Source organism: Cryptomeria japonica, chromosome 1 (assembly GCF_030272615.1).
Source record: "Cryptomeria japonica chromosome 1, Sugi_1.0, whole genome shotgun sequence".
Classification (NCBI taxonomy): Eukaryota; Viridiplantae; Streptophyta; class Pinopsida; order Cupressales; family Cupressaceae; genus Cryptomeria; species Cryptomeria japonica.
The window spans coordinates 183,239,292-183,311,380 of NC_081405.1; positions in this window are offsets into that span (position 1 = coordinate 183,239,292).

Below are 72,089 nucleotides of genomic sequence, written 5' to 3' on the forward strand. Positions count from 1 at the left end.
CCATAGTGATTCAAATTTCTTATGCTTCCCTTATCTTGTCCTTTTGCATTCCACTGAAGAACCATGTCATCAATTTGAAACTTCCTTAGTGATGTCCTTTTATCAAAAAGATATTTTGACTGCAACTAGATCTTCTAATTTTTCTTATGGGTAGAAGTCCTAAGCTCCTCCATTTCTACAATTTGGACCATTCTGTTTTCCATTGGTTCAGATACATCCATGTCCTCATTCTGCAAAAACTTATACACTGGAAGAAGGTTATTTACCGGCAATCTGGCTTGGGCACCATAAACTAATTCAAAAGGTGACATTCCAATTGATTTTTTAACTGTTATTCTATCTACCCACAGAGCTAACTTCAACTTTTGATCCCAAGATCTTTAATTCTCCTCTAGGATTTTCTTGATGATTTTTAGCAAACTTTTATTGCTGGATTCTGCTTGTCCATTCCCCTGAGGGTGATAAGGTGAAGAGTATGACATGAGTATATCATGACTAGTACAAAAGCCTACAAATTCTTCTGTTCTGAAACACATGGCATTATCCATCACCAATTTTGCAGGTGTCCCAAATCTAGTTACAATATTATCCATCAGGAAATCAATGACAATTTTACTAGTAGCTCTTCTTGTAGGGATGGCTTCTATCCATTTGGTGAAATAATCAGTGGCCACTATGATCCATCCATGACCTCTCCCTGACTTCTCAACAATTTCTCCAATAAAATCAATACCTCACTGAACAAAAGGAGCTTCTACAGAAACTAGATTTAGGGGTAAGGCTCCTTCATATTTGAGCTTGGATGAGAATCTTTGACATGGATCACATCTTTGTACATATGCATGGGTATCTTTGAATAAGGTGGGCCAATAGTACCTAGCCCGTATTATCTTGCCAGCAGTAGTCTTAGCAGAATCGTGACCTCCACATACTCCATCATGCATTTCAGTCAACACCTGTTTAGCTTGAAATTCATCCAAACACATTAGTAACTCTCCATCTCTTTTTCTCTAGAAAAGATCACCCTGAATGAGCACATATTTTTGGGACTTGAGTTTCAGAGTTCTTCTCTGATTGTATGTCATTTCTTCTGGGAGTATATCACCTCTCAAAACTTGGATTATCTCTGTGTACCAGGGTTGCCTCTCAATACTAGTGACCAAGGCATCTCTAACCTCAACATTGTGTACTTCTACATTCATGAGATTTGACTCAATCATGAGCTTAGCCAAACCTAACCCTCTCACCAATTTGGTGATCTTTATCTCCAAGTTGAACTCCTGAATTCTATTGATCCATCTGCATCTCTTCCCAGTAACCTCAGACTGAGACAAAATATCTTTAACTGCAGCATGTGGGACATAGGCAATGATGTTTGCATTCACTAGATATGGCCTAAAAGCCTTAACAGCTTTAACTAGGGCATAAGCTTGTTTCTCCATGGTTTCATATTTTAGTTCTGCCGCCTACAAAGATTTACTATAGAAGGCTATGGGATGTTCATATCCTTCATTGTCCTTTTGTAGTAATACTGCAGCTACCATATGATATGAAGCAAAAGAAAACAAAGAAAAAGGCTTACTATAATCAAGGGATTTTAATACTGGTGCCTCCTGGATTGCCTTCTTAATCTCAGCAAAATTTTTTGAAGCTTCTTTATCCCAATGAAACTTTGTCTTTCTTAAGCAATTTGACAATAGGTTTCACTATCTCTGTGAAGTTTGCAATGAATCTCCTGACAAAATTTACTTTACCTAAAAAGGATTGGATTCCTTTCACATTTTTACATTCAGACACCCTATTGATTGCTTCAATTCTCTCAGGGTCTATTCTTACCCCCTCCTTAGAAACTATGTGTCCCAGTAACTTTCCTTCAGTAACCCCAAAATGACATTTCTTGGGATTCAGTGATACACCAAATTCTAAGGCTTTATTGAACACCTTTTCTAAATGTCCACAATGATCATCAGCTCTTTTAGAGAAACAAGTTAAATCATCTTGGTACACCACCATGATGATATTTATGAATTCTTTGAAAGCTACATCCATAGCTCTCTGAAATGTAGCTCCTGCATTTTTTAATCCAAATGGCATTCTCACATATACATAAGTTCCCCATGGAGTAGTGAAAGCTATTTTAAACTGTTCAGACTCCTTTACTAGCACTTGATTATATCCTGCGAAACCATCCATCATGGATGAAAGATCACATCCTGTCACTCTTTGCAACATAGCTTCCATATTTGGGGATGAGTAATTATCTTTCAAGGAAGCAACATTTAGATTCCTAAAATCTACACACAATTTGATGTCTCCATTCTTCTTCCTTACTGGGACCAAATTAGAGACTCATGATGAATGCCTTATTGGTTTGATAATCCCCCCTTCTCTCAATTTGGTCAACTCTTGTTGCATTTTAGTTTCTAACAAGGGATTGATAGGACTCTATTTCTGTCTAAAGGGCTTAGCATCTAGAAGTAAGGGAACTTCATGCTGAAAAAGATCTTGTCTATACGCCTTTAGGTCTTCATAAGACCAAGCAAAAACATGCTTATACCTTTTCAATAAATTAATAAGGTTAGTCCTGACATGAGGGGGTAACTTCTTTCCAATATATACCAACTTAGGGGATGATTCTGTCCCCAGGTTTACCTCCTCTAACTCTTCCAACTTGGTGGTAGACTGCTGATGTAAATGACTATCATTATAACTAAACATGCTTTCCAGCTCTACTAGCCCTTTAGGTATTTCATTGGTTTCCAATTGGACAACATCATTTCCAAACACTGTCTCTCTATGGTCTACCACTTCCACCAATGCATTACAATCAATCTTTTGTCCATCATAATCATCAACACACTGAATAAACCTAAGAATATCTTCATCATCAGCAAAAACTTGCCAATTGTACACATTATCAGGAATAGCAGGCCTAGATTTTATTTCCACAGTGGAAATACCTGTTAGTGTTCCATCATCATTTTTCAAAGCAACATTAGCTAGGAAATCTGCCATAATATTTTTTGCTCGCTCTATCTAATTAATAGAAAATGCATCAAAATGCTCAACAACATCCCAGATAGCATGCTTGTACTACTTCAATCTATCATTTTTGGATGCATATTTAGATCTCACCTGAGAAACAACCAATTCTGAATCTCCCATTACTTTTAACAGTTGGATTCCATGCCTTTTTGCAACCTCAAGTCCTAGTAATAAGGTTTCATACTCTGCAGTATTATTTGTGCACTAGAATGCCAATAAAAATGAGTATTTAAAGGTTATACCTGACGGGGACACAAAAAGAACCCCTGCTCTAGATCCTTCTTTGGAACAAGCTCCATCAAAATACATTTGCCACAACCCATACTGCTATGCTTGTAGCTCGACTACAATGGGGTCAGTATTCTTCAATTGACGTGAAATTGGTTGAAGTCTAAAATTATCTAAATCTACATCAATCATACAATTAAGCATACTAGGGTCTACATTTTCAATTACCCTAGGAGCTCGTGGTTCTCTGTATAATTTGACCTGATTACCACCAATAGGAATGGTAGCATAAGATAAGTCTAGTTGAACATTTCCCCCTACTGCTGCTGCCCATTGTCTAGAAAGTAACATACCATAGTGGGGTTTAGTGTCAGTAACAATAACATCCATTTTGTAAGTGGCTTCAGGAAATGCTGCTATTTTTACTTCTACATCTTTCATTGTACCTATCATAGGTACTTCTTTGTTATCCATGGCATAGCATTTCCCATACACAGTGGTTACTGATAACCCTAATTCTTTCATAACACCATAGGGCATTACATTAGCAGCTGCTCCTGAATCTATCATGCAATTTTTAATCAACCGGTTATTGACTAACAAAGTAACATAGAAGGGATCTACCTGAGAAGGCTCTTGAGTGATAGTGGTTCCAACATAAACCTCTGGGGTTCGGAACTCTTGATCCTTTTCAACTTTAGCTAAACGAGTGGGTAATACTGTGTCACTATTAGATATACCATAGAATAAAGACAAAGTTGCATCCTTATGTTCTTTAATATTTAGCAATTCTATTAATGGAACAGTGACTTTCATTTGAGTTAAAGCTTGGGCCATATCAAATGTAGAATTATTGCATTTTTCTGTATTAACCCTAACTTTTTCTATTTTGGATTGATTTGTCTTTTTCACGGTCTCTGCTCCTTGCACATCACCAACATTTTTATCATCTATGCCTTTAGGTATATCTTTAACTTGTTCCTCTTTTCCTTGACTGACTTTAGGAAAAGTAGTAGCACTGCTTGATGCCCCCCTTTTTGTGACTTCTTTTACAAACATAGAACCCATCTCACCTTGATCAGTATCTCTCTTGGTGCTTCTCAAATTATAGTTATGTTTTTCTTTGGCAATTGCAGCCTTTGTAAGATTTCTAACTTCTTCCTCACTAGGCCTCCTAAGATGAACCTCTTCATCTTCAATTGTTACCACATTTAATGTGGGATGCCAACCTAAGGCTAACTGTCCTTGCACTAACTTTTCATTGTCCAACACATCACTATATTCACTTTGCACAGATTCCTCATCACTTTCTATGATGGTTTCAAACATATTAATGTCAGGCTCTGCTTCTGGTCTCATAGATTCTTCCAGAGCTTGAGCCACTGCACACTGATGAGGGGAATGTGGTCCATCACAAGCAATACACCAAGGAGTATTTTCTATATTGTGAACAGTTTTCCCTTTCAAGGGATCCGGTGTGTCTTGACTTTGGGTAATTTTGGGCTTCTCCATTTGGGGTTTACCATCCTTCCAGTTGGTATTATAGGGCATATCATATAATCTAGGGGGTCTATCTTGCCAGTTATAATGAGGTTTATCATTTTTGTTTACCTTAGCAGTCAAATCTTTCATAGCGGTGACCAATTTCTCTATTTTATCATCCTCTTTAGCAACTTTATTAGGTTGCTGTTTGGTTTCTTGCCATAATCTGCCATTTGTCCTTCTTCCTAATTTTCCAGATGCTTTTCTGTTACTCTCTACATTTATGGCAATTCTAAAAGCATCTCTCAAATTATGGGGGTTTTTATCTCTTAAGATATAGGCCATCTTGGAATCAAATGCATTATAATATGTATTAAGACACATGTTGTCATCTAGCCTCATCACCTGATACAATTTGTGCATAGCTTTCTGGAATTTGGCATTGAAATCAGTGACCATTTCATTTTCAGATTTTTTAATGTTGTTGAACTCATTTAGCATGAAACTCACATTAGTCTTGTCACCATACTGCTCTTGAAAGCAATTTTTAAAATCTTCCCATGAACCTATGCTATTTATTGGAAGACCTCTATACCAATCTCTTGCATCATCAACCAGGGATTGAACAAACAGTTTCATAATAACATCTTCATCTGCTATCTCATAATCATTTATTAAATCTCCAAAAGATTTCAGATGTTCCTCAGCATTAATTGCATTATTCCCAGCAAATTTATGGAGTCTGTCTCTTAGCTCAATGGGAACATGATTTGGATATCCTGGGATCCCATCAAAAAACAATTGTCTATATTGTTCCAGATTGATGGGCCTTCTTTGAAAAGGGGTAATAGCACTATTATTTCCCATGGTCATTTTAACTTTTGGGATTGGAGATTGGGGTGTTGGGGTGCACTGTTTACTCATAGGTAGTTGGCTTATTGAGGCAATATTGGCCTGTACTGCAGGTTGAGCATTAACTTGAGGAAATGAAATGTGTTGGGGATTAGGCTTGCTAAGATCTTCTGATGGGAATATAATAGGGGGAGCCTTTAAGTAGTTAATCTTTCTTTTTACTTCTTGATTTGCTGCTTCTAACTCAGCCTTTTCCAGTTCCATTTGGAGATCTTCCTTTTCCTTCCTCATCCTTTCCATCTCTCTCTCATGTGCTAGAATCCTATGAGAGATCTCTTCTACAGTTTTAGACTCTATACCATCATCTACCCATTTTTGTTTTCGTTTATCTAAATTGGCTTTAGGAGGCTGGGAGTCATTTAATACTTCCCTAATTGGCGAGGCTACTGACTTATAAGCTTGTCTAGTTTTAGGGATTAGGATTTCCCTAATCACAGGGCCTTCTTCATCACTTTTTTCTTTTTCCTTAGCAAGCATTTCAAGATCAGCTATCTGTCTAAGAAGCCTATCTCTTTCCATTAATTTGGCTTTAACCTCTTTCTCCTTATTTGCCTCCTTTTGGGCCCTTAGGGAAATTAAATGATGGACTCTTTTGTTTAAATCTTCAATCTCTTGAGACACTTTATCCTCATCAAGGAAGTTTTCTTCAGAGTCTGATGCATTAACTTGATCTATGTCAATCAGACTAATGTTCCCATCAATTGTCCTAGGAACAGAGTGCCTAATTACATTTGAACTGGTTCTATCTTTTGCAGAAACACTATCATGAGATAGATCTTGATTTAAAATAGGTGCATCGTCAATATTTCCAAACAATTCCGAATGAAAACCTAAGATATCATGTTCTGAATCTCTGGAAGATGAATTAGACTTTGCATAAACAGGTCAGTCAAGCATCTTACCAGTAGTATTGTTTTTCTGCACCCAAGTAGCATTTGATGGCTCATGCAACACGGATCTCTTCTGGCCTCTCCGTGACTGTTCTGGCAGACCTTCTTGCAAAGTTTCACGAGGATGTTTCTTCATGAATGATCTTGAGTTTTTTGCTCCTTGCATCTTGCTTGTCTTCTTTTTAGAAAGATTTGTATCTCACAAGGACTGGTTCAAAGTAACAAAGTCGCCACCCACAAAACTATGGGAATAATGAAAACAAGCAATCTTATCCACAAACACACAATAATTTTCTTTACAAGCCTCAACATAGATCTATGCTTATATTTTGATTGTAACTCTCCCCAGGAGAGTCGCCACTTTTGTTGTCTTCAAAATCTGATTCCCTTTAACATCCTTAAAATAATATGGTTTAAAGCTTGGTGCAGAAGAGACATCAAAGATAAGAAAATTCTTAAGACAACATATGACAAGGTTTGATTAGACCTTCTACACTTCGGGCTTACTCAGAGCCCAGGCGGGTATACCTTTGTGAATTAAATTCACGCTTTTGAACATAAACCCACAACAAACCAGTCCAGAAAACCAGTGGGTCTATTCACCTTGAAATCAACTGAAAACAAAGAATGGAAATTGTACTTAAGTTCAGCATTTTGATCAACAAAGCATGCAATAAACAACTTCAATTAATACCAGTGCCTTATCCAAGGTCACAGAGTCATCTAAACTCAAATAAAACTCCTCAAACAAAACATCTTTATGCTTCCTGTCGACTTGGTTTCTATTAATCCTTGTATATGCCTGACACCTACAAGAACTCAAGTGTTATAAACCAAGCTATGGTCATCAGAATTCAAAGTTCATTCTAGAGAGTTTACTGGTATGAGTGATCCCCGCCTCTTTAATTTCCCTCCTAAAGAGAAAAGCTAACGAACACTTATACTAAAATTGCTTTGCAATTCCATTCAAACAGAACAACCCTGGATTATTCAGAATGAAAATAGTAAACAAATTTGTGAACAAACTTGAAGACAACACAGAGCTGTACTCAAAACCGATGGTCTGTATATTGATATTTAGTTCAAATAGTATTACAAGAAATTTTGATTCTCCATTAAACTTAGAAAAGCTCAGATAAATTTCTGCAGTGTTTTCTTACAATTTTTTTGCGATGTCTTTTCCTCTAGTCCTAGTATCCATTTATAACAACATGGATGCACAAAGCTTCAGAATTCTCGAGGAGAGTTTGTTACAATCATTTCTTTCAAAATAAAGAGGTTACAAGCTTTTCACAAAAGAAGTTACAGGCTCTTTTCAGCCTCTGGAGTTACTTCAACATGTTGTTTGGTTGCAACCTCTTCTGTCTTTTCAGGGGCGCTCTCCAAATGTTCTGAATCCTAGGTGGCATATTTAGTTGCCCACTCACTATATACCTCTTCTATTAGCCATGAGAAATTAATCACATTATCTTTAGTTTTAGTCAACCTTTTCCAAGAATTTCTCATTTTGTTGACTTCTGAATTGAGAAAACCATAATGTGATTTAATTTTCTCTATTTCTTGTATTGTCACAATGAAAAAAGAAGCATCATCAAGATCAATAATTCCTCTAACTCTTGCTGATAACTTAGCTTCTATCTCCTTAAGCCATATTTGTTTGTCTTTTAACTGATTCGGGCTAGCAAAAACTCTTGGGAGCAACTCAAAAACTTGGTCAGTGTATTCCTTCTTGCACAAATTGACCTTTCTATCCACATTATCCACCTCTGCTGCTAATTGAATTAAGATTTTAGCGACATCAGAAGTGGATTTAATGATGGGATTGGCCCTTGCTTCATCATAGGATACACACATAAACTCTAAATCTACCTCCCTAGGCCTCCATCTGTCAAAAATAGGCGTTAAAATGGCCTTGTCTCTCCTGAGCTCATTCCATATTTCCATAATTTTACCTACATTGTTGTAGAGCAACGAGGCATTTATTGTATCTAAAAAACTGGAAATTGTAGCTCTTACCCTCTCCTCATACTTCTTTTCATATAAGGCCTGAGCCTGTTTCAAATTTTCTAATTCTTGAGAAGTAATTTCAATCATCTGAGAGCTCGAGGGTGTTGGAGATGGTGAAAACTCAATGATAGGGCTCGAAGGTGGAGGTCTTGCAGGAGAAGAGGATATCATCAGTGTTGAAGACTCACCTTGATGGTGTTGTCCAGTCAACTGGCTCTGCAATTTGGCAATGATGCTATCCTTACCTCTTATCTGCTCCTTGGCACTGTTGTAGGCCTTTAAAACTGTTTCCAACTTGATTTGGAGGGCCTCTTTCTCTACTACTGCAACACTGAATTTTGCAGTCTCCAACACAGTGCTAGCAGCCTCTACTACCCCTGTACTCTGCACTCTCTTCACCATCATTCCACCAAGGTAACTTGACCCTGGGGTGTCCTTGCTTTTCCTGCTCTCATTTCTCTTGAGAGACCACATAACAACTGCAGCATTATCTATATTGAAAGTGACCCCCTCCATAGGTTTAGTCTCTTTCGTTATTGCATCTAATATCAGGGCATCTGCAATATCCCATTCAGGTAAGATAGGCACTCCAGCTTGTGCTACCATATTTCTTCCTTGCTCAGGGGTGATGGTTTTGAATTCTTCCATCATCTCTTGCTTTACTTCCTCTTCCACCAAGGCTGGATCTTTATTAGGCTTCTCAGCCTTTCTTGTTTCACATCTAGCATTATATCTATCTATGTGTTGTTTCCATATAAATTGCATAAATGCTTCGGATGTGACAAAATTGTTGTCAGCTAGAAAGGCACTACTTGCCTGCTTTATTTTAGGATCCCATTCCTGCCCTTTAAGTTCAATGGAAGTAATATCCATTCCAGCAACAATGGGTTCTTCTAGCATCCCCTCTTCTACTTTATCATAGGTGTATGCAATTTCCCCTAGACTACCCAATTGTATGAGTTGCTCAGCTGCTGCTTGCTCATTTCCTATATGGATAGGGGATTGGGATGGGGAATACAAAGGTGTATCTGATTGTATTTCTTTCCCCACCCTTTTCTTCTTTGGGCTCTCTTAGATGTCAATGACATCTTGTATCTTCCTCTTTCCTTTGGAGGTAGAGGGTTCCCCTGTTGTAGGCACCAGCACACTATAACCTGATTTTTTATGCAATGTGTAATCACCAGGAGGGATTGGCTTGCTAGAAGCTGACCTACTAAGGATCATTCTGGCTTTCTCAGGGTTGCTCTTGATTACTGCTTCCCTCTTCTCCTTCAATGTCTGCATCACATCCTCAAAGCAAACAATTAAAAACTTTAGTTTCTCTTCTAGTGGGAAAAAGCTAGACAATGGGTCATAGCTAGCATCAAACTGATGCACAAAATCCAGGGCTTTCTTATAAGCCACCCACTTTTCTTTTCTTAGTTCCTGCTCATCTAGATCAAATTCATTTCTAATGAGGTCCTCAGGAAACTGGAATTGATGAGGCCTACCTCTGCATGCTACCTTCTTCCTAAACATACCATTGAAGAAGTCCTCTGGATCAGCACACCTGGACACTGTAGTGGATAAATGATAAGGTTTGAGGAAATCCTCAAAACAATTCCAGCCTCCCTTTGTTATTAAAAATTGGTGAGCTATGGTAGCTGCAAGGAAAATAGTCCCTTTACCCCTGCCTGTCAACTCTGCCTCTTGCAAGCCACCAATTTGTCTGAGGATCTCCGTGATTCCCACTTTGAGAGGGACCTGGTAAGGTAACAAAAATGGAGTGCCTCTGAATCCAAAAATTTTGAAAACTGTGGAAACTAGATATAAATAAATGTCACCCCAGTTATGAACAATGTTTATGTTCTCTGCGAATTCTTTTGGTCTCATGAATTCCAGAAGAACTTTGGGGATTCATGGGTTTTCAAAGCAGAGGGGAGTCCTTATCTTTGATGCAAATTTATTTATCAAACTTTAGAAAACTGGCATCCTCTCTGTCCCATGACAACACAGTACTCCATAATTGTACTGGCATTTTTTCTCCTTCTCCTTAACCAGTTCTAATCCACTGGCAAAATAATCACCACCTTTGAAGAGAAAAAGATGCATTAGGAGTGAGTACCATCCAAAAGGCCTATCCACCTTTCCATTCTTAATTCCTATCAACCCACCATGGATAGCATCAACAATAAAGGAGGCATAATCAAATGTGATTGCGAGAGAAGGATTCAAAATCTGAGAAATCATTAGCAAGTAATGATTCGGCATATTTGCTTCAGTATCTTCTCCCAAAACTTGACAAAGTGCCCAATACATTCTTTTGGCCCTCAGAGTGAACATACTTAATGAGAAGGGCTCTTGTGTGCTAGGTCCTACAACTATTAACCCTCCAATTTTCACAAAAAATTCCTTAAGAGGCCCATTCCTGAGATGACTCCTCTGTGCACTGTAAATTTGGGCTAGTGATGTGAAGTTTATAGGTTCTAGAAAGTTTGTAAACTCATTAAGCCCAAATGCTGTCCTAAACTCATCAGCATTAATTTCAACGAGGGTTTTCCCATTGACATCCCGAATGCTTCTTGTAACTGGGTCATAGTTTAACACCATTTGGGTCAGCAAATCTGTGTCCATGAATACCCCTGGGACTACTAGTTTCCCAACATCCAATTCCTAGATACTGTTTTGCAGGGCAGGAGAATTTCTCATTCCGAATCCCACTTTAAACAACCCCAACCCAGATAGTCCAACCTGTGGGTCTCTCAACCAATTGCCCTTGTCATATAATCCTTCTCCTATTTTTAGACGGGGAGCCTTGGGCACTAGCTCTTTTGCCTTTGATGCCTGGTTAGTTGACAACGTCAACTATTCTAAAAAATCATCACATACACTCCTCTCTGAATAGTTAACCTTACCGGAAAATTCTCTTTTAGGAGCCATTTTGAAAATGCAAGAAATAAATGCCACTCTTGAACAACTCTGCGAAGAATTAATTATCTATTTTAGAACACTGCACAAGAATTGCTACTCAAAAATACAAGAGAGCCTATTCTTTGCTTGAAGGAATTTTCTCTGCAACTGAACCAACTTGCTCTGTATATCAGGAGAATAACTCTACGTCTGCTCATCTGCAAAATCCTTTAAAAGATATCTTTACCCGGTTGTTAGGAAATCAAATATTTGTACTCAGGGCCTTAACTATAACATTGATTCCGCATGCTTCAGCCGTCCCTTCAAAATTGAATTCATACAAGAATTTGTATTTTCGCTCCAACGGGTCACAACATTCCTGCAAGTGTTTCATTCTGCTCTTTTGCAACTTCGCGAAGCATAATTGTCGGGCAGCTTGGTCCTGCGAAATAACACCAACCGTTCGATCAAAAGAAACTTGATCGAGCGTTAGGTTAACTAATGGCTTTGGCTTTACTCTGGGTCCCGCTTTTCTATTGGCTACATGATACCACGTGGTGTCTGACCATTGGCCTTGAAATTCCCTTCGCATTCCACTTGATATTGGACACGTGTCTTTCTTTCATACCGTCGGTTCCACCTTGGCGTGCCCACACTTTCTTCTTAGACCACGTGTCATCATGACACGTGGACGGCTCGCGTTCACTCTCGCTATTTCGCAAGGTATAAAGGATGTGCATCTTACCTTTGCGAAATAGCGTGGGCCGTCGGATCATCTCTGAAGTTGATCGGTGTTTAATCCTCTGAAAAGGCTCTCAGGAAGGGTGGGCCCGCTGACTCGTCGTGAACACCTCGCACCTAGTCACTTTCGGAGCTGACTTGTCACTCTGTTATTTGCCAAAAGGAAACCATAGGTCTTCAATAAATTGTTAACAACTGTACCTGCCAGGTCATCTCCACTTGCAACCTGACTCACCTCTGGGGCCCACCTTTCAGCCTTTAATCCTGACCCGCTTATTGTTGTGACTTGTGCCATGTGCCGCCATTTTACTCGCTGTCAACAACCAGCTGGATCGTCTATGTGGCATGCCATGTGGTTTTCGCAACTTTGCTGGTTTTAAACTACGGGCAACTTCGCTTAGCGAAATAGCGCGAGCCATGGATCAATCCGCGAGATGCACACTAGTTACTGGGCCCGACAACTTTAGAAGGAAAACATATAGGGCATAAATTTTTCGATTAATTAACATAACCGCCTAGGCAAACAACAAGGGGGACACCTCCACGACCCCATGACCCATTACTTAAGTGAATAAAGTAACAAAAGATTAGAAACCAGAGGGTTTAAAATGAACACAAGAGGATCTAAAGTCACAAACCCTTAAACCCTTGAGGTCTAGAATAAAGCCGAACCATTTGGAACTACTCCTTATTCAAAAAATCAACAAAACCATAGCCAATCATGGGAAAAGAAAAACCCATTTTAATCAGTGATAACAAGGTGCTCAACCGGTAAATGCAGAGAGCAATGAAAAATATGAAGAACATGAAGTAAGAAGCACAACACCAAACCCAGTTATTCCAAGGTATGTTAGGTTAAATCACTCAAAAGAACAAATAATTGGAGATAAACATGCTCAAGTAAAACAAGGAGGAAAATAAGAGAAAACTCCTATCCGATTTTTATTATTGAGCCGAAAATAGTAAGAGAGGTATTAAAGAATGATGATTGGATTAGTGTAATCAATGAGAAGTTGGATCAGATAGAGAAGAACAAGACATGGGCACTTGTTCCCCGACCGAAAGACAATAATGTGATTGAAACTAAACGGGTCTTAAGAAACAAGTTAAATGAAGAAGGCAAGGTTGTGAGAAATAAAGAAAGATTGGTTTGGAAAGGCTATGCACAATAAGAAGGAGGAGATTATGGTGAAACCTTTGCACTCATGGAAATATTGGAAGGAGTAAGAATGCTAATTTCTTGCACTTCATTTAAAGGATTTAAAGTCTATCAGATGGATTTTAAATCATCTTTTCTCAATGGCATCCTTGAAGAAGAAGTATACATAGAACAACAAGATGGATTTGCTTTGTCTGAAGATAAAGATATGGTTTTCAAACTACATAAGGCACTGTATGGATTGAAGTAAGCACCAAGAGCATGGTTTGAAAGGTTGCATGCAAACCTAATCAAGATAGGGTTCCAGCATACCGGTGAGGATAGTAACATATATCTAAAGATTGATGGAGAGGAAGTATTTATAGCTGAAGTATTTATGGATGACATAAATTTTGGTGGCAATTATGACTTATGCATGTATTTTTCTGAGATGAAAAAGGAATTTGAGATGTATCTTATTTGTGAAATTAAATCTTTCATTGGGTTGTAGGTCCAACAATTGGTTGGTAGAATTTTTATATCTTAGAGTAAGTATGTCAAAGAGGTGTTGGAAACATTTGGCATGGAGGGTTGTAAATCGGTTGGTACTCTGATGGTTACAAGCTACAAGAAGTATAAACATGATGATTCGCCATTTGTGGATGAGAAAGAATACAGGTCTATGGCTGGTAAATTGCATTATGTCGTTCATAGCAGACCATATATTGCACATGTTGTTGGATTGGTTTCTAAATTTTAAAAGGATCCAGGCAACTCACTTGGTAGAGGTGAAAAGGATATTCCAGTACCTAAAAGGCATAGTAGATTATGGTTTATGGTATCCTTACAAAGAAAATTTTTCTTTGAATGTATTTACTGATGCAGATAGAGCAGGAAATATAGATGGCTGAAAAAGCAATACCGGTGGAGCTTTTCTTCTTGGAGGCAGATTGGCTGCTTGGACAAGTAAGAATCAAAATTGTGTTTCCTAGTCAACATCAGAGGCAGAATATATTGTAACATCAATGAATTTCATAGAGACAATCTCAATGAGACATGTACTTGAAGGATTCAGATTTGATATGTCTGAACTGGTAACTATATACTGTGATAATACTAGTGCAATTAATATTTCAAAAAATTTCATGTTACATGCAAGAACAAAGCACATAGAATTATAATATCATTTTCTAAGGGAAAGAGTATAGGAAAAATAAGTCGGAATGGAGTATGTGACAAACAAAGATAAGCTAGCAAACATTTTCATAAAACCATTACCAAAGACAACCTCTGAGTATCTCAGAGGTAAATTTGGGGTCATACCCCTTCTCAAAAGGAACTACAATCTAGGATCCATCAATCCAGTGGGCTTCATGACTATTTTTCACTTTGTATTAAAGGGATGCAGGATACTCCGCAAGGGGATCAACTTAGATGAGTTTGCAAAGATGTTGCAGACAGGAGCAATAGATTTGATGATTTCTGATGCTTATGAACCTTTGGCATTGTTGTCAAAGGGGGAGAAGAAATATGATTAGTCATAAGAGATGACATATGATCAAGAGAAGAAGATGTGAAATTGAAGATAAAGTGTAACTGGCAGATGACGTGCAACAGAGAAGAGAACAGTTGTGGAGGAGGTCTAGAATAGAGAGGAACAATATGAGTTGAGTATGTTGATATTTAGTGTTTCCATCAATGAAAAAAGGGGAGATTGTTGGCATGTTTGGCATAAATGATGAAGATGAGATGATGATGGATGACTATATCGGTAGAGCAAAGAAGACATAATTAGTTATTTGTGTTATCATTTATGGCATCTAGGATCAATGGATATTTGATGTTGTTTACAGTTGGTTTTCGGTGATTGACTTGTTAGCTAAGTGATTTGGTCTATGAGAGTAAGAGTTGGACATTTTCACAAAGTTTACTAGCAAGATGGAGAATTTAGTCCTTAACTAGTAAAGTAGATAAGTTTTGATGGAATTGGGTAATTCATGATGTTTGGTGACTTGTAGTTTGAAAAATATGCTTTAATGATGGATTTGAGTATGCAACCAGAACCACATCCTATGATGGTTACTTGAAGGCATGTTTACAATTTCTGTTGAGTTTTTGTGAGGGTTTAAATACTGGTAAAGTATTCTCTTGATCGGTAATGGTTTTTGGTTTGGTCATGTTCTACATCAAGTTCATGTGTTGATGATAATGTGACACAAACCGCATGATGTGTTTGAAAGTTGTTTTGGCGCATTTGGAGAGCAAATTTCTTGGGAATGTGAAAAGTGCATAGAAGAATGTGCTAAGGGTTTGACTTTGCACCAGATTGACTTGTTGTGATGATTTATGATCATTCAATGATGGATATAAATTTTTAATTGATTGTAATGATTCATATGATGATTTGTAATAAGTTGTAAAGATCTGTGATGATCTATGTGGTAGGTCTTATGGTTTTGATGTCGACCTAGTTGTAAAAGTTATTTATAGCAGTAAGGTTGATGTTTTGACGCGTTAGTGATTTTGAGAAGTGTTTGATGCCGAACCATGGTGTGTGACAAAATCTGCCAGACTGATGCAGACTTAGAAATTAATTAGATCTGATCAAGCAAGAAGTTCAGTGCTATACATAGACCATTCACTATTATTCTCTAATAATTACAACAACTAAAATCCCTTAACCGGGTAGGTCCTAACAAGCCTCACATTGTAAAATACTCTAACAGGGTGACTTAATATAGGAGTTGTAAATCCTCCTGCGAGGTTGATCCTAACAAATAAAAGCTTCTAACGGGGCTGAGGTAAATCTCTTAACTCGGCGATTCCCAATAAGGTCTGCTCCTAACAGGGCATCATTGTAAGATTCTAACCAGGCTTGGTTCCTAATAGGTCACATTCAAAAAGACTACAAAATATTTGTGGGTACCAATTCCCAGTGTGGTTTTTCCCTATTTAGGTTTCCATCTGAAAATTATGGTGTTCATGAGTGGAATTCTTTTCTTTTGATGTTCATATTTTATTCCCAATTACCGATTAAGACAGTTTATGTTTGTTTATTAGAGATCTTAAAGTGGTTATCGATATTGATGGTTAAATGATTGATGAAGCATTCTGATCAGTTAATAAGTTGGTAATAGTGTTTGTTGATCTGATATTGAGTTGATCACTAATCTGATTAATAAATTTACATAAGAGGAAATGATTATCTAGATCCTATAAGGAAATCCGTTATGAAGAATTGGTTTAATTGTTGAATGTTTTTAGATCTAAGATAAGTCTGTTTTGGTGTTGAAAGTTTCAGTTTTTGTTAATACTAATTCATCCCCCTCTCGGTATTAACCAAATCCTCTAGGATTAACAATAATGGTACCAATAAGGCCTTTAACTCTACTCCTTAAGAAATTAAAATTTTTTAGTGTTATGACTATTAGGATAACCGGTGAACAATTGAGAGAGGGGCAGTGAATCAATTGTTAAAAAATTATATCAATTAATCAACTTAATAATCTTTAACTAGATTAAGTACCGGTAAAGCCGAAATAGATACCGATAAACAATATAACTTAATAAATAAATATATAATCAATGCAATGCAAGCATACCACATAACACCATGATTTGTATGTGGAAAAACTAGAAAGGGAAAAACCACGGTGGGAATCCTACCCATAGCCAGATGATACTTCTACAAAAAGAATGTGATACAATGAGGGGCTTGCACATGCAGGAAGGCACACTGCCCAGAGTGCACTACTCATTACAAAAGAGTCTCACTGACTATAGAGAGGTTATAACCACCTCAAGATAAATGGACACCAATACAGATTAATGAACTATCAGAGATAGCATCTACCATGCCTGCTTACAATCCTGGTTAAGCTCAATACCTAAGGATTTTGACCTCTTCCTTAATCCCAATTCGATCACTTATGATCGACCAAATCTCCTTTGCATATGATATTTCTTTTCAAGACCATGACACTTATTCCACATTCCCATACTATTCCATACCATGATTTACAATGAGATCTTACATAATTTTATAGTAACCTAAACAAATTAGATTTGCCACCTAAAAGATATTACAATAAGATCATTACATAAATTCATATTACAATGATATGCCATGTTGTCTTAAGACCAAAACAATAATAATCAATCCATAGAACATCCTGAAACATCCCCGTAATGTGTAGAGTACACATTAACATGATATCGGTCCATAACCTAGTTAGGCACCAGACCTATTCTGGGTCCACCACGCTAAAGAAGTGTCTTCAAGTTGTTTGAAGTGTGATCAAAGAGCATCTTCACTATCCTGATATCCATATAGAAGTCACACCAACACCACTTATATATCCTGTCAGGATTCCTCAATAAAAGCTTTGTCAGTTAAAGTTTAAACCAATGTCGGTAAGGGTGTACAAGAGTGTATGATAGCATCCGATCAAAAAATCAATACCAACTGAACAAAACATGCTCCAACAACATGTAACACATAAAATCAAACATACTCCATTGATCCAAACATGTCAAAAGTATCCAATAGATAGTCTCTTTTGTCGGTAAAACTAGATCTTCTACCAGTAACCAAAACCTGTCTGCTGGTAACCAACCATAAGAGCTAGTGTTGAGATCAATGATTAAAAATCAATGAAACACATAATCAATTCATCTGTAATGCCATCAATCTCTCCCTTTGGCATTGATGGCAACACTAGATGTGAAAAACATCTAAGTACCAAAAAATGACAAACAAGTCCCCCCTATGGAAGACAACCAACAATATCCTAAATAAAAATAAATCTCCCCTATGAATGATACCTATGTAAATTTCTGAATTTATTGTTCACATCATTTCTCTCCCCCTTTGACATCAATGCTAGAAATCTGACTCAAATATGAAAGCAAGAATGTAAACCTGTGAATCTCAAAGCTGACTACTCCCCTTGAGTAGTAGTACCACTCATTAGTGCTGGAATAAATAGTATCTCTGATAATGCATGTCAGACTGATGACAAACTACATCAATAAAGTCTCTGCGAGAGGGGCAGAAACCCCTAACTTGTCTCTCAAATTTTCAAATGTTTCTTTAGAAAGTGGTTTAGTGAATATATTTGTAATCTATTCTTTAGTGTTCACGTAAACCAATTTGACTTCCTTTCCGTCTACCTTGTCCTTCAGAAAGTTATACATTATTGATATATGCTTAGTCTTAGAGTGAAATACTAGATTCTTAGGCATGTCAATAGCTGTAGAGTTATCACAATAGATAACTACCAATTCACTACAATTTACCCTGATATCCTTCAACGTTTGCTTCATCCACAAGACTTGAGTGCAATTAGTTGCTACTGCAACATACTTAGCTTCTATAGTAGATAAAGAAATGCATGACTATTTTTTTCTGATCCATGAACCCAATTTCTTTCCAAGAGAGAAAACTCCACCAGAAGTTCTCTTCCTATCATAACTATCTCCTGCCCAATCTGAGTTAGTATATGCACATAAAGTGAAATCATCATTTCTAAAATACCATAAGCCATATTTTGTTATTCATTGCACATATCAGAATATCCTCTTTGTTAACAATTGACACTCATCGGATTCATTTTGTTGTCATTGATGGCAACAAGATTAGATAGAATTCATACCATCATTAGGAGGCATATATTGACAAACACCGACATTGGAGTATCCAGAATTATACCGGCACCAACATGGACATCAGTACTTGAAGGAAGCCGACATCAAGAAAGATTTATTTAAGAAATCATTTTATAATTATTGTTGAGGCCAACATTGAATATCTTTTGTAAAGCCGACATAAGGTATATTATTTGTAATGGGTATATAGGTTAGTCTGCTAGTGTCATGCCCAAAAATTTAGGGCAAAAACGGAACGATTTTTTTTTTAAAACAACTAGTTAATTAACAAAGTTCGCTATCACGACATGTTGGCCATAACAAAAATCGAACTAACTCTGATACTAACTAAGTATCAAACTTAATTAAAATTCATTTGCGGAAACTAAATGTTTTAATCTATTTTCTCATCAAATATAGCTGTTAGTTTAATCTATTAAACTCATTTAAAGTGGTAGACGTAGATAAAAATTGATCTCCAATAAAGCCATATTGTCTAAATTTCATTTTAAATCAATAATTAATTTAATGGATTAAAGTGTCAAATTAATTTCTAAATGACATTATTCGATGAGGAAAATTATCTCTCCAAAATCAAATTTAGTTTTCAAGGAATTAATTTCCCTTTCCATTTAACCAAGGCTTCACCATTAGTTAATCTAAATATAATTAATTGGAATTTTAAAAAAACAACTCCTACGCCTATTTAAAATTGAAACCCTAACTTCTTTTAAAAAATAAATTTCTACAACCTTACAGATAACTTTCATCATAACCCTAATTTAATTCATAATATATAATTACTTCTTGACACTCTTTTTTTTTTAGAAAGAAACCTTAAACTAGTTTAATTTTCCCCTCTACCCTAGCTCTAACCGAGCTAGGGTTTTCTCTTTTTAAATTTATTATTTTATTTTTGACCCCATTACCACGCAGGGCAGCCATGGCGGCGGATGGGTTGAGTGAACCTAGGAGGAGGCGAAAGCAGGGAGGAGGCGGGAGGCAGGAGTCGGCGCCGCCGAAGTCTCCACTATGCAAGGCACAGTGGGCACGGCCGTCGGCCACTGTGTATCACACAGTGAGTGCGGCCGTCGGCCACTGCGCAGTGCACAGTGAGCTCGGCCCACCGACCACTGTGCAATACACAGTGGAGTCGGCCGCCGGCCACTATGCCATGCACAGTGCGCTCGGCTGCCGGCCACTGTGCATTGCACAGTGCGCTCGGCCCCTGGCCGAAACCCTCCACTTAAACATTTTTTTTTTTGTTTTAAAATTTTTTAAAATATATATATATATATATATATACATATATTTGTTATTATGAATATTAAAAAAAAATAGTGAAACAAGTTTATTTATATTTTCAATTACAGAGATGAATAATGTTTTTTTTTTTGTCCATTTGCTTTATGAATATAGGATTTAGATGGAATTTATATATTTTTAACACTCTGATTTTTTTTACTATTTATTATCAAAGGCATAAATATGATTTTGCTAAAGTCTGAGGTAAATAAATATAAAAAGATCACAACAAAGTAAATAGCTATAGATTTATTTCCGGCATTAAAATAACGACAGATTTAAATAAAACAACTATCTTGAGCTTTGACTCCTATTTCTGTAGCTTGATAAATCTTCAGATATCAATAAATGTAATAGCAATCTAACAATCTAAAGTTTATTAAACTAAAGATAAGAGATTAGAGGAGAGAAAATGCTTTAGATTTTATTCCTACAATGAATTACGAAATTTCATTCTTGTGACTATTATTTTCTAGGATCCAAAAACTTAAATCTTACAATAGGAAGTTTAAACTGCAACATACACCCTTAAAGCAACATGCATACACTCATTTAGGTGCTATCAATAAATCCTTCTCATATTATTCTGCAAGTAGAATGTAGGAAATTTCACAGATAAGAGGAAATACTGAATCAAATAAAACTGATTTTCATATTAAAATGAATATTGCATGCAAATCAAAAGTAGCTTTTTTTTTAAAAATAGGAATAGAAATAAAACAAGCTTTTCACAACTCTAAGATATTCTGCAACATTTACAAGATGTTTCTTTTTTCAACTACAATCCCAACTCTCATGTCTATATTTCAAATTTACAACTTGCCTCTCATTTCAACAAATGAGGGCATATTTCTTCTAACAAAACTAACAACTGCAAATAAATTTAGATTTCTTCCACAATATTCTTCTGCAACCCTTCACTTTTCCTAGTCTTTTCTACTAGCATTCTTTCATAATAGAAACGCAAATATGACCATGGAGTGCTCACCTCCCAGCCTAGGCTAACTGGTAGCCACCCTCGAGCTCAGAGAACCAAGCACTAGACGGGTAACAAACATGCAAACACATAGAAGACAAAACTACACACACAAAGATTCAGACACACTACCAACCTGGCTACACAGCACCACACTTTAGTGATGACCTTTTTAAGGGTGGTAGTGGACCAATACCCTGAGGAGAACTGCAAGTATGGAAAAAAAAGTAGCCACCTCATGGCACAATAAACACATCAAGAATCTCAACCCCTTATTCCTTATGCCCCCCAAAGGCATTCTAGCCTTATATCCCTCCTTATGACCCCCATTGCACAAACAGGCCATGCAGCAAGGGTCACACAAAGATCCCTTGTCATCGCTCTCAAACGAGAGTCTCTCACTCGAGGGTTGTCACTGCTACCACCCACAAGATCCTCCTCTCTCCCAAGAGTAAGAGGTCTTGAGAAAACTCCCAAAACACAACAAAGCATAATGCAAAAATTCCAAATGAAATTCTAAAACAAGACATTCAAAAACACGGATTTCTTACACCAATCATACTCTCAAACACATACAAGAAAATAGGCATTTTAAAGAATAATCAAACCAACCTTAATCTGCCCAATGGTAGTATAATATTTGAGGAAAAGCTACCCAATCCACGGATCTTCTTCTTCTACCCTTAGTCAAATTTTCTATTCCAAACTATTCTTTTCTTTTCAAAAATTCTCATCTCCAAAAATGGAGAGTGGGTGATTACCCACAAATTCACAAATTCTTGCTTAAGAAGCTCATTCTCTGAGCTCTCACAAGTTTCTAAAAACCAAAAAGGAAAGTAAAGCAGAATGCAAAAAGATTCTCATTCGAATAGGAAAAATCTCAATTAGATTTAAACTTCTAATTTTCAATTTTCGCACAACTCAAAAAAGCCAATTTTTAAAGCATCAAAAAGGTCACTTAAAAGTAGAAACTTGCCTAAAATTACCCCTAACCCCTAGGTATACCTTATGGGCTTTAGGAAACCCTATTAAACTACCCCTAGGTGTTCATTTAACCCATTTTAAACCCCTCTGAAGTTTATTTTCGGGTCAAACATATGTTGACCTCTCCAAAGATTCTTTTCCCAAAGTATTTATGACAACATGATATATATTATTTAAGAAAAAACTATAGTTAAACACTTTCCCTCCAAGAGACAAAAATAAAACATTTAAATTTAAATCCACACATGTGTCAAGTGACACAAATACAACACTTTTACAAAATAAAACATGAAATCGTCTCTGGTTGATTTTACACATTAAATTTAAATAACACTTAACACTCATGCAGCATATACTGTTACGAATAAAATACAACACAAACGGGGTGTGGTCTCTCCAAATAGACAACCCCTGGCTTACGAACATACATAAATCTAGGTTTGGTTCTCCGTAATTTTCCATGGTCACATGGTAAATTTCCTGCGCATCTCAATTTACACATTAGTACTTTCAAATATCCACATATAATATAATTCAAAGGAATAACAATACACATCATCACTTGCATAAAATTTTCATCTACATAGATTAAATACATCTTTTATCAAGCAATTTCACATAACCAATTTCATCCCAATTCACATAAACTTAACCATACATCATAGTTCTATTATCTTAGTAAAGTCCTGCAAATATAATTACGACATCTATCATTGCAATATCATCCTATCTAACAATCATGTAGTATTCTATCTCATAAAGCATATAAGTAAATCATCAAAACATAGCAATGTTATCCCAATCCTAAAATCATATAAGTTCTAAGTCTCAAAATGCATCAAAATAAAGTATACATAATAGTCTACATATAAAATCCACTGAATGTCAGACTGAGTCGAGGTGAGGCCTCACACCCTCCCCCTCTAGGCATGAACTTCCTCCTGGAGTTCATCAAAGAGGTGGGGGTACTCTGATCTCATACGTGCTGCGTCCTCCCATGAAGCCGTAACCTCATCATAACAATCCCACTGGACCCTAACCTGGTCCAGCTCTCAACCTCGAAGGGCCAACGTCCTACGTGCCAAAATGCGAATGGGCTCCAAAGCTAGCTGCCCATCTGACTCCACCTGCAAGGCATCCCAATCTAAAATGTGAGACTCATCATAGATATATTTTCTCAAAACTGATACATGAAACACATCGTGGATGCGTGCCAGGCTAGGTGGCAATGCTAAACGGTAGCCAACTGAGCCTATCCTCTCAAGAATCTCAAAAGGTCCTACAAAGCGAGGTGCGAGCTTAGAACCCTTTCCGTAATGGATTGGACTCTTATGCAGTCGCACTCTCAAGAAAACTCTATCTCCAACCAAGTAACTATGATCTATCCTCTTTGCATCAGCATATTTCTTTTGTCTATCCTGAGCCTCTCTGAGACGCTGCCTAATCAAATCCACCTGCTATTCCATATCCCGAACTATCTTAGGACCAATAGCAACTCTATCCTCTATGCGATCCCAACTCAAGGGCATCATGCAAGGCCTGCTGTATAATGCTTGATAGGGTGGCATCCCCAAAGAAGTGTGATGCCCATTGTTATAGGCAAACTCCACTAAGGGAAGATACTCCTCCCACCGGGTCTGATGATCCATGACGTACATGCGAAGCATATCCTCTAACACCTGATTGACCCTCTCTGTCTGACCATCTGTCTCCGAGTGATAGGCTGTACCGAAATTGAGCTTAGTACCCATAGCTACCGTAATGACTTCCAAAAGGAAGAAGTGAAAAGAGAATCCCTGTCAGAAATAATCTTGCGGGGCACACCATGAAGTCTAACAATGTCCCGCACGAACACCTGTGCTATTGCTGGAGTTGTGAATGTAGTACAAACTAGTGAAAAGTGAGCTACTTTGGTCAACTTCTCAACTGTCACCAAGATAGCATCATGGCGACGAGAAGACATAGGAAGACCAATGATGAAATCCATGGATATAGTATCCCACTTCCACTCTGGTATAGCATGAGACTGGTGCAACCCACCTGGATGGCAGTGCTCTGCCTTTACTCTCTAACACTCGAGGCATTGAGCTACTATCTCAGCAATGAGCTGCCGCATTCCCGGCCAATGATACAACTGCCTCAAGTCAGCATGCAACTTTTTAACCCCAGGATGCGCTGCATAGGGAGCTCTATGAGCCTCCATGACAATGAACTCTCACAACCCTCCAGAGGAAGGTACATAAATGCACCCTCTGTGGCATAACAGTCCATCAGACTCCAAAGAATAATCCACATATTTCCCTTCTAGAGTAACCTGAGATCGTATTACCTGACCAACCTCTGCATACCATCCATCCTCTAGCAAGTGTTGTAGTATACAGTCTCTCAAGTCCATGCCCATGGATATGGTGTAAACCTCATGATGTCTCCTACTCAAGGCATCTACAACTACATTTTCCTTTCCTTTGATGTAGTGAACGTCAAAATCATATTCGCACAAGAACTCCATCCATCTCCTCTGACGTGCATTAAGGTTCGGCTGAGTGAAGATGTACTAAAGACTCTGATGATTTGAATGCAACTCGAAGTGATGACCTAAAAGGAAGTGTCTCCACCTCACAAGTGCATGCACTACTACTGCGAGCTCAAGGTCATGAGTGGGATAATTAAGTTCATGAGTCTTAAGTTTCCTAGACTCGAAAGATATGGCCCTACCATCCTGCATAAGAACTGCCCCTAAACCCTCTAGTGAAGCATCTCTACAAACCATGAAGTCAGCTATAGGATCTGGTACAACAAGGATAGGAGCGCTAGTAAGTGCCTTCTTGAGTTCCTAAAAGGCCTTCTCGCACTTCTCTGTCCACTCAAATTTCTTCCCTTTACGCTGAAGAGAAGTAATAGGGTGTGCGACTCTGGAGAATCCCTCAACAAAATGTTGGTAATACCCTACTAAGCCCATGAAACTCCTGACCTCTGTCACACTGGTAGGTGCTGGCCAATCCATAATAGCCCTAATCTTTGATGGGTTGACTGAGATCCCATCACCGGAAATAACATGCCCAAGGTACTTGACCTCAGACCGAAAGAAAGCACACTTCGATAGGCTGCCAAACAATTGGTTATCCCGCAAACACTGCAAAACCTACTTCAGGTGCTCCTCATGCTCCTTCTCATTCCGAGAATATATCAATATATCATCGAGGAACACAATAACAAAATAGTCCAGAAAGGTACGGAACACCCCATTCATGAGGCTCATAAAAACTGCTAGGGCATTCGTAAGTCCAAAGGGGACTACGGTAAACTCATAGTGTCCATATCTAGTGCAAAATGCGGTCTTGTGGATATCACTTTCCACTATTCTCAACTGATGGTATCCTGACTTCAGATCTATTTTGGAAAAGACTTTGGCACCCTGAAGTTGGTCGAATAAATCATCAATTCTGGGCAAAGGATATAGGTTCTTGATGGTTACTTTATTTAGCTGCCGATAATCCATACATAATCGGAGAGATCCATCCTTCTTCTTAACGAAGATGACTGGTGCACCCCTAGGTGATACGCTAGGACGAATATGACCCTTCTCAAGGAGTTCCTCAAGCTGTATTTTAAGTTCATTTAGCTCATTTGTGGTCATCCTATAAGGTGCTCTGGAAACTGGCTCGGCTCTTGGTACTAGGTCTATATGAAAATCAATCTCTCTACGGGGAGGCATTCCCGGTAACTCTTAAGGAAATACATCTGAATATCCCTTAAGGATAGGATGGTCATCGAGTGATGTTTCTTCTTTTTCTTCCTCTTCTCCTTTGTCATTGATAGTGATAGAAAAAAGCTGACCTCCCTTCTGCATGCTCTGCTTAGGCTGCATTGTGAAGATCATGCAAAGAGACACGAGCCTCTGAATCCCAGTGATAACCATGGGTGAACCATGATCATCCTCACACTCGATCTTTTTCAGGTGGCAATCCATCTTGGCTCTATGGGCATAAAGCCAATCCATGCCAAGTACGATCCCGTAAGATCCAAGTGGAGTCACTCTAAGGTCTACTAAAGTGGTGGTCTTGCCAATCTATAGCTGACATGCCCTAACCTCTGATTCCACTTACACTCCAGCTCCTGAAGCTAATTCCACTTCCCAACTGACACCCTGTCTAGTTGCCACTAGCTTGCAATGCTCCACAACCAATGGAGATATAAAGGAGTCAGTAGCTCCTGAATCAAACAAAATAGATACATTGTTACCTTTGATTATACCTATAGATTCGATAACCATGGCTTGATGCTCAGCCTAGCGGTTGTCAACCGCTGCGAATAATCTATGGGACCTACCCATATCACCAACTGTCGGCTCTGAAGTGGCCATCCGCTGACTCCCTGCCACCTGTCCCTGAGGGAAATCCCTCGCCATATGCCCCATGGCTCCACACATAAAGCAAGCACCCCGTGCCTGAAACTGGGCACCTTGAGGCCTAGAGAATGCCTGACCTCCTGTCCTACTAGATCCGCTGTACCCACCCCTGGAGGACTGCTGAGTCCCCGCCGGCTGTGTGTACTACCCCTATGCTCTCTGATCATGTTTCTGTCCTTGAGTCTGCCATTGTTTGGGCTTGGAGCCCTGCTGATATTGTGGAGGCTTCTGCCTCTAGTTCTATGGTGTCTGTTGTGGAGGAGGGGGTTTGGAGAACCCCTGAGAATTTTGGTTGTTTCTTTTTCAATGTGGTTTCTGGAATCCATAAGTCTGAGGTGCGGAATTTCGGTTCTGAAACCGATCCCTATTGTCCTGTGGTCTAACCTGAATTTCCTCGGCATTCAGTGCCTTCTCCACAACAACCCGAAGGCTCTCTGGAGCGGACATCCTAACAGGCCCGGCTATACCGGCATTTAATCCCCTGATGAAGCGGTTTACAAGAAGTTTCTCATCCTTTAGATAATCTACATAAGGCAATAACTCAAAGAATTTACTCTCATACTGGGTTACTGATAAGCCTTTTTGTTGGAGATCGTGAAATTTGTCTATATGACACTGCCTAAAGTGTTCTGATAGGTACCTCTCATGAAACCTCTCTGTGAAAATCTCCCAAGTGAGAGTATCAGGAACTAATCTGCATTTGTACTCTTCCTGTCTCCACCAAGTGGAGGTTGTCCCTCTCAGAAGATGAACTGTGACATGTGCTTTCAAGTTGCTCTCATAAGAATGCAACACAAAGCACCTCTCAAGACTCAGAAGCCATGCCTCGGACTCTTCTCCATCTGTAGAACCTCCGAAGGATGGTGGCTGGAGGTGCATGACCTCCCTGATGAGATCCCCTGGATCTCAACGAGCTCTCTCAAAATAAATTGGTTCCACCGCTGGAGGTGGTCCCGGTATATGCATAGACTCTGGCTCATTACCACCCTGACTCTCTATAGGAATAGGAGTTGGGCTCCTGCTTCATTCTCTATCAATAGATCTATGACTCCCAGAGTCATGATTCCTAACCTGAGGGTTCTCTGCTGGGATCCTTTCCTAAACTATGCCAATAAGATTCTAGATTGCTACTAAGAGGTCTCGGTTAGGTTCATTTGGCTATTCGGGAGGTGCTCCTGGGTTCTTCTCTGGAACCGATGCCTCCCTCACTACCTCTTCGCATGTTATGTGCACACATCTAGGACCTCGTCCACGCTTGCGAGCTTGTTGCATCGTCGGAGGCATCCTATGAGGAAAATAAGGCCAAATAATTAATTAATTTCTTTTACGATAATATTAATTCAATTAAATTCATAGTCTGATAAAATCATTTTAACAAAATAATTTAAATAATCTAAGGCGAAACGTAAGTGGAGTAAGGTTCCTAGTGTGGAAACCTTGCTCTGATAACAAAATGTCATGCCCAAAAATTTAGGGCAAAAACGGAACGATTTTTTTTTTAAAACAACTAGTTAATTAACAAAGTTCGCTATCACGACATGTGTTAACATGTTGGCCATAACAAAAATCGAACTAACTCTGATACTAACTAAGTATCGCACTTAATTAAAATTCATTTGCGGAAACTAAATGTTTTAATCTATTTTCTCATCAAATATAGTCGTTAGTTTAATTTATTAAACTCATTTAAAGTGGTATACGTAGATAAAAATTGATCTCCAATAAAGCCATATTGCCTAAATTTCATTTTAAATCAATAATTAATTTAATGGATTAAAGTGTCAAATTAATTTCTAAATGACATTATTCAATGAGGAAAATTATCTCTCCAAAATCAAATTTAGTTTTCAAGAAATTAATTTCCCTTTCCATTTAACCAAGGCTTCACCATTAGTTAATCTAAATATAATTAATTGGAATTTTAAAAAAATAACTCCTACGCCTATTTAAAATTGAAACCCTAACTTCTTTTAAAAAATAAATTTCTACAACCTTAAAGATAACTTTCATGATAACCCTAATTTAATTCATATTATATAATTACTTCTTGACACTCTTTTTTTTTAGAAAGAAACCTTAAACTTGATTAATTTTCCCCTCTACCCTAGCTCTAACTGAGCTAGGGTTTTCTCTTTTTAAATTTATTATTTTATTTTTGACCCCATTACCACGCAGGGCGGCCATGGCAGCAGACGGGTTGAGCTAATGCAGGAGGAGGCGAAAGCTGGGAGGAGGCAGGAGGCGGGAGTCGGTGCCGCCGAAGTCTCCATTGTGCAAGGCATAGTGGGCTCAACCGTCGGCCATTGTGTATCACACAGTGAGCGCGACAGCCGGCCACTGTGCAGTGCACAGCGAGCTCGACCCGCTGACCACTATGCAATACACAGTGGACTCGGCCATCGGCCACTCTGCCATGCACAGTACGCTCGACCGTCGGCCACTTTGCATTGCGCAGTGCGCTCGGCCCCCGACCGAAACCCTTCGCTTAAACATTTTTTTTTTGTTTAAAATTTTTTTTTTAAAAATATATATATATATTATATTTATATATATATATATACATATATATATATATATTTTTGTTATTATGAATATTAAAAAAAAATAGTGACAGAAGTTTATTTATATTTTCAATTACAGAGATGAATAATGTTTTTTTTTTGGTCCATTTGCTTTATGAATATAGGATTTAGATGGAATTTATATATTTTTAACACTCTGATTTTTTTTATTGTTTATTATCAAAGGCATAAATATGATTTTGCTAAAGTCTGAGGTAAATAAATATAAAAGGATCACAACAAAGTAAATAGCTATAGATTTATTTCCGACATTAAAATAATGATAGATTTAAATAAAACAACTATCTTGAGCTTTGACTCCTATTTTTGTAGCTTGGTAAATCTTCAGATATCAATAAATGTAATAGCAATCTAACAATCTAAAGTTTATTAAACTAAAGATAAGAGATTAGAGGAGAGAAAATGCTTTAGATTTTATTCCTACAATGAATTACGAAATTTCATTCTTGCGACTATTATTTTCTAGGATCCAAAAACTTAAATCTTAAAATAGGAAGTTTAAACTGCAACATACACCCTTAAAGCAACATGCATACACTCATTTAGGTGCTATCAATAAATACTTCTCATATTATTTTGCAAGTAGGATGTAGGAAATTTCACAGATAAGAGGAAATACTGAATCAAATAAAATTGATTTTCATATTAAAATGAATATTGCATGCAAATCAAAAGTAGCTTTTTTTTTTAAAACAGGAATAGAAATAAAACAAGCTTTTCACAACTCTAAGATATTCTGCAACATTTACAGGATGTTTCTTTTTTCAACTACAATCCCAACTCTCATGTCTATATTTCAAATTTACAACTTGCCTCTCATTTCAACAAATGAGGGCATATTTCTTCTAACAAAACTAACAACTGCAAATAAATATAGATTTCTTCAACAATATTCTTCTGCAACCCTTCACTTTTCCTAGTCTTTTCTCCTGGCATTCTTGCATAATAGAAACGCAAATATGACCATGGAGTGCTCACCTCCCAGCCTAGGCTAACTGGTAGCCAACCCTGAGCTCGGAGAACCAAGCCCTAGATGGGTAACAAACATGCAAACACATAGAAGACAAATCTACACACACAGAGATTCAGACACACTCCCAACCTGGCTACACAACACCACACTTTGGTGATGACCTTTTTAAGAGTGGTAGTGGAGCAATACCCTGAGGAGAACTGCAAGTATGGAAAAACAAGTAGCCACCTCATGGTACAATAAACACATCAAGAATCTCAACCCCTTATTCCTTATGCCCCCCAAAAGCATTCTAGCCTTATATCCCTCCTTATAACCCCTATTGCACAAACAGGCCATGCAGCAAGGGTCACACAAAGATCCCTTGTGATCATTCTCAAGTGAGAGTCTCTCACTCGAGGGTTGTCACTGCTACCACCCACAAGATCCTCCTCTCTCCCAAGAGTAAGAGGTCTTGAGAAAACTCCCAAAACACAACAATGCATAATGCAAAAATTCCAAATGAAATTCTAAAACAAGACATTCAAAAACACAAATTTCTTACACCAATCATACTCTCAAACACATACAAGAAAATAGGCATTTTAAAGAATAATCAAACCAACCTTAATCTGCCCAATGGTAGTATAATATTTGAGGAAGAGCTGCCCAATCCACAAATCTTCTTCTTCTACCTTTAGTCAAATTTTCTATTCCAAACTATTCTTTTCTTTTCAAAAATTCTCTTGTCTCCAAAAATGGAGAGTGGGTGATTACCCACAAATTCACAAATTCTTGCTTAAGAAGCTCATTCCCTGAGTTCCCACAAGTTTCTAAAAACCAAAAAGGAAAGTAAAGTAGAATGCAAAAAGATTCTCATTCGAGTAGGAAAAATCTCAATTAGATTTAAACTTCTAATTTTCAATTTTCGCACAACTCAAAAAAGCCAATTTTTAAAGCGTCAAAAAGGTCACTTAAAAGTAGAAACTTGCCTAAAATTACCTCTAACCCCTAGGTATACCTTATGGGCTTTAGGAAACCCTATTAAACTACCCCTAGGTGTTCATTTAACCCATTTTAAACTCCTCTGAAGTTTATTTTCGGGCCAAATATATGTTGACCTCTCCAAAGATTCTTTTCCCAAAGTATTTATGACAACACGATATATATTATTTAAGAAAAAACTATAGTTAAACACTTTCCCTCCAAGAGACAAAAATAAAACATTTAAATTTAAATCCACACATGTGTCAAGTGACACAAATAAAACACTTTTACAAAATAAAACATGAAATCGTCTCTGGTGGATTTTACACATTAAATTTAAATAACACTTAACACTCATGCAGCATATACTATTACAAATAAAATACAACACGAATGGGGTGTTGTCTCTCCAAATAGACAACCCCTGGCTTACGAACATACATAAGTCTAGGTTTGGTTCTCCGTAATTTTCCATGGTCACATGGTAAATTTCCTGCGCATCTCAATTTACACATTAGTACTTTCAAATATCCACATATAATATAATTCAAAGGAATAACAATACACATCATCACTTGCATACAATTTTCATCTGCATAGATTAAATACATCTTTTATCAAGCAATTTCACATAAGCAATTTCATCCCAATTCACATAAACTTAACCATACATCATAGTTCTATTATCATAGTAAAGTCCTACAAATATAATTACGACATCTATCATTGCAATATCATCCTATCTAACAATCATGTAGTGTTCTATCTCATAAAGCATATAAGTAAATCATCAAAACATAGCAATGTTATCCCAATCCTGAAATCATATAAGTTCTAAGTCTCAAAATGCATCAAAATAAAGTATCCATAATAGTCTAAATATAAAATCCACTGAATGTGAGACTAAGTCGAGGTGAGGCCTCACAGCTAGGTCATTTTTAATATGTTATAGGATGTGACATAGGAGAATATAGCGGAATTGCATAATGTGAAGTATATTTATGTAGATTATTAGTATGCGAGTGTCATATCATGCAAGATCTTTAGATAGCTTGGAAATCATTCTTGGAGAAGAAGAGATACTGGTAGTAGTGTTCAAGGTTTGTGAATTGGTATAGAGCAGAGATAGAACCAGAACTCTATTTGGCATAGCAGATGCATTTTTGAGTAAAATTTTATTGTTTTACATTAGCAAATTCTTGTAGTCAATGAGACTCTTTAGTGATGAGCAATATTCTCTAGGCAGTGTGCCTTCCTGCGCCCCCATTATATGTAATATTCTTTAATATGACCAGTGAACATATATTGTGGGTCACAAATCCCACCATGGTGTTTCATCTTTCACGTTTAAGGTTTTTCACATAAAAATTCTATATGTTATGGTGTTCATTTGTGTGAATGGTTTATTTTCTTTATGTTATATGTTTATTTATTTACGGATTTATATGTGTATGACATAGAAGGGTTAAATCTTGTGTTATCGACATAACACTGAATCACCCCCCCTCTCAATGTTCTTGGATCCCAACAATTGGTATCAAAGCCTCGTACCTCAGAAGAAGTATAACAACTTGAGGAAGATCCTGAAAGTAGAATCTTTGAACATGGCTATGGAGAAGCAAATTGAGATGGCTCTTGATGATTATGATGCCGAAAGAATAAATAACTTCAAATTTCAAGATGAATTGAATTCGACCAATGAGTTTATTCTTATCATGCAAGAAAGGTTATCATTAGCTCAAGCCAAGAGAAAATAACTTTTGCAAAACCTGGATGATGATGAGAAGAATTCACTTAAAGAATAATGTTAGAAACTAACTCAAACAAACATGCTCATGAAGAATGAAATGCAAGATCTGAATATGAGGTTATCAAAAGATATTGAGGATAGAAAGAATAAGGAATATAATCTTGTTATATCTCTAAAGAACACATTTGATGAATGTGGTAGATTGACTCATGAGAATAATCTATTGAGAACTAATTTGGCACACTCCCAGAACAATGAACAAGAACATGAAAGACAAATAACTACTCTGAGAGATGATATGCCTACTGCAAGTGAGTATAAAGAAAAATTTAGGATTAGTACTGCAAATTTGGATGACTTATTTAAAAGACAAAAGCAAATTTACAATTCTAGAGGACTTGGATTTGTACAAGGTGAAAGCTCTGGTATTGCAAATGAAGATCACACAACTAGTATGTACAACTCAATCAGAATAGAGGAAATTAGTAAGGCAATCTAATGCTTATAAATTCAATGGTAGATGTTTTGTTTGCAATAAATTTGGGCATATTGCTAAACAATATAGAAATAAAGAAAATCAAAACTATAATTTTGTTCCCGTTCAATGCATAAATTGCAAGAAGTATGGTGATAGATCAGAAGATTGCAGAATGAATGTTAAATGTCATGCATGTGGAAATCTTGTACATTTTTCTAATCACTTTAGGTCAAAGAATGACATCAGATTTCTCAAAGTAATTCAAAAGAACAATGTTACATGTTATGCATGTAACAAAATAGGTCATATTGCTAAATAATGCAGAAGCAAGACTCAACTGGTTGGCAATTATAAAGATAATAAGAAAGGAAAGAAGAAGGTAGATGAAATACAACAATATCACACCAAGAGATGCATTAGAAAATCTTAAGAACCAAGTGGAGATGGATCTACACTGGTAACTCCACCAGTACAAGAGGGTATTCCTCCACTGGCAGGAAATTCCACTGGTAATTGAGGCATAAGTATTAGGGGTTGGAAAAGTCATTGCAAAATCTTGCATATTACCCCAAAGGAGATCTAAGGAGATATGGAGAGTTGTGTTCATTATAGATAAAGGTTCACCTGACATAAGCATGTGAAATCAACACCTGGTCGGGTTATTGATGACGAATTTATTACAAAGAAAGATTAGGGTTTTATTCAGTAATAATAAGGGTGAGTGAATTCATTTTCACTCACCAAGCATTCAAGAATTAAGAGCAAAGAAAAGGTGAATTAATAGCATGGAAAGAATTCTTGGAGTACAGGAGATACCAATAGTAGTGTTCAGGTTTTATGAACCGGTACAGAGCTGAGCTAGAACCAAAATTCTATTTGGCATAACAGATGCATTTTTGAGTAAAATTTTATTGTTTTACATTAGAAAAATATTGTAGTCAATGAGACTCTTTAGTGATGAGCAATATTCTATAGGCAGTGTGCCTTCCTGCATGTGGAGACCCTCATTATATGTAATATCCTTTCATATGGCCAGTGAACTAATATTGTGGGTCACAAATCCCACCGTAGTTTTTCCTCTTTCACGTTTTAGGTGTTTCACGTACAAATTCTATTTATTATGGTGTTCATTTGTGTGGATGGTTTATTTTATTTATGTTATATGTTTATTTATTTACCGATTTATATGTGTATGATATAGAAGGGTAAAATCTTGTGTTACCGACATAACACAGATTCACCCCCCTCTCAGTGTTCGTGGATCCCAACAATTGCTATCAAAGCTTGATACCTCAAAATAAGTTTAACAACTTGAGGAAGATCTTGAAACCGGAATATTTAAACATGACTATGGAGAAGCAACTTGAGATGGCTCTTGAGGACTATGATGTTAAAAGAATAGAGAACTTCAAATTGCAAGATGAATTAAATTCAACCAACTAGTTCATTATTATCAAGAAAGAAAGGTTATCATCAGCTCAAGCCAAGAGGAAATTTTTTTTGCAAAACCTGGATGATGTAGACAAGATTGCACTCAAGCAATAATTTCAGAAACTAAGTCAAGCAAACATGGTCATGAAGAATGAAATGCAAGATCTGACTATGAGGTTATTAAAAGATATTGAAGACAAAAAGAATACGGAAGATAATCTTGTTATATCTTTGAAGAACAAATTTGATGAATGTGGCAGAAAGACTCATGAGAATGATCTGTTGAGAACTAATTTGGGACACTCTGAGAGATGATATGCCTACTACAAGTGAGTATAAAGAAAAATTTAGGATTAGTACTGCAAAGTTGGATGACTTATTGAAAAGACAAAGGCAAATTTACAATTCTAGAGGACTTGGATTTTTACAAGGTGAAAGCTCTAGCACTGCAAATGAAGATCAAACAATTGGTATGCAGAACTCAATCAAAACAGAGGAAACCGGTAAGGCAATATAAAGCTTATAAATTTAATCCTAGATGTTTTTTTTGCAATAAATTTGGGCATATGGCTAAACAATATAGAAATAAAGAAAATCAAAACTACAATACTGTTCTCGTTCAATGCACAAATTGCAAGAAATATGGTCATAGATCAGAAGATTGTAGAATGAATGTTAAATGTCATGCATGTGGAAAGCTTGGACATTTTTCTATCACTGTAGGTCAAAGAATGACATTGGATTTCTCAAATTAATTCAAAAGAACAATGTTACATGTTATGCATGTAATAAAATAGGTCATATTTCTAAATAATGCAGAAGCAAGACTCAACTGGTTAGCAATGATAAAGATAATGAGAAAGGAAAGAAGAAGGTAGATGAAATAAAACAAGATCACACCAAGAGATGGGTTAGAAAATCTAAAGAACCAAGTGGAGATGGATCTACACCAGTAACTCCTCCAGTAGAAGAGGGTATTCCTCCACCAGCAAAAAATTCCACCGGTAACTGAGGCATAAGCCTTAGGGGTTGGAAAAATCATTGCAAAATATTGCATATTACCCCAAAGGAGAGCTAAGGAGATTTGGAGAGTTGTGTTCCTTATAGATAAAGGCTCACCTGACATAAGTACGTGAAACCGACACCTAGTTGGGTTGTTCACGAAGAATTTATTACAAAGAAAGATTAGGGTTTTATTCACTGATAAAAAGGGTAAGTGAATTCTTTTTCACTCACCGAGCATACAAGAATTCAGAGCGAAGAAAAGGTGAATTAATAGCATGTAGAAGCATTGTGATAATTTTGAGAAATTATTGTTGGCATTATTGGAAGAATTGATTATGTTTTGCATTCATGTTTTTTCATTTATGTCAACACTAGTTGTTGTGGTTGGTTACCGACAGACAGGTTTTGGTTATGGGTAGAAGATCTAGTGTTATCGGTAGAAGAGACTATATGTCAGACACTTCTGGCATGTTTGGATCTATGGAATATGTTTGGTTACATGTGGTACATGCTCCTAGAGCATGTTTTGGTCAGTTCATACTGACTTGGTAATCGGATACTATCATACATTCTGCTAAACCCTTAGTGACATTGGTTCAAGGCTTTATCGACAAAGATCTCATTAACGAATCTTGACAAGATGCACAATGGTGTTGGTGCAGCTTCTAGATGGAATTCAAGATGTTGAAGATGTGTTAGGCCCAATATGGAAAGCTAATGTATTGAGAGGGGAGGGGTGAATCAGTACTTCAAAACTTTTCTTGAACAATAACTTTACTGTTAACCATAAATTGAATATTGTTGTAACATAATATAATGCTAAAACAAATAAATAACAATCATACATGATTCACTCCATAACACATATATTTTGGTTACACAAAAACTCTCAGTTAGAGAGAAAAACTGCGGTTGGGATGGTACCCACAACTTCACTACTGCAATAATAAAGGTTGCTCAGTTAGAGCTACATGTTTAGCTATTTCTGATAGCTTACCCTATTAGAAGTATCAAGATCTATTAGATCTACCTTTCTAAAGGATTTTACAACACTTATTTTAAATTTTGAACCTGGTTAGAGGCTTCACAATTTATAGACTTAGTTAGAGTCTTTTACCCTGTTAGAGGTTTCTCTTACCACTTCAAAATATTACAATAAAATCATTACAAATATCTGCAACTTTACATCTGGAATGTTATAGTAGATTCTATGTGCTCAAAATGAGATTACCTTGCTTATAGCATACCTCGGTAATCCATATAATAACTTGGTAAACCCTTCTGTTTACTCTATTCCTTGACTGTTCTCTGAAATCCCTCTTGGTGACCTTTGTGTTTCTCTGTCAACTGTAAGAGTCATAACGCTCTGTGATTTCTCATGATTTTCCTTTTTTTGTACAAGCCTTGCATCATACACACATGCACACATATATCTTTAATCCTTAACTCATGCTATATAAATAGATCTCTTATGTCAGTGATCTGGTTCATGCTTTGATCTTACAAACATGATTTCTCCAATGAATAACCATACAAAAATATTTCATTGGTTAGATGACCTCAAAATCATACACAATCTTTAAGTGCAATTTCCAATGTGATAACAGTTACTAGTTCCTCAATCTTTGTAACACATTTCCCATATATGTCTAGGTTCAATGAATCTAGTAACACGTTTCACTCGATGTGTGTTCACTTGATATATCATTATTGCTGCTCGGTAGACATAGAGTGTTACTCGGTAGACATCTTGGTGTATACTAGGCTCTGAGACTAGTTTCATCTATAACCGACTGGACTGTGCTTACTGACTAAATGATTCGGTAGTAGTAACCGACTAGAATAACTTTGAACATAAGACTAATGGCAACTTAGTGAGTAGTAACAATCTCCCCTTTTGACATTAGTTGAGATGTTTGACAAAACTACTTTCAAAGTTATACCTCAAAAATCTATATACTTACAAAATTTGACTAAACTGACAGTATATACATTTGTTAATGAAATAGTATATTTAGATATACTCCCCTTATTAATATACTATACATAACTCTGATTTTTGCATGCTCGGTGATCAATATTTTGTGTACTGCATGTGTTCTTTGCTCTTTGATTACTGCTCTGTTCACTGCTTTGTTCACTGCTTGGAATACTGCTCCCCTTAACAAATTCAACTGTGCATATGGATACTCTGCTCGGTATACTACACTCCCCCTATATACTTTGATGCTATATCAGTCCTCTTTTTTGACAAACATAAAAAATTAGTTACCATTCGGTGGTGGCAACTGGTCAAAAATGGAATTGTACTAATATTTGTGCTTCGATAAGAGAGGCAGAGAGGGCATTCTTGACACTGTCCATTAAAGAATTCTGAGCTGTAATGCCAGCTAACAGTGAAATTAGGCCATCTAAGGTGCTTCCCTCTTGTTGAGTGGATAGGGAGGTAGCCTTGTTGATCTGTTCTTGGATGGATGAAAGATGAGGAATGAATAATGTTTGAAGAGTCATTATGTCCATTCTTATCTTGTGCTCTTCATTCCCGAGTTCCAATTGTTGAGACATGAGCTTTTGTAACTTTGTATAGAAATTCTGAACAGAATTGGGCTTAGTGGTCAACTTATTTGAGAGATCGGTGATCTCTTTCTCAATTACTTCTGTTTTATTTTCAATATCTTTAATGAATAAAGAGAATGTATAGAGTTTTTGAAATAAATAAAGAATGTGCTTGAGTTGAGGGGTCAACTCAGCAATAAATTTGACAAGTTTTACTTGCCAATAGCAATAGCTTTCTGTACCTCTTCAATCATTTTAGCAGTGAGCTCTTGGTCCTTTAACTTGCTCAAATATTCAGATGCATCTACTCTAGATGTCTCTATCTAATTGAGTTCATCCAGTTGAATATGGATGGCTAAATCTATTGACACTGTAGCTTCAAGTAGCATATCAGTTTAGAGTGCTTTCACCTTCTGAAGTACTTTATTTTTCTTTTGAATAGCAATTTGTTTTTCTTGTTCGGCTTTGGCTTTGCATAGTTCACCAAATTCAATGAGTGCTTGCCCTTTTAATTTAGATATGTCTACATTTGGCAACACTATTGGTTTCGATAAATCTACCTTGAAACTGTGCTTTTTCATTCTCTTTTCTTGAGATTTTGTCAGTTGAACCAGTACAATAGCTTGCGAGGCTGGTACATCCTCAGTAGGTTGCTCGGTAGAGGCAACACTTTTGTCAGTTTCTTTAGCCTCTATGATGTCCTTCATTGGTTCATTGCTCAGTGTCTCAGTTGTAACATTTTTAGTGTTAGAAGGATCCTGAGAGGTCTATTCCCCGGTGGCCTAAGGAGTAGCTTCTCCTTTTGTAGACTTGTGAACTTCTACACCTTGTTCAGTATCTTGAGGGGCCTCAGTTGTAGTAGACTAATTGACCGGAGGATAGGGGTGAACTTGTTCCAATAGTGACTCACTAGATACTAGTTTTGCATATGCATTCCCTTCTATCATTTCTTGTTTTGGTGCCTCAGTGTCCATGATATCCTCATCAAGTTGTATAGTGTCAGTCGGGTCTCACTCGGTGATATCCACTATTTCAACTTCACTTTTCTCAACAGCACTCGAGGTTCAAAATATTTGTTGCCATTGTTCTTTTGTTTCCTTCTCTACATCAATATAGAGGCCATTCATCAATTTTAGTGCTCTCTGCCTGACTAGGAAGATAGAATGGTAGTTTTTCAGACGTTCATTTATTTCAACTACTAACATGTCTAGAAAGAGATGTACCAGAATTCTTTCTCTAATCTATTTTTCTAAGTCCATGCCATATTTCCACCTGTTATCAATATGCAAATATAATTCTTTTGGAAGAGAGTTAGATACTTCCAATGGGACCAATCGAAATTTTAGAAGTGTGCAGATGACAACTTCTTCAATTTGTCTCTTTTCATCATAAGATCTGGATTCATACTTGACAAATATGAATGATCCAAATCCACCATATTGTTTCAAATTTGCACAAAATTTTTTGACACTATGTACATCTACCTTTTTGCTCTTGACAATTTGAAATTTGTTAGCATCTTTAGATTCTGTGTCACTGGACTCTTTAGTCAAAATGAGTCTCTAAGTAGATTTCTTATAAGTTTTTGTTTCCTTTGGAACAGTAACATTCTTTGGTTTCTTACTCGGTGACACTGCAAATGATCTTGTGTTTGGGTGCTTCACTGAGGGAGTCGGTGATGCCTTTGATGTGTCTTGTTCTTTCTTTTCAGAACTTTCCCTTTAGGAAATTTGGTACTCAATGTAATAGCTGCCTCTTGGGCTTTAGATTCCTCCTCGATGATGACTAGAGTGCCCTTGACAGGTGTGGAGGAAGAACCTTCTTCAAATTTCTTCGATAATGCCTTAATCATATTTGTCGCTTTTCTTGTAGCTTTTGCTACTGCAATGCTCATCTTTACTTTCTCTTTAACTTCTTCATATGTTCCATATCTCAGCTTAGTATCATGCCTTGGTAATGTAAGAAAAGCATCTATCTGCTATTGTGTGATGTCAAAATCAATCTCATAACCCATAGCTGGCAAAGATTGAGTTCTTGGTTCCATAACATTCACATAACAATAGTCAGTGTCTACTTCAAAGCATATATCATCCTTGTATTTCTCCACTAGCTGGGGTGGAATTCTATGCCTGTTATGCATCTTGTCTTGAAACTTACTGAAATAATAATCCATAATAGCATTAAAGTTATCACCTAGACGTTTGATAAAATCATTGATTTGATGGGTGATTGATCGGTGTAGCTCCTAAACTACTTTACCAACAGTTGGAAAGAATTTTTCAAAATAGAAAAACATGCATACTAACAGTGATCCAAACTTCAGTTTATTGGTCGAGTTGTTTTTCTTCAGCTTCCTTATGGTGCTTTCTTCATTTGGCACAATTTCCTTTTTTTTCCAAATCATTTGTAATTTGTCTTTTATTTCTTCAGTGTCTCCTCTAGGTTGATCTCTGCAATCTCCAACCAAGCGTCCAACTTTGTCACAATGAAAACAAGCCATACCAGGATTTTTCCATGATCTTTGGTTGTTCATTCCAAACCTTATAAAATAGTTGGCACTTATGTGTCCATATCTTCCACAACATTTACACCATATCCTTGTATTGTAATCCCATGGTACTACAACATATTGAAGGTTAAGATCTTTGTGAGTTCGGTAGCTTCCACTGTTTGCTCGGTGTGCAGACCACATATAGTTCTTTTGCCTAAACCAACACTTCTCAGTACTACATTGGTGTGCAGACCACATATAGTTCTTTTGTCCTACATTGGTTAAATGTGTGACCATATTTATTTCAATTGTAACAATAACCATTAGACTTAGTGACATTTGGTTGCTTACTTTTTCTGATTTGGCACATGTTAGCAGTATGACCTTGATTTACACAGTAGTTGCAAATAGGCTTCTTTCTTTTGATGATCTTCTTGTTTCCAGTTTTCTTTGATGATTCTTCTCTCTTGGTAGTGTGGATTCCCTTCTCGGTAGAGTCTTTTCCTTTGTAACCAAATCCTGCATCTTTGTTGGGTCTTCTTGTATTCAGTTGCTGATCCAACATCTTTAATACTTCATAAATCTTCTTCAGTGTTTCCTTGGATTTCTTCTCTATCTCAAGTTCATTGGTCAACCTTGATACTTCAAGTTTCAATGTTTGATTCTTGTCATCTTTCAGATTTGCTTCATGATGTGTATAACCTAGTTGATCCGATAGATTTTGTTGAATCCAAGTCAACCTTATGTTTTCATCATTCTTTTCAGATACTAATGCTTCAAGTTGTTGTTTCTCTCTTTCTAGATCTCTTACTTTATGCTTGGCTGTCCTCAATGCATCAAGATTTTCAGTCATCTGTGTGCTGAAATGTTCATGTTCTCTTTTCATTGATTTTAGTTGATCAGCTAGTGCTTTGTTCTTTTCTTTCAATAGTCCAATCATTTCTTCAGTCTCTTTAGATATACTATTCTCAAATGATGTCTCAATTTGTTCCACCAGCTCTTGAGAGTCCTGCATATCATTAGACAATCTTCTTCTAACTTTTAGAGATTTTTGCATTTGTCTTTGCATGTCTACAATCACTTGATTAGGACGATCCAACTCTTCTTGCAGATACACAATCCTCTGAGATTGTTTATAGCCTTCCATTGATAAGATCTTTCTCTTTAGGCAGTTAAACCCTTTTCCAAGATTCAAGGTCTGATACCAATTGATAGGCCCAATATGGAAAGCTAATGTACTGAAAGGGGAGGGGTGAATCAGTACTTCAAAACTTTTCTTGAACAAAAAATTTACTGTTAAGCATAAACTGAATATTGATGTAACATAATATAATGCTAAAATAAATAAATAACAATCATACATGATTCACTCCATAACACATATATTTTGGTTACGCAGAAACTCTTGGTTAGAGAGAAAAATTGTGGTGGGGATGGCACCCACAACTTCACTATTGCAATAATAAAGGTTGCTTGGTTAGAGCTACATGTTTAGCTATTTCTTATAGCTTACCCTGTTAGGAGTATCAAGATCTGTTAGATCTACCTTGCTAAAGGATTTTACAACACTTATTCTAAATGTTGCACCTGGTTAGAGGCTTTACAATTTATAGACTTAGTTAGAGTCTTTTACCCTATTAGAGGTTTCTCTTACCACTTCAAAATATTACAATAAAATCATTACAAATACTGCAAATTTACATCTGGAATGTTATAGCAGATTCTATGTGCTCAAAATGAGATTACCTTGCTTACAACATACCTCGGCAATCTATATAATAACTCAGTAAACCCTTTTGTTTACTCTATTCCTTGACTATTCTCTGAAATCCCTCTCGGTGACCTTTGTGTTTCTCTATCAACTGTAACAGTCATAAAACTCTATGATTTCTCATGATTTTCCTTTTTCGTACAAGCCTTGCTTCATACACACATGTGCACATATATCTTTAATCCTTAACTCATACTATTGTATGCGGGAAAAGTGGGTCAATATAATTAAATATGTGAAAATATTATAGAAAACTAGTCCACACACACACACAGGACTTCTTGATGCAAGCTATGGAGTAACGTAGTGTTACTTAGCTTCCCAAGGAGGGTCCCATGGTTCTCTATCTCACAATGTCCCTCAAACCAACGTTTTTGCTCTCAGATCACTGAGCAAAATGGTTTAGGGATGGCAAATATGAGAACGAGAGATGCTTTTGATTGATTTAGTATGAAGTAGATATGAAGCTATGTATGATGCTTAAAATGCAATAAACTAACTATAAGATGACAAGGTTAGTATGAATACTATCCTAGCATACTATATTTAGTCTATAATTGAACTAAAATGAGAAAGAAAGTAATCTAAGCATGCATATTAGTCTAATTTATGATCTAAAAGAGGCTAAATGATGAGCATATATAAATGATATGAAAAAAGCTTGAAAGTATTTGAGCATAAGTATAATGCTTCAAATTTGAAAGATGATTGTTAAGAATGGAGGAATGAGGGCTCTATTTATAGCACAAATAGGGCAATGGATGGTCAGGATTGAAAGGTTTAATCAAGGGCCAAGTTTGAAAGTTGGGGATACATGTGCACAATTGGCACCAATAAAATGGTGACAAGTGTCAACATAGGATTGGGTTGAAAGAGGAGGTTGGAGGCATTAAAGGCCTGAGAAGACCTCATGGTTATCTAAAGGCTAAGGGTCAAGTCTAAGTTAGGTTTACCCAATGGATTAAGATTTAATCTAAGGATAAACCTTTGTGCAAATGATTAAGAGATAATCATGGTCAAAGCATTAATGGCCTGATGAGACCCTTGGGTTGGATAGAGGTTGAGTCAAAACAAATGTTTTAACCATGTGGGAAGGTTTGAATCAACCATTAATGGTTATTGGAGACTTTAGGGATTAAGTGGTTGAAGGTTGGAAGCCTTTAATGGTTTTCAAAGACTTTAAGGGTTTTAGTGGTTGAAGGTTGAAAACCTTCAATGGTTATCCAAGACTTTGGGTCATTTGAGAAGTTACTTCCCTTTGCTTAGGGATGTGACAAAGTTTAGGGGAGGGTTAGGTTAATTAGAAGCGTTTAGAAGATTCTAGAAGGGATTAGGAAGGGGTTTGGGATTTTGCAAGTGGATGGAGGGATAATAGGATTTAATTGAATTAAATAATTTCATTCAATTTGGTTGAAGTTTGGGAAATTAAATAAATTAGATTTATTCAATTTGGGATAACTATTTAATTAAATTTGAATTTAATTAAAAGTGGATAGGGGGATTTAATTGAATAAAATGATTTATTCATTAAATGGATATAGTGAATTTTATTTAAATAAATTGAGTAATTTATTTAATAAAATAGAAGAATGTGGATAATTTAATTAAATTGGATTTAATTAAATAGAGAAATGAACATAAAATATTCATTTAGGAATATGGTCATTTTTATACGTCTACATTTTGCCCCTCTTTGAAGTGACGTGTGTGCACATGTTATTTCAAAGAAAAATGATGTGTTTTTGTGATTTATGATCAAATGCAATTTTTGTGTCGCTCTTTTAATTTGCCAGTCGTGCCCCAGATTTGATGTGATGCCCCAGATTCGATATTTGATGTGATGCCCCCTCGGGAGATGAATCAATTTTTTGAAATTTTTTGATTTAAATTGATGAAGTTCGTATGATGTGTGGGATTCCGTGCTTGTAGAAAGTGTATAAATTGATTCATCTCCTGATAAATTACATCTGATTTGGTATAGGGGAGACTGCGACCATATTATAGGTCCAGTTGGCTAACCCTAATTTCATTTTCCTCTTATAAAAGGTGAAAAGGGGTTAATCTAAAGTCATTTGTGCTTTGTTGACTTTGAAGAAAAGAGAATTTTCTCTGGAGAGAAAATGCCTATTCCTTATCACAGACACCGTTTCGAGCGCGTCCGGAGATACCGGAGACCAATAGCGCGTGGACCACTAGTAAGTCAACATTTTTGACCCCTTTTGGATTTTTCATTTTGTCATTTTTAGGTGTTTTTTGATTTTTAAACTTCGGGTTTTTCGGTTTAGCGCGTCTAGGGTTTAATTTAGCGCATACGAAGTGTAGAGTAGCGCATCAAGGTCAATTTTAGGGGTTGCGCCCGAAAAGGTTTTTCTAGCACATAGGACATTTATGTTAGCGCGTGCACGTAGAACAGCGCATGCAAAGGCTGTGGTAGCGTGTAGGGGAAACAGGGTAGCGCGTAGGTATGACCTAGCGCATTGGAGCTACCGGGGTTCGCATAGGAAAAGGGGTTTAGCGCGTAGGATTAACCTAGTGCATAGGGCTAGAAGGGTAGCGCCTAGGAGGGATAGATTAGCGCGTAGATAGGTTCTAGCGCATAGGACAGATTAGGTAGCGCAACGGAAGAAAAGAGTAGCGCGTAGATATATTCTAGCGCATAGGCCAGATAGGTTAGCGCGTAGGACAAGCAGCCTAGCACGTGGGATTGTTTTAGCGCAGTGAAGGTCTGTTTTAGCGCATCCAAGAAAAATTTGCAGTTTTGGCCGGGTTTGAAAAGTTGTGTTTTTGTGTGCCTGTCATGTTTTTGATGCATTTATCCAAGATGAGTATTTGTATAACTTGTTTTGATGTGCAATTTTCCAAGTTATGTATAGATTATCAAGCTGTTGTTTTGATCAGAAAATGAAGTATTGCGTTTGTCTGTTTCAAGTTCAATGTGTATGAAAGCCTGAGTTGTTTTACAAGCCGATATGGGTTGGAAACTTGAGTTGTTTTACAAGTTTTGATATGGGTGGGAAACTTGAGTTGTTTTACAAGTTTATGTGATTTTGGTACTTGAGTTGTTTTACAAGTTTTGATATGGTTTTTGAAGAACCTGAGTTGTGTTACAAGTTGATATGAAATGATAGGATTTTAAACTGTGATTGTAGATGAGAAAATTATTTCATGTTTTTGATGTAAGTTTTATTTTGATATCTTTGTGTTGATGTGGAAACTAATATTGGATTTGTTTTTGTTTGATATGATAATGCCCCCTCGGGAGATCATTCGTGCACACAAAGCATGAATGATCTCTCGAAAGAAGAAGAATGTTGTTTGAAAGATGGAAGAGTAGATAGTGATGGCATGCATGGGTTTGATAAGTTGATTAGATTGATTGGAATGAGAGCAAGTCTTGTTTCAGGTATGACACCTCCTGTATAAGACATGGATGATCGAGCATCTGGTTTCAAGAATGATATCGCTTGTATAAGACATGATAGAAGATAGTTTGGAAGAATGATGAAGATAGTTTAGAAGAATGATAGAAGATAGTTTAGAAGATAGGTTGGAAGAATGATGAAGATAGTTTAGAAGAATGATGAAGATAGGTTGGAAGAATGATAGAAGATATGAAAGTGAAGAAAGATTCCATGATGATGTGATAGATATGCATGCGAGGGATGCAATGATGAATGATATTTTGAAAATGAGATATATGATATGATATGCAACTAATTGTAAAATGATATGCAACTATTTTTTTTATTTTTTATTTTTTTTGGTAGCATCCTCATTCTGTATTTGCCATTCGATATAGCCATTTGTTTGCTTTTTTTGTAGATATCATCATTGAGCATTGATTTGTTTAGGATATGTTGAAAATTTATACAAGCATAATGGTATAATTGAACCATAATGACCTGAGAAAAATTTACATGATATTTGATTTTGCAAGATAGCACAAGCGTCAAGGTATAATTGAACCAGGACGACCTGAGTGCGTATTGCGTAAACAGATAGGATTTGATCATTTTTATGCGTGAAGTGGAATCAAGCCTTCAGTGATATTCGATGGATCACGTCGCGAGGCATGTATTCACATAGTACAAGTGATCGCCTCCCAGACAGAAGACTAAGAAAATTTTGGAAGTTCCTCATGATCTCTGGCTATGAAGCTTTTTATGAGATAAAGAGAAGATTCCAATCAATTTAAAAAGTTCAAAATGCAAAATAATCAAGACTTTAATGCGATAATGCAACATTTAGTACTTCAGAAAATCATCCATCCTTGAGTTTCTTGTGTATTTGTTTGTGTTTTGGTTGTTGTGATGTAGTGTAGTTGTGTTTGTTGGATGTCATATGTTTGAGTTTTGCAATAGTTGGCATGTCTTGAATGTTTGTAAGTTTTTGAACAATTTAATGCCCCTAGCTGAGTGTACCTCTGGATATGATTATGTACAATGATTTCCAAGCCATGGTGGAATGCGGTAGATGAATAACTCAGGATAGTGACTACGCTAAGTATGTCCTGAATGGATATATGCTAAGTGTCGGGTGATGGCCGATAGTATTTTGATGGATAAAATGGCATGGATATAGATAGAGGAGCCGTTCTTTCACAAGGGCGCCTGTTTACCAGGTTTTCACCATTTGTTTTTATTGTACTTTGTATTTTTGCTTTTTCTAGATTGTTGAGATTTTTATTTTTATTTTATTTTTTTATTTTTTTTAATTTTTAATTTTTTTTAATTAATTTATTTATTTATTTATTTTTGGCTTTTTCCATGCACTAGGCTACCTTAAGTATAGTATTTCTTCAGATGAATGTTGTTAGTTGGATCATCGAGCACATCTCCTTCAGAATTTGTTAGCTGATAGGCACCTGATCCATAGACTGATATGATGACATAGGGACCCAACCAGTTAGGTTCAAATTTCCCTTTCTTTTCTCGATCCTGCTGATTTCTTGGATTTTCTTTGAGGACTAGATCACCAACTTTGAAGTTGAGAGGAATGACCTTGTGATTGTAGCTCCTGCACATGCGTTGTTGATATGCTTTGAGATGAGTATAAGCATGTTGGCGTCTTTCATCTAATATTTCCAGTTCTTGCAGTTGGTTAACTCGATACTCTTCATTAGGGATTAAACCTTTCAAAGAGACTCTAAGAGATGGAATTTCTACCTCTAAGGGTAAAATAGCCTCTGATCCATATACCAATGAATATGGTGTTGCTCCTGTAGGTGTGCGAATGCTGGTCCTATATGCCCAAAGTGCTGGATTGAGTTGTACATGCCAATCTTTGCCTACATCATTCACTGTTTTCTTGAGGATTTTTAGGATTGTCTTGTAAGATGCTTCTGCTTGACCATTTCCCTGTGGGTAGTATGGTGTAGAAAACCAATGTTGGATTTTGAATTTTTCACATAGTTCTTGGAAATCTTGATTTTTGAAGGGCCGTCCATTATCTGTGACGATTGAACTTGGAATACCATATCTGCAGATCAGATAATTCAGGATAAAAGAGGCAATTTGTTTCCCGGTCACTGTGGTCATGGGAACTGCTTCGATCCATTTGGTAAAGTATTCTATTGCTGTTATAATGAACTTGTGTCCATTTGAAGAGGACGGATGAATTTTGCCAACTAGGTCCAGTCCCCACTGACAAAAGGGCCATGATGTTGTAAAGGGTTGTAGTTCCTGTGCTAGTGCATGTATCAGATTACCATGGATTTGGCATTTAGGACATTTCTTGGCAAAGTGATATGAATCTTTCTTCATTGTAGGCCAGTAGTATCCCATCCTTAGAAGCTTTTTAGCAAGAGTAGTGCCACTTGAATGTGTGCCACAAATACCTTCATGAAGCTCGTGTAAAGCTGAATCGGAATCATTACGATCAAGACAACGAAGAAGAGTACCATCGAGACCTCGACGATATAGAGTATCAGTAGTAAGGGTATAACGGGCAGCTTGTCGGATAAAGTTACGTTTTTGGTTACGGGATTGGTCAATGGGTAAGATATTATGCTTGAGGTAGTCGTATATCAGTCCATATAGCAGAGAATCGGAACTAGTCAAGGCATAGATAACATGGGATTCGGAGTGGTCATAGGCGGGGGAGAACAGTTGCTCTACCAGGAACTCATAATGACTCTGTTGCTCAGGAATTTGTAGTAGCGAAGCGATTGTAGCCATTGCATCGGCTGCTTTGTTGTTCAACCTTGGTATTTGCTCAAAGGTGATGTGCACAAAATACTGTTTGAAGTCATCCACCATTCGTTTGTAAGGTAGTAGCTTGTCGTCCTTTGTCTGATAGTTGTTATTAATTTGATTAATGACCAGTTGTGAGTCTCCATAGACTTTTAACTTTGTGATTTTCCATTCTACGGCCATTTTGATGCTGATGACCAGTGCTTCATATTCAGCCACATTATTTGTGCATGGAAACATAAGTCTGTATGATTTTGGCATAGTGTGTCCTTCAGGAGTGATGAACAGAATGCCGGCACCTGAACCATGTTGAGTATAGGATCCGTCAAAGTATAGGGTCCATTATTTAGTAGAAAGAGCGAGTACATCCCTGTCTGGAAATTCAACCTCCATGGTTTGTTTGCTTGGTAGCGGTGCTTCGGCCAACTGATCTGCAATTGCTTGTCCTTTGATCGCTCATCTTTCTATGTATTGGATGTCGAATTCACTGAGAATCATGACCCATTTAGCCAATCGACCTGTAAGAGCGGCTTTGTTGAGTAGATATTTGAGAGGATCAATTTTTGCAACTAGCTTTATGGTGTGTGCTAGCATGTAATGTCGGAATTTTTGAGATGCAAAGACTACTGTTAGGCAAGCTTTTTCAATGAATGTATAGTTGAGCTCATAGCCATTCAATGTTCTACTGATGTAGTATATGGCACGTTCCTTTCCTTGTTGATCTTCTTGTGCCAATAGTGCCCCCAGTGAAATATCTGTTGTTGAGATATATAGTATAAGAGGCTTTCCGGCAACTGGTGGTACTAGAACCGGTGGATTCATCAGGTACTATTTAATTTGGTAAAAAGATTCTGCACACTTAGTCTCCCATCTAAATGGTACATTTTTGTGTAGCAAGTGGTTAAATGGTAGACTTTTATCTACTAGTTGAGCGATGAATCGCCTGATTGATTGAAGTCATCCTTGGAGAGATCGAAGTTGACTAATATTCTTTGGTGGTGGCATATCCATGATTGTTGTACCTTTGCTGGATCAACTTCAATACCTTTAGCTGAGACGATGTAACCTAGTAACTTGCCTGATGTAACCCCGAAGACACACTTCTTAGAGTTGAGTCGGACTTGGAATTTTTGCAATTGATCAAAGATCTTTGTTAGGATGCCGAGATGTTCAGCTCTGGTGAAGGATTTTGCTAGTAAATCATCCACATAGTCTTCCATAAATGTGTGCATCATATCATGGAATATTGTGGTCATTGCTCTTTGATAAGTGGCCCCTGCATTCTTTAAGCCAAAAGGAATGACATTCCAACAGTACGTCCCCCAAGGACAGGTGAATGCTGTTTTATCTTGATCTTCAGGAGCTATCTTAATTTGGTTATAACCTGAGAAACCATCCATTAGTGAGAGCATTGCATGGCTTGCTGTGAGATCTACAATTATGACGATACTTGGCAGAGGAAAGTCATCTTTTGGACAAGCTTTGTTAACGTCTCTGAAGTCAGTGCATATTCTGATACTACCATCCGGTTTTGATACTAGAACGATATTGGATATCCACTCTGCATAGTCAATGGGTCGGATGAATCTGACGTCTAATAATTTTTTTAGTTCAGTTTTGACCATGAGTGCCACCTGTGGATTCATCTTTCGTAGCTTTTGCTTGACTGGCTTAACTCTGGTAGAGATGGACAAGTGATGCATGATTAAGTGTGGATCTACTCCGGGCATATCAGCATATGACCAAGCAAAGTTGATTTGCTGTTCTTTAAAGAAGATGATGAATGCCAATCTTTCTTCCTCTGTTAGAGATTCTGCAAGATGTATATTTCTGGCTGCTTCTGTGGTACCAATTTTGATTGATTGAGTGGGCTCAATCAATATGGGCGATCGCTCATGAAAGTGCTTAGGAAGGGTGTCAAGTCTCCCATTGGTAGGTGCTTTAAAAAGGTTTTCACCCTCCGATGCGTCCTTTATTTTTACTTTTTTATGATCTAGAGCTGCCATTGACTGGTTTTTAGCATTAGATTCAGTATTTGATGCATTTTTGTGACTGAGAGACTTGGCACTCCCTGATTGACAGATATCATTATTTCGTTCACTGGTAGAGCCTGTTTCCGGATTTACGGTACATAGGTAATGGACAATAGATGCATCATCTGGGAAAATAGGTATATCACTTGTTTCAAGTTCATCCTAGTCGATTAGGTCAGGAAAGACAAGTGGTAAGGAATCGTTGGGTGGATCAAGTTCGGCTACCATAAGTGTTAGGATAGAGTTTTCATCGTGCTGGGTTTTTGGTTTAAAGAAATTTAGGATTGCATCGAGGTCCTCGATGGTATCATCTTCCACATAGATTTGTTCATAATGTTTCTATTCACTTTCCGGAGCATCATAGATATGTTGTGGTCCAAATTCAAGAGGTCTATCCTCTGCGTTATGTTCTTCTAGAGAAAGGGATATAGAATCAGTATCATCTAGGATATCAGTAGTAGCATTGGAGCAGGTACCCCATTCATATTCATTGGAATCTGTTTCATAGGCATCATCCCAAATTCTATCTGTGCTGTAAACAGGGGTGTTGTATGGTGAAAACAAATCTTTGATGATGGATACTATTTTGATATTCTGTGTTGATTCTGTATCAGATCCATCTTCTACTTGGTGGATTTGTTCATAGACTATGCTTCTTCAGGGAGTAATAACGGTATTTGAAGATGTCCTGATTTGTTCTTGAGATATTGGTGTTTGAATATGAGCTACTGCTGCAGATAGGGCCTTCTTATGACTTAGAAGTTTTTCCTGATGTAACTTCTGATCATGACGTTCCCATGCCTTGCGGATTGTTTCTGCTGATTCAAAAAGTGCTTCCTGCCAGGATTCTTCTTTGTACTTCTTCTTTTCCTTCCATTGAGGTTTGATAGGTAGGTGAGGCGACCGCTTTAATAGGAACGTGAGTTTAGAGCCCAATCCTGCTTTGTTTCTGCTAGGTTGTGAAGGAAGATTGATAGGTTCAGTAACTCCCTCTTTGCGTTTGCCAATAGGTCCTTTACCGTCATATCCCATTTGCTTCATGATTAAGTAGCCTTTTCCATACATGTGTGTTGGTAGCACAATGTCCAGAGCAACTACTCTATGATTTTCTTCTTCATCTTTGTATAACTAGCTAAGAATATCTTTGTCTTCTGATTCATGTGCTAGAGTACCCAATTGGATGAAAGTACCATCGAATTTAGTGATGGGCTGAGTAACCAGTTGTGTTGATGTAGTAGGCAAACCATGTGATCTAGGTGAGGTGGGCAATTTTGCCAAACATAAAGGTTCCAAAGAGTATTCTCCCATGCCTTGGTCTTTGATTTGCATTTTTTGCTTGAAGTCTCCCCATAAAGAGTTGGATTTTGCTGTATATGGATCTGATGTTGAAGATTGCTGCTTTTCTCTATTATGAGGAACCAAACTGTCCTAGGCTGCCCCCATTGCATTGCAATGTTGAAATGGATTATGATCAGCAGATATGGAGATTTCTTGTCCATCATAAAGAAACTTGACACACTGGTGATATGTAGAAGGGACTGCTTGCATTTCATGTATCCAGGGTCGTCCTAACAAAATATTGTAGGTTAGATCAATATCTAAGACTTGACAAATAGTATCCTTTTGTACTGGGCCTACTTGAATAGGTAATATGACTATGCCTTTAGAGGACCGTTCCTCATCATCATATGCTTTTATGGTAATCTTTTTGCAAGGATCAATAGATTCTTCTGAGAAGCCTAATGCACGGATAAGTTTTAAAGTACAGATATTAAGGCTGGCTCCTCCATCTATTAGGACTCTCTTGACTCGGTGTTTGCAAACAATGACTTCAATATGGAGAGGGGTATTATGCGGATGACTCAATGAGGTATTGTCGTGCTCTGAGAAGGTGAGGTTGTGAGATTCTGTCATATGGGCGACCATGGCTTGAAATCTATCTGTATCCAGATTTTGAGGTACATTTGTTTCCAATAATGCTTGCTCCAATATGTCTTTGTGCTTGGGTGATAGTTTTAATAATTCTAGGATAGATATCTGAGCTGGAGTTTTGCATAGCTGGTTAACCAAGTCATATTGGATTTTAGGTGTGGTGGTTGTAGGTGCAGTATGTCCCTTCAAGACATATTTCTGAGTGCGGGTTGTTACATTGACAGATTCATGATCACGCTGATCTCAGATGGTGATGACATTTACTTGATGATCTTAAGCTGATATATGATTGATAGTGTTATCGTAAATGTGATTAATATGAGCTCTGCGTGTATCATTTGAAGTTGATGCTCCATCTTTGTTGTAATTTGGGAGAGGATTTTTGAAGGCGTCGTGATCATTATTTTTTTGAGACCATCTATCGTTAAGTCACCTCGATCAATCATGTCCTGGATTATGTGTTTCAATCTCATGCACTTGTTTGTTCTATGACCCTTGTTGCGATGGAAATCACAATAGTGTGAATCATTCCACCAAGGTGGTTTGACTAGGGGTTCATAATTGTTGAGTGGTGGTAAAGAAAGAACTTTGTTTGCCAAAAGTTCTCTGAATGCAGATTCTAGTGCTTGTCCTAGTGGTGTGAAGATACGCTTTTGGAAATTGTTTGTATTGTTGCGTGGATTGTTGTTAGGTCCTAGATTCATGTTTTTGCCTCGATTATCGTTGGTGTTGTTGGTGTTGATTTGTCCTTGATCAGTGTTTTGCGCATACGTATTAGCACTAGGAGTAGCATTTTTAGCATTTTTCCTGTTCTGAGGATTTCCAGATAATGCAAGTACTGGTTGTTTCGATTTAGGATCATGTGGTTCATTGTTGCTTTTGTTTTTGTTTCGAGTCCAAAATCTAGATTTGTCAAAGTTGGTGTTGTTTTGGTTATTGTAGTTTGATGAATTTGTTCCTTCCTTGTAGAATTTGAGTGTTCCCTTTTTGACACAAGCTTCCTCTACTTGAATGCCATTTTCAATCAATTTGGCAAAGGATGGTATGCATTGAAGTTTGAGTCTGTAACTCATTTCGCCATTTAAGTTATCAATGAAGATTTCCATTTTCTCCTTTTCAGGAATATCGCGAGGATATCTGGATACCATGTGTCGCCAACGCTGAAGGAACAACATGAATGTTTCATTGTTCTTCTGTTTGGTGTTGCAAACATCTAGCATGGTTATGGCATGTTGGATGTTGTAAGAATAGTGGGTGATGAATTTGTTAACCAATTTGTCAAATGATCTGACACGTGGTGTAATCTTGGATAACCATTCCATTGTTTGTCCTCCCAGGCTTCTTGGGAACAACCTCATTAGATTAATTGTCATCATGAGAAAATTCAAGACTCATGGTGCAAAATTCTCGAACATGATCCCGAGGATCACCTTTCCCATCATATTTATCAAATTTGGGAACGTCTGAGTTTGGAGGAAAAGGTACCATGTTCAAGCTTCTGTCAAATGGATAAGGATAGATTTCGTTTAAAGAGTACCGCACTATTGTCCCTTGTTGCATATCCTGTATTTGCCTTTGTAACATTTGCATTTGTTGAGTAAGAGAAATCAAGGGTGCATTGTCTTGCCGAGGAAAAAGTTCTTGCCTTGTATTGGCTCTCAGCTGAAAGGGAGTGGTAAATGGTATATGTTGCTCTGGTGTTTCTAGTTCAGGTATATGCATTTCTGGTATGTGTTGTTCTAGAATGTGTTGTTCAAAGTTATGTTGTTCAGGTATGTGAGTTTCTTCTTCTCGGTTTTGTTCTTGAGATGCATATTGGCGGGATTCGGTTTGAAAAAGATTTGGGTCGAAATCTTCTAGACGTTTAATGCCCTTGCTTGTGAGCATCAACAAATATTTTTCCTTGTCATTTTCTATGAGCTTTTCGACAAGTTTTTGGAAGGCGGGATTTACTTGACATTCTCTAAGAAGGGTGTCGGTAATTTCAGGTTCTTCTACGGGTGGAACTTCAAAAGGATTTGATAATCTTCGATTCATACTTGATTCTGCGTGTGCCTCGCTTTGTTTGTCTCGTTGAGAGCGAGTAACAGGCATTTTAGTAGAAGCTTTCAGTTATGAAAGGAACAAAAGCCTCTTCGATATGTTGTTCAGGCGTTGGTGGTTCTGGTCGAGATGTGTTATATGTGATGCACTCATCGAGTAGGAATGCTGGATTGATTTTCCCACCTCAGTTTATCTTTTGATTAAAAGCAGACTTTTGATAGTATGCTCTTGTTTTCAAGGGTTCTCTGTCAAATTCGCTAGATTTGTTTTGATATAACATTTGACGTGATGAAGAAATACCCGATGAGATTTGAAGAGTTGATGATTGATGTATAAAAACTTGTTTCCCTTGATGAATTTGGAAAAGCTAGGTTGTTGTTTCTTCAACGTGATGTTACAATAGAGGTTCTTTCTTCTCAGAATAAGGGGATTAGTCATGCATGAGTGATCAATGATTTCCTTTGATTTGTTTGGATTTAGTTGATTCTTGTTTTGAAAATTTCAAATTTTACTTTATCAAAATGAAGGTTTAGATATCTCTTCACGATAAAGTGTGTCAAATGATATGGATAAGAAGTTTCCTGATCTGGAAACTGGATTTTGACAATTTAAAAATTTTTAGACAAGTGTTTGTGAGATAAAATCCGTAAGATGTTAAAGGATTTGATTGATACTAATGATGAAAATGTTCCGGATTATGATAGGAGAGACGTCCTCTATTGTGCGATTCGTTTCAGATTCTGACAACTTTGTTTGACACAAATTTAACCTTGAGAAAAGTTTTTAACCGTTTGTTTTTGTCACTCTGGTTTGATAAAAGATGATTTTTGATGAAAAACTCTTTTTTAAAATATTTTTGAAATTTTCAAAAATTTTCGGTTTTTAACTCTCTGTTTTTCTGCCTTGTTTCACGCGCTAAAACAGAGGTTTGATGCGCTACTGAATTTTCTTGATGCGCTAAAATATTTTGCACACGCGCTAATCTGCCCCTAGTTACGCACTAAAATTTTGATTCTGGAAAAGTTTTGCTCTAACAGGTGAAAAATCCACGCGCTAGACTGGGTTGGACATGCGCTAACTGTTTTGGTTAATGTGCTAAAATATGGTTTTCGCGTGCCAAGTTGTTTCTCTTACGCGCTAAAATTCAGCCTGTTTCAAATTGCTGTTAAGTTTGCTTGGAAAAACTATGCGCTACACTGTGCCTCCTACGCGCTAACTGTTTTCTTTTATGCGCTAGTTGTGGGTACCTACACGCTAATATGTTCCTTAGATGCGCTAGAATGTGTTTTGGACATGCTAAAGGATTGTCCATTATTTTGCCTTAGGATTGAAACGCTACTGTTTTAGTTGGACGCGCTAATTTGATTTTTGGATGCGCTAATAAAACTGTTACACACGCTAAGATGTTGCTCTTACGCGCTAGACTGCCCTGATTTTTCTTTTTGTGTGTTTTTGTGAGGATGTTGAATTTTGTTGAGAAAATTTTCAAGTGTGATGGATGATTTTCTGAAATAAAAAATGCAAGCACGACACACAAAGTACAATCATTTCGCCTAATCTAACAGAAATTGTATGTTCTGTCGAGGATGTGTTCAAATCCCCAATGTTTTAACAGGTTTGATACAAAATAAAACACTTCAGAAAGACTCTTTATTCAAGGGTCATTAATAACATCATAGCCCACTAGTCTCGATACTCCGTCAGCTCAAACAACCGTGTCACCCCCTAGGGAGTGCCCATTTTTTTGCCTTTTGCCAAAAGTTAACCCAAAGTGAATTGCTTCACAATTGAGTAGTTATCTTGGGAGATATATGGTGAGTAATCTTGGGGGCGGATTCTTCCCCACCCTTACACTATGATGTTACAAATGTTTGGATACTAACTTGGCTCAAAGCTTCTATTTCTGTGGTTCGTAATCAGGCTTCCCATTCGGCCGTCAGTGATAAACTCCCTCAGGAGCTTTCCCAACCTTTAGAACAAAGGCTTTACGTATCTCGAAGATACTGGGGGAAGGCTAATCACTGCGCGCAGCCGTTGAAAAAGACTTTCGTCACTTTCCACATTTGATTATAGTGGGTTGGAATTCTTGGCGTCAAAGCCATTCCCCACTTAGGTCGTTCCCTTCACATCGGCCATAAACGGCTTTAAGAGTTGATTGCAACTCCTCGGGAAGGCAGGCCTACTAAAAGTTTTAAATGCTTGAAGTACTGAAAGCGTAAGAGTGGTTTGGCTTTTTGATCACCCAGTTAAGGGGAGAGCATATACCTTCTACTTTCGAGACAAAGCAAACAATGAGGTCTTATTTTAGCCTTTCAAATCAGTGATTTTCTAATATCTATGCAGAGATGTTGCTCCACAAAAACATGATGTTCTTTTTAATCGTTCAAAGTAATGATTGTCTGATCTATGAAAAGAAATAGTCAACAAAGCAAATTCGATGTTTTTGAAGGTCAACAAAAGAAAATCGTTTTGCTATAAAAGCAAATTTCCTCACTTTACCTGCAAGAAACCGTTAAAACCCTGCAAATAAACAAAACGATAAGCTGGTCAGTTGATTCGGGGGACTTCTACAAGTCTAGAATTTTAGTTCGGTTACAATAATTTTTTTTTTTTTTGTCTGTGATGCGCTATAGAATAAACTGTACGTGCTACAATATGCTACAGATGCGCTATATTTTCTTTTCTCTGCGCTATTCTATTATTTGGATGCGCTACTCTGTGTTTTGCTTTTTCCCGCGGTCAGTTATGCAGGAAAAGTTTGAATCTGATACGCTAATGTTTGGCTTCAATGCGCTAGAAGATGTATTAGAAGCGCTAAAAGGTTGAGCGGATGCGCTAATCTGTTAGGTATATGTGCTATTATGTGTTTTGCCCACGTCGACACCTACAGAAAAATTTGTTAAATAGGATCATGCGCTGAGGAAAAGTGTTCACGCGCTAAGACAGATAGCCCACGCGCTAAACAGTAGTCTAGAAGCGCTAAACTGTTTGGCGGATGCGCTAATTTATCTTTTCGACGCGCTGATTCTCGTTTCCCGTGGACCTGCAAAAATGATCAATTTCAAAAAATGATGTGTTATTGGGGTTCGAGCCCCACGGTGGGCGCCAGAAATGTATGCAGGAAAAGTGGGTCAATATAATTAAATATGTGAAAATATTATAGAAAACTAGTCCACACACACACACAGGACTTCTTGATGCAAGCTATGGAGTAACGTAGTGTTACTTAGCTTCCCAAGGAGGGTCCCATGGTTCTCTATCTCACAATGTCCCTCAAACCAACGTTTTTGCTCTCAGATCACTGAGCAAAATGGTTTAGGGATGGCAAATATGAGAATGAGAGATGCTTTTGATTGATTTAGTATGAAGTAGATATGAAGCTATGTATGATGCTTAAAATGCAATAAACTAACTATAAGATGACAAGGTTAGTATGAATACTATCCTAGCATACTATATTTAGTCTATAATTGAACTAAAATGATAAAGAAAGTAATCTAAGCATGCATATTAGTCTAATTTATGATCTAAAAGAGGCTAAATGATGAGCATATATAAATGATATGAAAAAAGCTTGAAAGTATTTGAGCATAAGTATAATGCTTCAAATTTGAAAGATGATTGTTAAGAATGGAGGAATGAGGGCTCTATTTATAGCACAAACAGGGCAATGGATGGTCAGGATTGAAAGGTTTAATCAAGGGCCAAGTTTGAAAGTTGGGGATCCATGTGCACAATTGGCACCAATAAAATGGTGACAAGTGTCAACATAGGATTGGGTTGAAAGAAGACGTTGGAGGCATTAAAGGCCTGAGAAAACCTCATGGTTATCTAAAGGCTAAGGGTCAAGTCTAAGTTAGGTTTACCCAATGGATTAAGATTTAATCTAAGGATAAACTTTTGTGCAAATGATTAAGAGATAATCATGGTCAAAGCATTAATGGCTTGATGAGACCCTTGGGTTGGATAGAGGTTGAGTCAAAACAAATGTTTTAACCATGTGGGAAGGTTTGAATTAACCATTAATGGTTATTTGAGACTTTAGGGATTAAGTGGTTGAAGGTTGGAAGCCTTTAATGGTTTTCAAAGACTTTAAGGGTTTTAGTGGTTGAAGGTTGAAAACCTTCAATGGTTATCCAAGACTTTGGGTCATTTGAGAAGTGACTTCCCTTTGCTTAGGGATGTGACAAAGTTCAGGGGAGGGTTAGGTTAATTAGAAGTGTTTAGAAGATTCTAGAAGGGATTATGAAGGGGTTTGGGATTTTGCAAGTGGATGGAGGGATAATAGGATTTAATTGAATTAAATAATTTCATTCAATTTAGTTGAAGTTTGAGAAATTAAATAAATTAGATTTATTCAATTTGGGATAACTATTTAATTAAATTTGAATTTAATTAAAAGTGGATAGGGGGATTTAATTGAATAAAATGATTTATTCATTAAATGGATATAGTGAATTTTATTTAAATAAATTGAGTAATTTATTTAATAAAATAGAAGAATGTGGATAATTTAATTAAATTGGATTTAATTAAATAGAGAAATTAACATAAAATATTCATTTAGGAATATGGTCATTTTTATACGTCTACAACTATATAAATAGATCTCTTATGTCAGTGATCTGGTTCATGCTTTGATCTTACAAACATGATTTCTTGAATGAATAACCATACAAAAATATTGGGATTAAGGAAGAGGTCAAAGGCCTCTAGTATTGAGCTTATCTGGGACTATAATCAGGCATGATAGATGTTATCTCTGGCAGTTCACTCCATTGGATTGTTGTCGATTTATCTTGAGATGGTTGTAGCCTCTCTGTAGTCAGTGAGACTCTTTTTTAATGATCAGTATGCTCTAGGCAACATGCCTTCCTGCATGTGCATGCCCCTCATTGTATCACATACTTTCTACAAAAGTATCATCTGACTATGGTTAGGCTTCCCACTGTGGTTTTTCGCTTTCTATTTTTTTCATGTACAAATAATGGTGTTATGTGGTATGGTTGCTTTGCATTGATTATCTATTTCATTATTAAGCTGTGTTGTTTACCTATAGTTGTTCCTACTTGGGTCATTGCCCTCTCACCAACCTTAAAGGATTTAAGAGTTGTTATCTCCTCGGGAGGGTAGGCCCACTAAAGATATGCACTATTGAAAGAAAAGGAATGGTTTGGCTTTCTAATCACCTAAGAAATGTGAGAGAATACTCACCTATCATCAAAACACATAAGACATGTTTGTTCATTTTCATTATAATTAGTCTATGTGCCTAATTTATCCAAAATAAGTGCAAAATCCCACGACTGCAAACAAAGTTAGTAGTTTATATTGCACTCTTTGATGACAAAATAGTTTATGATATTGGTCTTTCATAGTGAAATAACTACCTAGAAAACCAACAATATGCAAATTAGGTTGGGAAAATGACAGTCGAGAAGCATAAATAAGGAATGCAACATACAATATTTGCAAAATTAATAAAAAACTAAAAAACACCATCAAATTGACCAAGAGCACCATCATATGTGCCAAGAACATTGCCAAATGGACCATAAATGCTACTCTGCACACCAGAAATGTTGTTCTGCACACTAGAAATACTTTTCTACACACCAAAAACATACTAAAAATTCTAAAGTATGGACTAAAAGTGCTAAAGTATAGAACAACATAAAAACATAAAAACAAAGTAGAGGAATCTCCAAAAAACATCATTTGAGGTGCCAGAATGCCACAATAGAGACCAAGAATGCGATTTGAGAGCCTAAGAGAGCTAATCTACACTCTGAAAGAGCTAATCAACCAGTCAATGAATTTTCTTGCAAGAAAACTTGTTAAAGATCAAAGGGGTTGGGCCCCACAGTGGGCACCAATTAATTTGATGCTAAAAATGTGGTATATAGGAAGGGCATACACATATAATGAGACAATAAAATGTAATTGAAAAGTTTAATTAAAAACTAAATCAAAGATGCAAACCATAAGCCTCCCTTGTAATGTCCCATTTTCCTCTATTCTTGAGGACCTTGAAGGTGTTGGATTGATGGGCTCTTAGTGGAGAAATGACCTCCAAAGTGGCAACTCAAGAGTGGAGTAGCCATTTGATCATGATTTACTATGGAGATGATATGAAATGCATGATTTAAGAAACTAGATTAACATGCTATGATTAATCCAAAATGCTAATTACTAGATGATTGAAATGAAAATTGCCTATAGTAATGATGCTAAAGCTATGAATGCAAGGGATAGATATGCCTATAGTAACAATGCCCAAATTGATATGAGATGGGATCCTTATTTGTCTCAAATGGGGAACATTTATAGGAATTTCAAGGCCAAAACTGAGGTGGCAAGAATCGACGGTCCAGATCCTATCTGAAGATATCAAGGGCCAAGAGTGAGCAAGTTGGAGAAGAGGTTGGAGGAAGGGACACTTGTCATCTCTATGGTGACAAGTGTCAAGGAGTATTTCTCATGTAAGGGAAAGTGTTAAAGGGAGGAGACATGTGGAAAAAGTTTCATTTGTCTTAAGGAGAGAATATCCACACCATGGGAGGTTAGGATAAGGAGGTTAGAATGTGCAAGATAGGATAGGGTTAGTTAGACCCAAGGTTAGGTGGAATGGGCTAGGTTATGGGATGTATAGGTTAGGTGGTTAGAATTTAGGAGCCATGTGGGGAGTTTGAATTTAAAAATTCAAATAGTACGAAAACGCTAGTTAACTTTCAACAACTCATAAGTTGATTTGTTTTAATTAATTAGGGGATTAGAAGAAATGAATTTAAGGGGGGATTAATTAATCAAACAGAACTATTGAGATGAACCTATTAAATAAATCCATAAATTTATTAACAAGTAGATGAAAGGGATTTAATCAAATTGCTAATGAATTGAATTAAATTGGGAAGGGGGGTTAATTAAATAATTGCTTATTTAATTAATTATCTTCAGACCATTTTTTAGGTGTATACACCCATTATTTACAAACTGGTAACTATCTGGAAGCCTTATATAGATCAAAACAAAGGTATTTTAGGCTACATGCCATTCCTTGTGTTTTAATAGATGGTATTTTGTTCAAAAAATATTATAGCAATGTTCTATTAAGATGCATTGAGCCAAATCAGATTGAAAAAGTTCTAAGTGAATTTCATTAAGAACCTGTAGGAGGTCACTTTGCAACAAGAACAACCACTCTGAAAATTATGGGAGCTCGTTATTATTGGCCTAAAATGTTTAAAGATGCTCAATCATGGGTAAAGATATGTGAAAAATGTTCATTGTTTGCAGGCAAATAGAGGCTGGCAGCCTTGCCTTTGCAACCAATTGAAGTAGAACAACCTTTTGCAAAGTGGGGGCTTGATTTTATAGGACCTATTAATCCACCTTCTAGTGCAGGTCACAAATGGATTCTTACAAAAATTGATTATTTCACAAAGTGGACAGAAGTAGTTCCATTGAAAGAAGCTAATGAGACTTCTGTTCTGAATTTCTATCAAGACTTAGTGTCCAAGTTTGGTACCCAAGAATCAATCATTTTTGATAATTTTTTAGCTTTCATTGGTCTTAGAGTTTCAGATTGGTCAATTAAGCATAATATATATTTGAATACTTCATCTAATTATTACCCTCAGGGTAATGGACAATCTGAATCAACTAACAAGAGCTTGATCAACATCATTAAGAAGAACATTGTTGAGAATCAGAGAACTTGGTATGAAAAGCTCAAGTTAGCCCTTTGGGATGACAAAATTACACCAAAGAGATCAACAAGTAACTCTCCTTATATTTTAAATTATGGCAAATAAGCCAGGTTACCTATTTCAGTTAAATTGACAACTTTGAATTATGTAAAAGAGTTTGAGTTACTTGAAGAGCAACCAATGTAGATTAGGCTTGCTTAGCTTATGGAGTTAGAAGAAACTCGTAGGGAAGCATATAGAAAATTAGAAATTCACCCTTCTCAGATGAAGAGAACCTTTGGTAGAAAAGATGCACCACGCATATTTAATCAATGTGATCTTGTTTTCAAATGGGATGAATCAAAGAACAGACCATGTAGACATACCAAGTTTGATGTCATGTGGGATGGTCCATATGTTATCATAAAATGCAAATAGAATAATGATTTGCAGCTCACTAAATTGGATGGAGAGGTGTTACCACTCCTTATCAATGGGATTCACCTCAAACTATGCTATTGAGTACTAACAATTTGCATATGTACATAGTAGAATAGTTGCATTTATTTCTTTTCAGTAGTTTGTAGGCTCAACTTTAAGCAGAGTTGTAGTAGTTTAGGTTGAATAACTGCTTTCAAGGACATCATAGTTGATTTTTCAGTTTGTTTTGGTCTCTATTTTCATTAAGTACAGATTGCATAGTATGCAAGCTCAACTATATGCAGAGCCTTTGTAGTTTCCTTTTCCATTTTTGTTTAGAATGTTGAGATGCAGTTCCAGATTTTGAGGAAAGCAAAATTAACTCAATGCCCAATGGATATGCTAGGCTACTGGATTCTACAGTTTAGCAAGGAAACACCCTTGAGAGGCTGTCAAAAATGTTACCAAAAGTTTGCACATACCAAATTTGGTGCCCTAATGAAGCCTTGCATTCATTCATTTAGAAAAGATCAAATCATGAACCAAGAAAAAATGCACTATTTTTTCTAACTTGTTTTCTTTACGTGTAGATATAGGAAAGTAAGACAACATGTGGGTTAAAATGGGCTCCTAAAGAGGTTGATTTCAGCATGCTGATTTAAGAATGCCAAAATCTCCCTACTGCCTGATCAAGTAGTGACAAAGAAGGACTCAAAGGTTTTCAAGCATCAAGATCAGAGATTTTCATGACAAACGCTTAGGTGCAAGTCACATATAACAGCAGCAGCCATGAAAAGCACTTATCTCACATTGGTAGTGGGAAGGAATTCTTCACCATTTAAATGTAAAGCCACACACATATCAAGCATCAAAAGCTTGAAAGATTTTGGAAAGAAGAAGCTCGTGGCCTAGTGGGTCCCGTGCGCACGCATCGCAAGGCATCCTAATTTTGTGACTGGCTGGCAAGAAGAGACTAAAGAGCAAAAAAGTTGAATAAAGATCAACAGTGATCGCAGGGATCTAACAATTGTCTCTATGTTGCAATGAAAAGATGCACAACGGGTTATCACCGTGACTTGGCGACTAATGACATGGCAGGGCAAAGAGTATAAGACCAAAGACATGAGGCATACAGGTGGTGGTCCAGTGGTTGGTGATATGGCATGGATTATTGACATCAACCAAAACTTGGCTGCGATGAGTCCCAAAAAGGTTTCATCAAAGGCTCAATTCCATCAACATCGAGCAGATCTTGGCCGCGATGAGTCTCGAAAAAGTTTCACCAAAGGCTGTTTCATCGACATAATAATATCGATGAAACTATAGGTTCGATAAGAATAGTAAATGGCTCATCGAGAGAGTAGTTTGGCCAAAAGAAAGAGATCCGACAGAAAAGGATGTGTGGTAGGCCCAACAAAAAGGTGGCGCCCAGATGGATATCATGAGCCTATAAGAGGGTGACACATGTTGACACACAACACAAGAGAAAAAATCAGCTAAGGTTAAAGGTGGAGAAAATTAAGAGAAGATCAATGGTAGTTTGAAAGATGTAAGGGCTATCGCTATACCTCTATAGAAAGAAACTCACCAGTTACCTCTGCAACTTGGCAACAAAGCACGTGCAAAAAAGGTGAGCAGATAATATGCTAAAGATCGAGCAAATTGAGAAAAGATCAACAGTCGTCGCTATACCACATGATGAAGAATCTCGTTGATTATCCCCGGTGACATAATGACTGATGATGTGGCAGTTAAGGTGGTACCTAGTTGGATCCAAAAGTGGTGGCACATGGTGACATCATGGCATAAGAGAAAGTGCTCAAAGACGGTCATTGCTAAAGTGCAAGGAAAAGTTGCATGCCCAATTATCACTACAACTTAGCGACAAGGTGGGTCCAGGTTCAGTGGTGGTTAAGATGGTAGTCCAGATAGTAGACAAAGTGGACCTGCGAGAAAATCAGAGGTTGACACATGGAAAAAGGTTGTAGATGAGCGGATGTATATATTTTTGAAGTCAACTTTGAACTTGAACCAAAACTGGTTATTTAAATGGTTCAAAGTGGTTCAATGGTTCAAAGTTCATTGGTTCAAAGTGGTTCAATGGTTAAAAGTGGTTCAATGGTTCAAAGTTCATTGGTTCAAAGTGGTTCAATGGTTCAAAGTACATTATCATCGCTCGTTCATGTGGGCCCAAGATGAAGAAAGCAAACAAGCAGATATAAAAGAAAATAGTAGGGCCCGCTAGAAAGTAAATGAAAAGTTAATGCAAGCAGCCATGGTTCATGTAGGTGATCCAATGGTTAGCAATAAAAAATTTCACAGTGAAATCAGAACTAGTTGTTTGAATAGTGAAAAGCCCGCCAAGCAAGGAGATAAATTTCTGCATGAAAGATTAATGCAGATGCTTATTGATTGTCTGAATATACAAGTGTTATATACCATTGGAAAGCTCGTGAGACAGAGAGATGCATTTTTCAACAATTTTTAATAGAAGTTTGAACACAAAGAGCAGTTGATAGGGAATACATAATATTTTTTTAGTGGGATTTCTTTTCCATATAGTTACAGTTCAGTTCATCATGCAACTTTCACACAGGGATAGCTATTTTTCGTATTTAGACATGTAGATTTTTAAACAAGACGTTCATTTTTTCATTGAAGCTATTCAGAGTGAGACTAGAAATTCCATATTCAGTAATGAGGGTTTCTCTTCATGCAGGATCAGTGGTAGTCCTTTTGAGCAGTAAATATTATTATTTAATAGTATTATGCATGAGTTTTTATGCCATTTTGGGGCAGATTTGCCCAAGGATTCTCTCATGCAGTCTTTTTAGGGTTTTGAAGGGGATTCATCATGATTTTTATATATTCCTTCTCTCCTTTTTTCCCTCTGGTTCTTTCTTTTTTGCATATAGATTTTTTCAAAAAAGCAATGTAACTCAGCAATATTTGAGTTTTGTAATAGCAGTACTCCTTTATTTTTCAATAATATAGCAGCAGATTTCCTTCTTGGTACTTCTTGTATTACCTAGTGAATGAATGATTTGATGATCTCCTATGATTTTTATCCTCTAATTTATCTCATTCAGTCAATTTGTGGTGTAAGGAGATACATGTTAGTTGCAGGTTCTAGTTTGTTTTAGTTGATTTTAATTGTTTGAAGTTGTGAAAACTTATTGTTTTCCCTCATGCATGGATTAAATTCATCCCTTTCTAGGAAATGTTTATGCATATACATGTTCAATTGAGTTGTGAAGCAATTAGGGTTATTTGTTGAAGGTTTTATTAGTTAAGCAGGTTGCAGATCTCAGATAAGATATTTGGTGCATCATCTTCATTAGAGTACATTTTTTATTACATACAAGATTTTTATCCCCTTTCTTATCAATAGTATTTACAAGAGATTCACCAAAAAGGAAGCTGACCTGATCTTCAAAGATTCACCTTCACTTTGAGGAACCCACAGGCTCGAAGGTGTTTCCATGTTTCATAGGATTGCTTTTTTTTTGACTTAGCATCACGGGTGCAGTCTTTAGTGACAACAGATACACCTCTTATTTCCTTGGCTTTTTACTTCCTGAATGAGATACCTGGTATAAAAGGGAAGGTCTAATGGGCCTCTGATAGACCACTAGCTATGCAGATCAAAGAAGTATTGTGGGGAGTTGCAGATGCAACTGTAAGAATATCTTCTCTGTGGGGATACTTCAAAACCTTCCAAGTAGAAATGAAGAGAAGGGAAAGGATCCCTAAGGAGGTTGTTAAAAAATATGAGCAAGCCATTTTCTTTATGGTCGACAAGTATTGGTACCTAATCAAAGTAGTGGAACCTAGGATTGTATGGATTATGCCCATGGGGTATAAAGTACACTATGTTACTCTTGAGGAATATCCCCAACATTTTCTGAGTCAACCGATGGATCCCAAGGAAGGGAGATTTGGGACTTTCAAAGAAGAGGACCTTAGTTTACACATGCAATTCACTACACCAGCCTAGAAGAAAAAAGTTACTAAGATGGCTGAAGAGGCGACAGTTTAGATGGGTTTCACTCGAGAGGTGGTGAAGAAAGGAAGGGAAGGTCATGCGTAGAAAGAAGCCAAAGAGGAAACTAAGAAACCTAAGGTTAATCCAGTTCCCTTCAAGGTCAAACAAAAAGAAAATAAGTTAGCTCCTACTCTAGTGGCACAATCTACCAAAACCTATCCCATCTGGGAAAGGTGTGTTGAAGCAAAAGGAGAAACCTAAAACAAACTATATTGTAGTATCTCTAGTGGCTTCAGAGATGGATTTTGAGGAGGAAGTGGGAAAGGAAAAAACAAAAGGATAATTTGTGAGACTGGTAAGAAAGCCACAAATTGGTGGAGCCCAACAATCCAAGAAGGAAAATTTTGATCCTGCTCCTACGAGAAGATCCAAAAGAAGTACACAGGTCAAAAGTCAAATTGACAAAGACCTTGAGTCTGGTAACATACAAGGTAAGTGCACAATTGTTCCTCCACTATCAAGAGATCCATTGATAGATGAAGTAATAGTTGATGGCAATTTGAAGAATCTTGGAGTATACTTTTAGAATTTTGATGGTGATAAGAGAAAAGTTGAAGAAGTAGATTTATTAGATTTACTCAATTTTAGTAAGACATTAATTGAATTGGAAAAGTCCATTCCAAAAGATTTATTATAGTTTCACTAATGCAAGAAGAACGAATGCAAGTAATATTGATAGAGAAATGAAGGAGAGAGAGCTAGTAAATGTCTGTACTTGTATTAATCATGATGAATTCAAGAGACTAATTGAAGAGGTAAATAAGAAGGAATTTAGAAGTAAAACCATGATTAACAGATTGATGATTGGAAATATAGAGGAGATGAGGAATGAAATAGAGGATATATGGAGAATGATAATTAAGAATGACCCTATGTACAAAGATACATTCAAGTCATCTCAATTAGAAGAGAATAAAAGAGTTTCTTGAAGTCAAAAGGTTGAAAATCAGTCTAAGGAGCATTTCGAAGACTAAGATAATACTCCACTTGATGTTGAGACTAGTGATGCTTCTCTTGTGGTGGATAGCTCTATAGCCCCTAAAATCCAACATGTTGATAATGCACCAAGTGCAAACACCAGTGCAATAGATAAAGGAGATAAAGGAAAGAAGAAGGATGATGAGACAATAGAGGCTAAGATTGCTAAGGTTGACAAAGGCAAAGGCATAAATGATCCGGCAATTGTCACTCCTTCAGTTACAACGACACTGTTGCAGATTCCTATTAATCTTGATGGTTATGTTGATCTTGGGAAGATGTCTCTTGCTGAGAAAATTATACTCAAAGTTGTTGTGCAAGCCTAGGCAAGGCAAGATTTGGTGAAGTCAGAGTCAGAGGATAAAAAATAATTTTGATGTCTATAGAAGTTTTGCATAAGGTTGCTTCTAATGTACAGATAGATTCAAGTAACAACCCATTTGATAAATTGTTACAATTGATTCTTTGGAAAAGATTGCTACACAAATTTTTGGATAAATTCAAGGATGTTAGAATTCAAACATTTTGAAAGATGGTAGAAGATGATAGAGTGAGACTAAATAAGAGATTGCAGATTATTTATGATACATTGTCAAAAGCTAGAAAATTGTACAAATCCTTCCTAATTTTTCCTAAGTTCACTGTAGATATTGATAAGCAGATAGGTGTTTGTTAGGGAAATCTTGCTAGCATTTCTCAGTCCTTTCATCTTACTGTAACATTAACCAGAAGTGTTGAAGGTTATATTATAGCTCTACATGATCAACTCTTCGGCCTTCAAGCAAACAAGGAGAAAATTTTGAGAAAAGTAGGTAAACTCTAAAACCTGATTGCCACTCAGTTGGACACTATATTAAGTAATAAGGTGGATTGTATGAAGAAGATGGCTCGACTTGTATCATTTGATCTGAGAGAATTAGAAATTCATGATACTGTATTTAGTGCATTTATCACAGTTCTAGACAACTTAAAGAGTGGGTGGGATATTCACTTAGGATTTTTGAAGACTACCTATGCTGGCATCTTTAAGTATTTATATATATATCTCTATATATAAATTTTGGGCAGCACCCCATCTTTGGTATTATTTTCAAAGGGGGAGAGGAACAGTAAAAAGTGTATAGTATTGAAGAGTGTAATTATTTTTCTAAGGGGGAGCCTTAGAAATTCTTTTGATTCTTTTGAACCGGTTACAATACTCAGCACTTAGGCATTTTACACAAGTGTCATCATTAATTCCAAAGGGGTAGATTGTTGGCAATTGACACTCATCCGGTGGTTTTTAGTGGATGATTATTGGCTTAGGTTTGTCATTGATGACAACTCTTCATAGAGATGTTGATCTGGTGGTTGTAATTCATCTTATCTAGAAGAAGGTGTTAATCAGTAGCTGATTAACTGGTATTTTAGGTAAAACAAAACATTTTTTGTTTGAAAGCTTTTCGATGATTACGGTGCATTGAATAACATTCTTGTTGATTGGGCCAACTTAGACATATCATTTTTCTAATGTTTTGGTGATTTGCACTTATCTTTTTGGATCCAGTCAAGTTGACATCTGACTACACATTACACCTTCAGGCCGACATGATGTATGACCTATTTTGTGGTCACTAGTATATGTTTGGTATCGGTAATGTTTTTGGTAGATGGTACAAATGTACGTACGGGAGAGGTGAATCCATTTTGGTGCAGTTTCACATGTACATTCTTGATCTAATAGCGGATTGAGACATAGAACATAGAAAAATATAGAAGGTATCTAGTCAGTGTTTTAGCACTTAACTGGAGCTCATCCAAGCATAATATATTCTATTTTAGAGTTCATACATTGTAATTAAGCACTCTAACAACTGTGTAAGTCATTGAGACTTCCCTGAGGTTTGTAGCCTTCCAGGTTATTGTATTTGAGTAGTGAGCTCTAGGTAGTATGTCTGAATACCTGTGTATTCCCATTTTATATTATTATTTGGCTACTAGCCGTAGTGGAATAATATAATGGGTTAAAATCCCATTGTAGCTTTTCCCATTTGGGTTTCCACATAAAAATACCGGTGTTATGATCTTATGGTTGTTTGTTTCATGTTTTTGCATTTTAGTTTTAAGTATTTGATTCTGGTGGTTGAAAGTTAAGTTTGAAAATATGTCAATAGGTAGATCACTGATTCATCCCCCCTCTCAGTGACGCCTGATTCCAACAAGGGGGGCAAAATCCATGAGCAGTGGCCTAAGTGTGTATCAACCAAAGTGGAGAGTGTAAGAAATATGGAGCTTCTTAGCTAGATAGAGAATCTTGAAAGTGTGACACAAGGAGAAGATGTAGGGTGGGTTTATGTAGAGGAGATTTTATTTTGAGAATAAACTTTGAAGTAATAGAACATAAACTTTGTTTTTCTATAATAACCTTTTATAACTAAAAATGTTGATCTAATGAGATTGTTTCCTCATTACACGCAATATTCATTTTGTATGTATGAAATTGAATCATTGAGTAGAGAGTATTTGTCTCAAAAGGTTTATATTGATCTTTGATTGCAAGTAAGTTCTCTTCAATCATTCACACCTGTTCTCTAGTCTAACACCAATCCTATTCTTTATGCTAGTTTTTTCCTTTAGAATAAAGTATTAAATTTAGGTGAAATATAAGTGTTGGGAGTAGTATATTTATATTTTATTTTTAAAAAAAAATCTTAAATTAACCTTTAGTCAACTATATTTATCTGTTAATCCAAACCCATTTTCAAATTATATAGAGTAAAATTATATGTAAATTAATCTACTTGGACTATATAATGTATGTGTAATGACATGAATATTAGGGTTTCTACAATAGAAGGCAGAAAGCCACTGAAATCTTTCTTAGGAAAACATTAAATTAAAAGAGGGGTGAGCTTAACCAATCTATATTCAAATCAGAAAGGATAGGGTTGAGAAATCCTATCAGATTCACTGGGATTTGAATTGATACCCTCTTTTGAGTTGAATTGTGAAAATGTTGAAAAAAGGGTAAATGTGCTTGAATTGAAGTAATTATGCACAAAAAGTGAGTTATATTCTTTAGACAGAGCCACAAACCTAGATATGATCAATGCAAGAGTGTTTGGATTTGTTCCTGGAAGGAGGTCCTACAATGTCAGGACCGAAATGTCTATCCCTCTGGCCTTTTACACTCTTCTCCTTTCTCAAGGAGAACATGTTCATCTATGTTAATAAATGTAATTCTAAAGATCACATCTCTTTACCTATTTATATGCATGGTAGAGAAGGGAAATAGGTTGGGAATATGAATTTGCCTTAGTTCAAACCCTGATTTTGGAATTAACCATGTAATAGAAATAAAATGTAATTGAACTATAGTAATGAAAGTGATCTCCTTTTGAGGGAAATGCTGAATAATATTTCAAAAACTAATGATGTACCTATTTATAGAGTTTTGTTTGTCTCCATAAGGAATTAAGGTTTCATGAAGCTTTCATAAGTATAGAACATGAATGTCAACTCCAATGCTTGAATCATGACCTTACTTCTACTCCAATTCTTGGAAGAATATTGAATGTTTGATTGCTTGATGTCAGTTTGAATTTCTTTAATGAGGTTTATCATTCTATCAAAATGACAGGGGTATACCTCCTCTTATACTTACCCATTGAAAAACAATGAAATTTTTGAACTTGAGTCAATACGGGATCTAGATTCTCACTCAAATGATGATACAATTGAGGAGCCCCAAAATAGGCCCTGATTAGGAGGACTAGAGCATTGGATGCTCTGGTCCTTGAGGTCCAGGGTGCCAACACCCTGCTCCTAACCAATTAGGGACAAAGAAATGAGGGACAAATAGTGTGCATTCTAGAAAAATTGAATTATTTGAATGGTGTGAGTACAATAAGGGCTTTGATCGGGCTTCAGACATAAATACGAAGGCGAGGACACAAATGCACAAATGATGACAAAATTTAAAGGGATTACAATTTAGGATGTTGAATTTAGCCCCATCTCTAGTGAGAGTATGAGACTAAGGATAGTCTCAGTAAAGTACAAAGATTCACATTGAAACATTTCACCAAAATATTAAAAAGGTAAGAAACACTAAGCCCCTATGGAC